The 72,089-nt window shown below is 36.5% G+C and overlaps 1 long non-coding RNA gene across 1 annotated transcript; it reads right to left on the reverse strand.

Annotated features, from left to right (window-relative positions):
• Positions 1–14,733: 14,733 nt before the first annotated feature.
• Positions 14,734–42,381, reverse strand: LOC136841800 (uncharacterized). The gene is made up of 4 exons (XR_010854089.1): positions 42,173–42,381; positions 30,836–30,947; positions 19,664–19,789; positions 14,734–15,950 (listed from the first exon to the last, which is right to left on the reverse strand). It is a non-coding gene; the product is annotated as an uncharacterized lncRNA (long non-coding RNA).
• Positions 42,382–72,089: the final 29,708 nt, after the last annotated feature.

Consider the following 72,089-nt stretch of genomic DNA (forward strand, 5'->3'; position numbering starts at 1 on the left):
ACTGCAGACTTATGTCAGAAAGAAATTCATGTCGTAATCTTGTGACATTGTTATGTATTCTGCCCTCAAACAAAGTTCTCTTCCAGGTGTAGCATGTAGACAAAATTGGAAAGATATAATAAAGGAGCTTGCCTCCCAAACCCCCCCACCAAAACGGGGCTGGCAGTGAGGACAAAATGGGTTGGTGAATGTCAGTGAGTCCAATCTTCTGCCCTGTTACCAGAGGCCATAATATGGAGCATGAAGGACCACAGAGTAACTCCTGTGACAGGTATGGAGTGCTGCTGTTGTTCCCTTAATGTCGATAAGTCATGTGGTATTTGGTACCTCTGAGTATTGAGTTACCAGGAGTGCCTTGTCACTGGAACAGCCTCAACTGGTGAATGTTATTCACACGTGTCTAGACCACTTTGATTACATTAATCTATGGACGATTGTAACTTGACATTGTGGTGTTGCTGAGAAACGTTTTACATATTAGTAGAGTGTATTTTATTTAGAAAAACTTTGACTCTTGTGGTTATTTAAAATGTTATAGAACCTGAGATTATCTTGAACCCTTTAAGGATTAGAAAGAAGTTCAGCATCTGAAATGTAACCTCAGTATGTCAGTTTACAGTTGTACTAAGCTGACTAATCATAAAGTTGCCCTGTAGAATTTTGGATTCTAGTGAACTAAACAGCTGGGATAAAGATTCTAGAAGCCTCTTTGTAAGTCAAAGATCTTTGGTTCTGTATTTTCATAATTCCAATGATGAACCTGTAAACAGATGTTGTAAAAGTGCCCCTAACTATTATTCTGACTTGCTGAAGATTATTATGAAGTACTGTTTATAAGGCCAAAATAGTATTTGGGTAATTATATTATAGAGCTGAAATGCTCTTTTGTATGAAATGTACTGTAGAAGCAGTTCAGCTTTTTTGTATACTAACTTCCAGAAAGAGGTGCTTAATCTAGATGCAAAGTCCAGTGTCTCTGAAAGTAGAACTTTTGAAAACCAAACCTTTGTTCATAGATCTTTCTGAGTGCTTTGAGAGTATAAATACTTTGCAAAGCTGAATATGTAGTCCTATAAAGATGCCTGATGCTCCAAAATATGAATGTATCTTAGATATGAACAGCCATTTCAAGTAAATATATACTTTATGACTGATTAGATTGATTATTAGAATGATTTTTCTTGTTTTTCATGCGGAAACATCTGTTTTGTAATTAATCCAGAAATGAAGTATTTCATGTATGCTTAATAAGTTGGTAGAATTTGAGAATACAGTATTGCTTACTGTGGGGTGTGGTAACTGGCTTGAAATATATTTTTTATCATTGCAACAGCAGAAAAATGTGAATTTGAATGTCATTAGCTCAAGGACACTTTTAGTTTATGGTTAAAACATGCCCCATGTACAATATGGGCATTAAAGCATTTTGAGTACAATCTTTATATTTAGGTTGCTGAAGATTCCTGAAATGTAGATTCGCACTGTTTTGTTAGCTAAGGTGCCTGTGTCACTTGTTTGGATGGAACTTTGCTGTATATTCCTGAAAGTAACATTCCAGATTTAAGCGTGACATAATGCAGAAAAGCCTAATTTGTTGTGTGGTCACGGTATAAAATTCTGCAAATTTTTATTATTAATTTACATGTTGCTGTGTAAGAGGGGTCTTTTCAAGTGGTCAGGTATCCTTTCTCACAAAATTTCATGCAGATATGAGTTGCTTTGGTCATCCAGGTGTTGTGGTCTCAGATTTTGGAGTTGAAAATTGTTTTTGTAACTGAACTTTTCATGTCTGTTTATATAGACTTTTCTGCATCATACCTTGGTATACTTAAAGGCATTTGTGGTCAGTTCAAATGAAGCACATCATGTATGTTATGGTGCTGTAATTTTATTTTTGTTTGTACTCTAGTTCTTGAGAGGAATGAGTGTCATATTGGCACATGCCCAACTTTTTGGGGAAGCTTTACAAAAGGATTTTGTACTGTGCATTCAAGTCCTGAAGAATGGTAGTACTTTTTTATGCTATGATTATAAACTGAACACCTAGTTCAAATAATTACCATAATAGCAGTCTCACTGTTACTTTCGGACATTTTATAATTGTGGCTTTTTATTTTTTAATTAATCTCCTTTGCTTAAGTAGACCATTAGCAGAATGACATGGGTATAATTACTGTACAGTACATACTGTAATAACTACATTATGTCTCTTGACAGTCAGACTTTTAATGTTATGAAGTAAATGCTCAGGGTACATTTTAGCTCTGATTAGATGGTTACAGATATCACTGTCATTATTAACATTTTCCATCAGATTTTCCCTTTATGAGGTTGAACAGGAAAATGATTTACTCTACTGAATTCCTATCTGGGTTAGGTCTTTACCTATGACCTGACTCCATAGCTTTTTGGGACTTCCTACAGTTATTAGTTTATATCCATATCTACTTGTATTATTTCTATGTCTGTCATAGAAATGACAGAATATACTGTATATTTTTTGGTCTTTCAAAACCTTTAGTACTTGTGTAAGATTTAAGTTTAATTTGTGAATTGCTGAAGTTTGCTTCATTTGATGATGGAAGTCGGTTCTGATTTGTTTGGATCTTCACTAAAGAACTAGTGAGTTCAGTATTAGTCACTGAATACTTTTGCAAGATAAAGAGATAAGAACTTTTTATCTTAATAACCATCAGATGCAGCCTCATTCCATTCGTATGCTAAGTGAATTGGTAACCCAAATCCCTAATACTCAGGGTTCACTGGAGTCAGAAGGAAGAAAAATGCAGTTATGTTTAACTCTGAAGCATAGACGCATCTCTTAAAAGACTGGGATTAAAAGAATCATTATTATCCTTATTAACATCTTATGCCAGATGATTTTCCCAGTCAGTGTTAAGATGTGGAAAATTTCTGCTCTACTGTCTGCTGTTTTGTGACTTTCTGTCAGAATTCTCACCTGGTCCATGCTCCATGATTTTCAAGATATTCCTGCTGGTTTCATCCAGATACCTGTGTTTTCTAGCACTTTAATATCTGCTCTCTTTTCTACTCATTACACACAGAAACCATCAAAGACTGTTCTCCAGCTGGGGAACACTGTGTCTGAGCATCTTCCTCACCATCTCAGTGTTTGAAGTGTTAAGTCTGTCCTGCCACTGGACGTCAGATTTCTCAGCATTTTCCTCACCATCTCAGTTTTTGAGATTTCAGGTTATTTTCCAGCCTCTGGGCACCACGTCTCTCAGTGTCTTCCTCACCATCTCTGTCTTTGAGGTTTCAGTCTGTTCTTCAACCTCAGGAAACCATGTCTCTTAGCAACTTTTGCACCATTTTTAGGTTTTGAGATCTCTGCCTATTCTCTAGCCTTTGGCACTATGTCTCTCAGCAACTTCTTCATTCTTTGACATTTCAGTCTATTCTCCAGCCTTTGGCAACATGTCTCTTAGCAACTTCCTCACTAGTGTCTCATTCTGCAACATTTCAATCCAGTCTCCAGCCTTTGGGGACCCTGTTCTCACATTCCCTGTCTTTCAGGTATTGGTCAGTAATCCAGCCAGTGAACACCACAAATCTCAGCAACTTCCTTGCTTTCTCAGTCTTTGAGATCTAATTTCTTTGTAATTGCCTATGCTTCTGTAGCCTTGAGTAAAAGAAGCTTCAAAGTGTATCTTAGATTTTTGCTGTATACTAATGGAAGATCTTTTCCATTATTTTAGCAGTCTGTTTCCACTTTATCCATAGTATTTGATGCCTTATTTCTGAATGGCAATTATTAGTACTGTACTTCACAGTGCAGTGTCACCAAAGTGACTGAAATGTTTTACCTCTTCCAAGGCCTGTTCTCCTGCAGCATGTGCCTTACTCCTTCCTGTCTTCCCTGATTGCTTTACTTATTTATTTCTGGCATGAAGAATCCCTTACTTGTATACTCTGTATTTTGCAGTCCAGAGCATCTCGTGCAACACTGTGTTTTACATTGAAGACATTGCATAAACTCATCCCTACACCTGTGCCTGGCCCCTTTCCCGATTATAATTTCTCCTTTGCTCCCTTTCAAGTTTCCAATGGCTTGGTTTTGCCTGCATTGATTTACAGTCCTTTATTTTCTATTCCACTCTTCCATCTCTGTAACAGTTGTACTGCAATTGTATAACCTACAACTTCTTCCTTTGATTTTGCTGATAACATCAGGTCATTAGCAAACTCTCGTTTTGCACTCCTTTGGGGATTATAGGTATCAGGGGGAGAATTCAGTTTGGAAAAGAAACAGTCACTCTGGTGGTGACGACCCTAAGAATGCTGCTACAGTTTTACCCTCATGGCAGTTTTGATTTTTCAAAATTAGTCATACTCTGTTGCATTTGTGGAGATATATTTAACAGTGGGTATGAATATTGAAACTCCTCACCAGTTCATTTATCTGTCAGCAGTGGAAGCATCAAAATATTCATGAAAGATATTTTTTTCCTTTCTGAAGTTAAGAGTGTTCTGAGTTTTCATTACCCTTAATTTATTTCTATATTTTGTCCCTAGCATAGTGGAAAGGATTCCAAATTATACTCATTGCTTTTGGTTGGTTTGTTCTTTGATTAATTTAGATTAAACTGGCTTTATGCCACCACAAGCCCCAGCCCAAAGGTACCCTGTAAGCATGGTTAAGCATTAAATGAGTAAGAGGCCTGTTGTAAACTTCTGGGCCCTGTGCAACCAACCAAGACAACTTGTTTTGATGGAATATTGTGGCTACAGTTACTGCATATGATCTGTAGCAGTAAAGTAATTGATTAATGTAATGAGTACTGTACTGTTTCAGATCAGGGCCTGTTGAGTCATGTTGGATATATTCTTTTTCCAAGAATTAGGTGTCACTTGGTCTCTAATTTTTTTTATTTTCTCTTTTTGCTGCAGATTTTCATTCCTTGAAGTTCATTTTAGGACCTTTTCAGTGCATTTTTGGTGTTGTAAGCTCTCTTTCTTCGTTGGGTCATCAGTTTTATGCCAGTTCATCTTGTAATTTCTACATGGATGTTAATCTTAATTTGGTATCCTAGAAAGCCCTCATATATTATATAACTGACTTTTCTTGAACAAACACTGTAGAAGATTCATGCACTTTTGGGATATACTACTGAATCTGTTATAACTTTATTTCCTTCCTGTCAGGAAATTTTGATGGGGCAGAATTCCTGAATCCATTCTGGATCCTTTTGGCCTCATGTTTAGAGATCGGTTACACTTCTTGTTTTGGTGTAAATGCTTGGAATGTTTCATTTAAGCATTGTTTTGACGCTTTAGTAGAAAATTTCCAATCTGGATTGTTTTTTTCCTGAATCTGAAGGGTTGTCTTTCCTTTATCAAAGAACACCAAGTTTTCTCAGAAGTAGGTGATTATGTTCTTAAAATCTTGATACTGTACACTTGCATTAAAAACCCATTGACGTGGATTATGGAAATCTGCATCGCATTCAACAGGCTTCAAAATCCACATTGAAGATACCAACTTAAGAGTAAACTGGTGTTATCGGTCCTTTGTACCATTTCTTGTTAATGTGGAACTTTGCTTTCCACTGTTTCCTGCATCAGCTTGCCTTATTTTAAGTGGTAGCATGCACTTATTATTCTCTTAACTTGACAAAGAACTTAATCCATAATGAGTGTTTTTCCCGTTTCTGGAAATCTCTCCTTTCACTGTTTCCAGTAATCGAGATTCATTAACTTGATTGATTTAAAATCTCTCTATCTGACTTCTGTCCAGCTTAGGCTTTCTGTATTCCCATGTAAGGTTATTGCTCTCTACCTTTCAGATCATATGTCATTCTTTAACACTTCTTATGCCACTCATTCCTTGTACTGGAGTGAAGAATGTTGAGCAGACGTTCACTGTTTTGATCAATTCGTTCTCTTCACTTCAGAAATATATAGAAAGCATCAGTGCCTTCTCCATAGTTTCCCACATCCTTTAATCTGGCTTGCAGGGTGATGGGATTCTGTTACACTTAACTTTTTTATTTTCCTGTTATTTTGTGCCTGCATTCCTAGCATAAAAATCATTGTTTTTAGTACTCTTTGGAAGGTTCAGTTAATGGACATGGTCTTATTTCTTACCATTGTTAAATGTTGTATATCTGATGTGTTCTTTTCCAGCAAGCACTTCCTTTGATGTTTATTCTTAATTGATAGTATGTACTGTATACAATTCTAATCTTTCATTAGTGCTATAGTATTTGGCCTGTGAGGTCTTTACAAACATTCCCACATTCTTCAGAAGTACCAAGGGCATGTGGATTTTTCATCAAGCTTTATTTAGGGAGCCATAGTTAACAACTCTTTATTGTTAAGTTGCAGTTTGTTGTGCTTTTGAGCACTGTTTGTTCCTAGTCAACGTAAAGGAAAGCTTTCACTACAAAGGTTCGATTTTATTTCATGTGGGCAGTACTAATGCTTCTTTACAGCATTCCTTTGAGTACCTGAAGCATTTATGTTAAATTTTTACTGCTCATTCTTACTTATTGCTTTCTCCTATTCTTAATATTAGTCTTATATTCAACTTTTCCTCTCACTGAAGAACAAATCCTATGGGTCTGACCTTCAAGAGTCTAGAAATTGGGCTCATGGATCTGGTTTTGCTACTTATAAATGTCGCAACTTCTGTCAGTTGTTCTTTAGATCACAGCAATGTTGTTAGCTCTCCTGGAATCTTGCATGTCTTTAATCATATTTGATGTAACAGGTTCCTCTTATTCTTGGTCCGTCTGTATATGAGAAAGTTGACCTTCATTTTGTACACTGAACTTGGCTTGTCAGTGATACTTTAACTTGTATACTGTAAAGTATTTAGTTTCTGGATGACCTTTTGACATAGTAATAGGTTTGTGGATGACCATTGGAATTTAATGTGGATGAATTATGGTATTTGATAATGTACCTGATTTATGGATGACTTTGTAAATGATACAAAATTTTTCATGGCTAAGGATGAACTGTAGGTTTTGATGTACTTGTTACATGCATGGTCATTGGTAATAGATGACTTGGCTTTAAGTGTTCTGTATGAATTCTGAATAATACTGGTTTGGATGATATAAGAGTATATTGGAATCTGGATTTTAGAATTTGGCATACTCATTGCTTGTTACTAATTCAGTTTTCATGAGACTATCTTTTGCATTGCATTGTTTTCTGAGCTTACTTTTTGGTTGCACTGGTTGGTGTTGATAGTGTTCTGATTGTAAGTCTGTTAAAGCTTGATGATAGCAAGAAAATTTAGGCTGGTCTCTCATGTCCATTGTTTTACTTATAGCATATAGTTCATACTTGTTAGAGGAACTGAGTTTATATGACATGGTTAGGCAAAGATTTGATTGGAATGTTAGTTTGATATAAAGTCTTGCTACAGGAATCAAGTCATTTTCAACTGACGTAACTGGGGTTTGTATGGACTTCATTGGAATTGTACTTTGCTTTAGGATTAAAGGATACTGTATCCTTTTTACTATTTGACAGAAAATGAACACTGAGAAAAGACAGCTGTTAGTACAAAGGCTATTAGCAATTTTTAGTTTTGTCTACAGAGTATGCAGGAAATAGCTGGACAGCTAATAGGTGGATGAAGATCAAGTCCATCGAAGGTCAAGTAGTTGTCCTCTAAGGGAATTGTCTTACTGCTGTTCTGTGGTATGGAAGGTATTCATTGTGTCAGTGATATATGTTTCAGAATCTTGCCCATGCTGACTATGCTAACTTATCGTTGTAGAGAAAGATGGCCCTATTTTAGCTGAGTTGGTGCTAGGGATGTCATTTGTTAGAAGTATGCGATATTGATGTCAGCCCCTTTTCCTTCCTCTCTTGCACATACATTACTGTACAAGAAGTGTCGAAGGCATGAAATTTCTTGTGCTGTGCTTCCACTTAGTTGTACTAGTTTTAAGGAAGTTTTCGTTAACTAGGTATAATAAATTGTGTTTGAAATGAGGATTTCTGTCTATGGTGGTTACTTAGGATATTAAGATAAATTAAAAATGTCAGAAAATTAATGGTTTTCTTATTAACATTTTATGCTGCACTTAAAAATGCAATTATATAGTTATATTTCAAGCCATTTATTCCCAAAGCCACATAAAGCTGTACTGTATTCCCCAAATCCTATTTCTTATTTACCATGCACTAGGGACTTCTTGTTCAGGGGTTAATTAAAAACAGGTTTCTGCCTGAAAAACACAGAAATTCATTCTTGATAATCAATCTGCTTTGTCATAAAGGCAAAGAAATATTTCCTTGGCAATGATACCCATATTCATGATATTTTTATATTTTGAACAATTTGGCATCTTTGTGGCAGAGAATATTTTGTTTTGAGTGTTTTTATTTGCAAGGCACAGGAAAAGATCTATGACAAATACTTTCTTTCAAAAGATTCTAACTCAGAATCACTAGAGTTTGAGTCAAGTTTATGCACTGCATTATTGGGTTAGGCTGCAGAGCAAAATTGCACTTCTTCTTCAATACGTCTTATATTAATGTTGCTTCTCATTTCTGTAGTATTATTACCCAGTACTGGTTCTATAAACAATGTTTAACTGATAATCTTACATTAGTCTTCATATTAATTGGGAGGTAGTTTTACCACTAAAATCTATGGGTTTTCGTCAGAATTATAAAACTGCTGTACTAAGATCATCTTTGATTATTTAACGAGGTTTTAAAAGCTTAATTCCAGTTGTGAAGTCACTAGGGGTCAAAATTCCATTGGGCTATTTTACATTAGTCGGCTTAGCAGAACTGTAAAACTTTGACTTAAAGTTACAAATTAGATCTAGAACTTGGTTTCATCATTTCCTTAGAAGTTCAAGGTTACCTTAGATTTTGTGACATTTTAAAACTTCTTTGAGTCAAAGGATGTCTCCATGAAATAATTTACAAGTTATGTAGAATTTTCAGCAACACCACAGTGTAAAGCCATAATCATCTCTAGGTTATGTTTTCAATCTGTCTTAGATGTACGTTTGAGTCAGATTCACAGACAACGTTGTCCAAGTGAGAAGTACCTCTGGCAACTCAGTACTCGAAGGTACCAGACACTGCTTGACTTGTCTACATTTGGAGAACAGCAGTATAACTCCACACTTATTACAGGTGTTGCTCTGGGGTTCTTCATGCCCATATTACTGGTTTCTGTAGCTGGACAGAAGGGAGGGCACACTGGCACCAACCAACTCAGTCCTCACTGCCAGCCCCGGTTTTTGGGGAGGGGCACGTGAAAATCTTTTGTAATTCTTTAAGAAATGTATGCTTTTAAAAAACTTTTGTTCTTTGGGAAAATAAAAGTATTGTTTTAATCACCTGAGTTTTTTTTATTCTCTTTGTCTACAGCAGTTTATAATGAAATTTTTCTTTGTCTACAGCAATTTATGAAATTTTTCTTTGTCTACAGCAATTTATGAAATTTTTCTTTTACAGCAATTTGAAATATTTTTCTTTGTTTACAGCAATTTATGAAAAAAATTTGCATCATTGTAGCTCGATACATCTGACGTGACAATTACATTTTCACAAAACATCTAAAATTCTGGTTATATTGACAGTTTCTCATACTTGTAGCAATTTATGAAATTTTTCTTTGTCTACAGCAATTTATGAAATTTTTCTTTGTCTACAGCAATTTGAAATATTTTTGTCTACAGCAATTTGAAATATTTTTGTCTACAGCAATTTGAAATATTTTTCTTTGTCTACAGCAATTTGAAATATTTTTCTTTGTCTACAGCAATTTACAATGAAAAAAATTTGCATCATTGTAGCTCGATACATCTGACGTAACAATTACAACATTTTCACAAAACATCTAAACATTACTGAAAAAAGTCTGGTTATATTGACAGTTTCTCATTTATACTTGTAGAGGTTGCCACAAATCCCATACATTATTTCTATGGATATTTTCAGCCACCTGGAACGGAGTTTAAGCAAATAATCTAGATTTGTGATTAACTCTTGCAATCAGTTACTATCACGTTGGGTACGTACTTACAGTAATGGTTTTAGTTGTCGCTTATGTTCGAGACCCGATAGTAAATGCTTTTGTATACTTGAAGCACGTGTACAGTGAAATGCACCGCAATGTCTCAGAACTCTTAACACCTTTTATTTCCCAATGATTTGAGACGCAGGTCAGAAAGCCATCCCAGACCAAGAACTACTTCGTTTTCTTTTGAGTTTTAAAGTCTACCGTCGAAAGTGTCCTAAGATTAGGAAATAAGGGTTGTTAAGAGATCAGAGGACAATGCAGTGTATATTACCATATTGATTATAAACTTGAAATCCAGCTTACTCCTAGTATAAGAGCAGCAGTCTCAAAAACTAAACATTTTTAGGTCTAATTGGTGGCATACTCAAAAGTGGTTTTCCACATCACCAATGCACAGGAGGTACAGTGTGCAAAATTAATGCTTTTGATAAACTGAAGTCCTGATAAATTGCTCCTGATAATTTAATTAAGGGTCCCTGTTTGAAAGCACTGTTTAAAGTGTCCCAAATCATTTAGATATGAGAAAGTTACTCAAAACTAGAAATGAAATGACATTCAAGGAATTCTAATAATTTCTTTGGTAACTGCCGAGTCTTGGTCAAAACTGAACGCTTGAAAAGATCATGTAATTTTTCATGTCGGTTTACAAAATAATTAAACTCTGGAAAAAAAAGTTCACTAATAACTTGACGTAAACTAAATCAAACATGAATATTCAAGAACTATCTCCACGGCTCGTACTAAAGTGAGCTCACAATATAGTAGTTAATGGCTCGGTAACTGGCTTTAACTGTAATTGGACAATATATTTCACGAGAATTGTGGACAAAAAATTTTATCATTCGCGGGAGCTGTAAAGAAACCATAACCTGTCAAGAAAGCACCGAACAATTGCATTGAACGGGAAAACTCAATTGTAGTTTGCGACTCAAATTTGCCATTCAAGAATAAAACGAAATTCACAAGGTCCAAGACATTCCCATGCAATGGTTTTCAAAATGGTTCAGGATAAGTAAAAGGAGGTATTAAGTAATAAAGAAAAGGGAGAAGCATTTTAAGAGATTCGAGCAACTGTAGTACTGACAAACAGATTACATAAAAACTACTTGCTGGTACGGGAAACAAGTTACGCATATTTTTTATACAGAAATTCGTTGACTAAAAAAATGCAATACAAATATTTCCGATGAAGTTAAGGGGAGTTGAGAAGTGTATTTATATAGGTAATCGAACATATGCTTGTGGAATGGAATACGTGATTTAGGCATAAAGCCAACCACTGAGATGCACACGGTTACTCCATATATGCTTGTGCAACGCATCTTTCTTAATGCGATGTCTTTCCATGGAAAAAGCTAGTTAAAGGAAACAAATGCACGCAAGTATACTAACAGCAAAATGTAGTAGATAATTTTAGAGAGTTTACTAGGAATTTCAAGTTTATGGAAGAACTAACGTAGTGACTGGATTACCACATTCCGCTACTACAGTAGACAAGTTTTCGGCTGAATTTGAGAGAGAGAGAGAGAGAGAGAGAGAGAGAGAGAGAGAGAGAGAGAGAGAGAGAGAGAGAGAGAGAGAGAGAGAGAGAGAGAGACCACTGCTTGAAGAACAAGACAGTTGGGTACTTTGGCGGGTTAACAGCTATATTACGTTGGAATTAAGGCAAAAATCTTTATTCGATTATCAGGAGCAATTTCAAAACTTTCAGTAGTAGGGTATTTTCGGTGTGTTTTTGGGATTCACAAATGGTGCAATATTCTTTGGTTATATATATGTCTTAAGGAATAAGCGGTCAGTATCAAACTTTGCAGTTATCAAAAAACGGCTTGAAAAAGTAAAAAAATTTCAACTGTAGTTAGAGACCGTGCAAATTTGGATACACGTAAAGTATTAGGCCACTCCTCCAACAAAAATCGGCAATCAAGCAGGTTATTCCTCCTGGTACATAGCTTTAACGAAGTTAAAATTTCAAAAATGACGTTCATGGATATGACTAGTTTACTCTAAATCAGTTTTAAAAAATTTAAGGTGGCAGTCCAAACTGTTAAAATTTCAAAAATGACGTTCATGGTATCCTCCTGACATAGTCACGAATAGTCAGAATTTACTCAAAAACAAAAAAAGTTTGATAAAAATCTAAAGAGAGGAAGGAGTCCAAAGAGAGAGAAAAAGAGCAGAAAAAGAGAGAAGACAGAGAGAGAGAAGAGCAGTTAAAATAAGCAGAGAGAGAGAGAGAGAGATCCTCCTGAGAGAGAGAGAGAGAGTCAGCAGAGAGAGAGAGAGAGATAGTCAGAGAGAGAGAAGAGAGGAGCAGAGAGAGAAAGAGAAGTTTGAGAGAGAGAAGAGAGAAGAGAGAGAGAGAGAGAGAGAGAGAGAGAGAGAGAGAGAGAGAGAGAGAGAGAGAGAGAGAGAGAGAGAGAGAGAGAGAGAGAGAGAGAGAGAGAAGCGAGAGAGAGAGAGAGAGAGAGAGAGAGAGAGAGAGAAGCGAGCAGAGAGAGAGAGAGAGAGAGAGAGAGAGAGAGAGAGAGAGAGAAGCGAGCAGAGAGAGAGAGAGAGAGAGAGAGAGAGAGAGAGAGAGAGAGAGAGAGAGAGAGAGAGAGAGAGAGAGAGAGAGAGAAGCGAGAGAGAGAGAGAAGAGAGAGAGAGAGAGAAGGAGAGAGAGAGAGGAGAGAGAGAGAGAAGAGAGAGAGAGAGAAGAGCAGAGAGAGAGAGAGAGAGAGAGAGAAGAGAGAGAGAGAGAGAGAGAGAGAGAGAGAGAGAGAGAGAGAGAGAGAGAGAAGGAGCAGAGAGAGAAGAGGAGCAGAGAGAGAGAGAGAGAGAGAGAGAGAGAGAGAGAGCAGAGAGAGAGAGAGCAGAGAGAGAGAGAGAGCAGAGAGAGAGAGAGAGAAAGAGCAGAGAGAGAGAGAGGGGAGAGAGAGAGAGGAGAGAGAAGCGAGCAGAGAGAGAGAGAGAGAAGCGAGCAGAGAGAGAGAGAGAGAAGCGAGCAGAGAGAGAGAGGAGAGAGAGAGAGAGAGAGAGAGAGAGAGAGAGCGACAGAGAGAGAGAGAGAGAAGGAGCAGAGAGAGAAGAGCAGAGAGAGAGAGGAGAGAGAGAAGAGAGAGAGAGAGAGAGAGAGAGAGAGAGAGAGAGAGAGAGAGAGAGAGAGAGAGAGAGAGAGAGAGAGAGAGAAAGCCGTGCTATGGATTTGAAGCGTGTCAAGAAGAAAGAAATCAAGATTTAAATAATTAGGTTTATTGAAGCAGAGAAAAGGTAGAGCAGAGATTTTTTATCGCGATTACCAAATTTGTCCATTTCCGCGTGACGCCACTGATTGGCACTTTCCATAAAGTGTGATCAAGACTCACTTTCTACTCAATTTCAAGAGTTTTATTGAAGTTGCAAAAGCGACCATATCAAGCAAAAATAAAAAATGTCAAGTACTTTAATAATTTCTCTTAAACAATACCCTTAAAAAAAAAAAAGTGTCGAATTCACCTTTGGAACATCCAAAAACACACCATCCCCTTTTGCCAGCAATGTGAGGGTGGAAAACCACAATGGTATTTTATTGCATAGTAACATTATTATATTTAGTAACATTATATATTTACAATGCCAACATTTTAACATTATATATGGTTTTACAATGCCATTTAAATTTTCTTACAACTGAAAAAGTATTTTCAAAACTGTCAAAATACAGTATAATGCCATGTAAACGTTGAAGTGACTGGTGTCTCAAGTGTTAGAATACTGTGTTAATGACAGTTGTGCTTGTGTCTGTGTTGCCTGTGACGTTAATGACTTGTGAATGTGTAGCCTGTATTGTTAATGGCAGTTTGACTGTGCTGTCTGCGAGGTTAATGGGTTGTGCTTGTTTTGGCTATGACGGTAATGACAGTTTTGGTAGTTATGGTCGTGTTACCTGCGAGGTTACTGTCAGTGGTAGTAGTTATGCTTGCAGTTGATGTGTTGTTAGTGACGCTGGTGGCCTTTTTTCCAGGGTAGTTAGAATAGAAATCAGTTGGTGATTGAGAAGCAAAGATATGAAATTATTCCTCTCTTTGGCACACACACACAAGACATTCTCATCAGACACTAAATACTTAGCCTTATGGGCCATACCGTCTATATTAGCAATTCTTATTTCCTACTCCTATACATGTAACAGAACAGAATATAGGATTTAGTGCAAAGGACAAGCGCTGGTGCCTTTGAGGTCATTCAGCACTAAATCGTAAATTGACAGTAAAAAGGTATTAAAGGTTTAACAGGAGGAAAACCTCGCAGTCACACTATGAATCAAGTGTTAGGAGAGGTGGAAAGCTTGAAGAATACGAAAGGAGGTACAGCAAAAGAATGAAAGGTTGCAAGTAGGGCCGAAGAGACACTGCAGAGAACCATAAGTAATGCCTACAGTGCACCGCATGAGGCGCACTGATGGCGCTACCCCCTAACGGGGCATAATCAAGTAACTGCCCTTCCTAACATTTTCACATTTCAGGATTCCTTTATCAAAGTTGTCTCAAATATTCAACATCCCCCCTAAACACTTCTCCTTGGTGCAACAGAATAAAGATCCGTCAACACACTTGCTTCAGCCATGCAATAATAAACTCAGTTCATTTTTTCTTACCATAATTATGAACCTAACAGCTACTTGCAATTTGTACTAAACTGGCATCTATCTGTATGGGGATTATTTGTTATATGTACTGTGTGTGTGTGTGTGTGTGTGTGTGTGTGTGTGTGTGTGTGTGTGTGTGTGTGTGTGTGTGTGTGTTTTCCTAACTCAAACTCTACAATTTTTGCAGTCATGAACAAAGTACACAGTTAATGTGACAAAGTACAGAGTTATATTTTCAATATGCTCTCAGACATTCGCAGCACCTTACTACAAAAGGTTCATATATAGTTACTATACTCCATGTTGTCCGAAAAAAAGACATTTTTAACTTAGTGGACAAAATCATAGTAATAACCACAACCACCAGCAATGTAATACTAAATACCATTTCTGAATGTTTTCGAATCGATTCACACCGTCAGGTGCAAAACGTCAAACAAGAACATTTTTTTCAAGAGTTATTCTTTAACTTTTTCAGATATAAAACTGACAAGAAAGGTACGTTGTTGAAATTTCCAGAGTTTGCTTTCGTCTTTTTATCATTTATCGAAATTAAATTCTGAACTAAAATCCCGAACAAATAATACATGAAGAAAGTAAATTTACAAAATTTTAGCAAAGGAAAAAATTCCCAGGCTCACTTAAGACTGAATGACTTATCGATTGACTAAATGTCGGAGAATTTCTACGACTTTGTCAAAAGTAGTGAACAAATATTGTTAAATCTCTAAATTTCATTTACACACCGAACTATCTAAGTGACAATTAAAATTACAGTGTTGAACTAACTGCTCACTCACAAAAATTTCTTTAAATAATCTCCAGACGCTGCGGCACAAAATTAATGAGTAAAAAATAGTGAGAAATTTTCAAAACCAGATTTTGATAATTTGAATGACGTTATTTATCGCGTGATTGCCTCAGGAAGCCTTAACCATCAATAATAGTCCTTGCATTTCGTAGTTACAGCGACCAGTATAAACTTCCAAGCTTCAAAATTTAATTTTATATTTAAACATTGTAATAGCTATACTCAGAAATCTATCCTATGTCTACGGTGGATATGCAACTGGTTAAACTTCTAATATTCGGCCCAAGTTGTTGTGACAACGTATCTTTATACATCTACCCAACAAGAAAATATCAGTCTTGAATCATATGGTAGTCACCGCAAATATACACTATTTTCAGTGGTCACAAAATCAACGCAGTCCTCCTATCTTGTTGATCGTAGCTTTCAATAGATTTCAAGAGATGTGAATTGAGTCGTCTTCCTGACCCTGTACTGCAGATGGCCGGTCACCCGCGAAGAATCTGTCAACAAGGAAAACGAACAATTGTTAGAGCCTTGGTCTCACTCATTCGTACTTTTAACTGCAGAAAATTGTTACTTTTGAAAGGTCTGCCCTCCCATAACTAAAGACAGATTTAGGTTATTCTTCAAAAAGAGTAAAAACTACAACGTGGAATTTGAATAAGTTAATTGCCGGGCAAAAATTAGGTGCAGTACTTTTTTTCAACTGCAAATTAAAATTTAACAGCCCACAGCTGAAGACAAGCTTAACACAAGTGTAATTGAGTGTTTCCTGGTGGCATAACCTTATAGTTAAACAAGAGAAGGGAGCTGTAATATTTCTCTTTTAAGGATGGAAATTAATAATTAGGAAAAACAGGACAAGAAAACTCCAATGCGTGTAGTATGTTATAAAATTACGGTTAATGACTCCAGCACAACGCATGAGCATTTCTTGTATATAAAGATGGAACTAAGTGCTTTCATCAGGAGACATAGTAAGGGGATAGTTAAACCCTTTAAAACATTTTTACGAGGGACAATTTCTTGAATGCAGAAAAAATCTACAAGTATTTTCGAAGGAAGGGTTAAAGCTCAAAATTTTTATTTTGCCTTTTCTTTATTTCTTACATATTTCTTTATTTGCTTCTGTATTTCGTCCCTCTTAGGTGGCAGGTTGAGTAATGATTATAATGGTAGTCAATAGTAAGTCAGTGAAAATGAAGTGACAGTGAAGTATTATTCTACTTTTAAAACTTCAGCAGTTACCATAGCAATAAGATAACTATTTCAACATTAATCAAGTTTGTATCGAAAATATGCCTTATATTATTTGGCCTTCGCTTCCTTAAGTATTATCGGTATGCTTTATGGATATATTAAAATCTACATCCCTAATAATGAATAAACCACACTTCACCCTGATCAAACCCTATGAATATACTGCCATCTCTTCTGATTTTACCTTTTTTCCCTTTGGTTTGCTTACACAATTTGCTTCAGTGCAATGCATGGAACAAGCACTTACTAACAAGACATCGTCAACTGAACAAGCACTTACAAGCAAGACATCGTCAACTGAACAAGCACTTACAAGTAAGACATCGTCAACTGAACAAGCACTTACAAGTAAGACATCGTCAACTGAACAAGCACTTACAAGTAAGACATCGTCAACTGAACAAGCACTTACAAGCAAGACATCGTCAACTGAACAAGCACTTACAAGTAAGATATCGTCAGTTGAACAAGCACTTACAAGTAAGATATCGTCAGTTGAACAAGCACAAGTAAGACATTGTCAGTTGAACAAGCACTTACAAGTAAGACATTGTCAGTTGAACAAGCACCTACAAGACTGTCAGTTGAACAAGCACTTTCAAGTAAGACATTGTCAGCAGTTAAGCCGTGAAATACAAATCTGCTATAAGGCGTTACATAAATGCATCAGCATGATCGACCAGAGCAATGACAGGAATATGCAAAGCACCCTTCACAGGCCTTTAAATAATGACCTATTTTAACACCTTACTGAAAAAGTTAATACGTCACCAAGCCTTTCCAATTTTTCATTTTCTTAGGAGGATAAATAAGAGGCATACCCTGACAAATAAGGTGACTGAGGCATGGTTACCAGGAGATTCAGAAGATGGACCCTATTCACACGGAAGTAAGCTTCCAAGAGTTCATTGGACGGCGGGGCATTTGGGAGTCTTTCAAATGATTCCGCATATCGTACGTGAACTCTCTAGTATAAAGTACATACGGCATTCAACGTCATTAAAAAACATGCTTAGAGAGGATTACACAGAAAAAATCGATAGTTACTAAAGTACATAAAAACTATCGGAGAGTACCTAATTCTCACCTGCAATACATCTGCCGTCCTTGGTGAAACTTAGTACACGTCTCTTTCGTGCAAATATGCTTAATTCAATTCTCGTAGAAACTAAGTTGCGATATCATAAAAAAAGAGAAATTAAAAGAGAGAGAGAGAGAGAGAGAGAGAGAGAGAGAGAGAGTGTGTTCCAGCCTGCAGTAACAAAAAGCTTTATACGAAGTCTTAAAATACGCCAGTGCCAAATTTCGACATTTACAGTTACCCTAACTTTGGTTATCTGCACTTTGATTTTAGCGTCTAAGAATACGCCAATTATCTCTTAAGCCTGATTTTGATGTTCACGATTTTGGTTTAAGGGCCCCATTGCAATTAAGTACTTTATTTACCTTCACTTCAAGTACGCTTCCAGAGCCTTAGTATTAAGGTTAGTCATTTCTAGGGGACATTGATTATTCTGACTCAATAGAATTGATCTTCCTTGGCTAACCAAAAATTATTAAAAAAAGATAAATCCAAGCAACGCATTCTAAAAAGTCAAGAGTACCATTTTTGTTCGCTCCACTTAACAGAGCAATAGTTTAATTCGTCGAAGCTGGAGATACTACGCAACTCTCTATCCTTAAAAATTCTCTTTAGATAAAAAGTTAAGGGGAGAGTTAAAAAGTTAAGGGGAGAGAGTTAAAAAGTTAAGGGGAGAGAGTTAAAAAGTTAAGGGGAGAGAGTTAAAAAGTTAAGGGGAGAGTTAAAAAGTTAAGGGGGGAGAGTTAAAAAGTTAAGGGGAGTTAAAAAATTAATGGGAGAGAGTAAAAATTAAGGGAGAGTTAAAAATTAACTTCTAATTTTAGGGGGAGAGTTAAAATTAAAAGTGTTTTAACTCCCCACCTAATTTTAACTCTTCCCCCTAATTTTAACTCCCCCTAATTTTAACCCTAATTTTATAACAGGAGTTAATTTCCTAGTCTTTCTACATATTGATGTCCCTATAGTTTAGTAAATCATCCAGTATCTGAAATGAAACCGAAGTTTACGCCACCGTTGTAGCGGTCAGTGTGACTAAATTCTTGCCTTCAAGCTCATACGCCCTAAACTTGTAAACTGGCCCCCGTAGGAGATTAGGGCACCCCTTGAGGTGCACTGTAGGCATTACTTAAGGTTTTTTTGCATCGCCCCTTCGGCCCCTAGCTGCAACCCCTTTCATTCTTGCTATCCACCCTCTCCTAACGATTACTTCACAGTGCAACTGCGAGGTTACCCTTCTGTTACATCTTTCAAACCTCTTACTGTCAACTTCCTTTCCAGCGCTGAATGATCTCATAGGTCTCAGTGCTTGGCCTTTGGCCTAAACTCCATATTCCATTGTAAACTGACTCCACTTTCAATTGCACAAAGTTAACAAATGCCCCCTAATTAGGTACTAGGAATTTAAAATCTCTACCAACATGAAAAGACATCACGAGATACCCATCACTTTTTATCAGACAAGATACCCATCACTTTTTATCAGAATGTCCCCTACCCCTGATAATTACCAAGCTTTCAAAAACCACTGATAGGACAAGGTTCTTTCCGAAACAATGTAACCGCTGCACCGTTTACCTTTGTCATTTTTCATATGCTTCATTATTTCATTTAACTGACTGTCTAATTTCACAAATTGGATGAACTTCGAAACTTAATTTAACTTTACAGTGGGAAATAAAATAATGGTTTTACTACCGTACCATATGAAGGTTACCGTTAAATTCTAGAAAAGCTGAATTACTAAATTTTAGAAAGTATTAGCTTCAAACCAAGTGGAATCATGTTCTAAAGCGACCCAACACCACAGAAGAGGTTAGGGAAACTAACTTAATACATTAATATACTATTAGTATTTAAAACTGTTTACAAAACTTACTTTTTTTATCCATCAGTTACATCTGCAGTCTTTGAAAACCAATGGAACCGTCTAAGGTGTTGCTAGAACAACTTGAAGATGAATTTTTTGAAGGGCATGGCCTCTGGACACAAGCAGCAAACCTGAAAAGGTCATATTTTGAAAAGTTAATTCTTGATTGGCATTACGAACCAACAAGCAGCAAACCTGAAAAGGATATATTTTGAAAAATTAATTCTTGATTGGCATTAAGAACCAACAAGCAGCAAACCTGAAAAGGCCATATTTTGAAAAAATTAATTCTTGATTGGCATTAAGAACCAACAAGCAGCAAACCTGAAAAGGCCATATTTTGAAAAATTAATTCTTGATTGGCATTAAGAACCAACAAGCAGCAAACCTGAAAAGGATATATTTTGAAAAATTAATTCTTGATTGGCATTAAGAACCAACAAGCAGCAAACCTGAAAAGGCCATATTTTGAAAAATTAATTCTTGATTGGCATTAAGAACCAACAAGCAGCAAACCTGAAAAGGCCATATTTTGAAAAATTAATTCTTGATTGGCATTAAGAACCAACAATTGGCATTAAGAACAACAAGCAAACCTGAAAAGGCCATATTTTGAAAAATTAATTCTTGATTGGCAAATTAAGAACCAACAAAGCAGCAAACCTGAAAAGGCCATATTTTGAAAAATTAATTCTTGATTGGCATTAAGAACCAACAAAGCAGCAAACCTGCAAAGGCCATATTTTGAAAAATTAATTCTTGATTGGCATTAAGAACCAACAAGCAGCAAAACCTGAAAAGGCCATGATTCTTTGGCAAATGAAAAGGCCATATTTTGAAAAATTAATTCTTGATTGGCATTAAGAACCAACAAGCAGCAAACCTGAAAAGGCCATATTTTGAAAAATTAATTGATTGATTGGCATAAATTAAGAAAAATTAATTCTTGACCAACAAGCAGCAAACCTGAAAAGGCCATATTTGAAAAATTAATTCTTGATTGGCATTAAGAACCAACAAGCAGCAAACCTGAAAAGGCCATATTTTGAAAAATTAATTCTTGATTGAAAAAAATTAATTTGATTTAAGAACCAACAAGCAGCAAACCTGCAAAGGCCATATTTTGAAAAATTAATTCTTGATTGGCATTAAGAACCAACAAGCAGCAAACCTGAAAAGGCATATTTTTGAAAAAACCTAAGAACCAACAAGCAGCAAACCTGAAAAGGCCATATTTTGAAAAATTAATTCTTGATTGGCATTAAGAACTAACAAGCAGCAAACCTGCAAATGCCATATTTTGAAAAATTAATTCTTGATTGGCATTAAGAACCAACAAGCAGCAAACCTGCAAATTGGCATTAAGTCATATTTTGAAAAATTAATTCTTGATTGGCATTAAGAACCAACAAGCAGCAAACCTGCAAAGGCCATATGATTTTGAAAACAAAAAAAAATTGGCATTAAGAACCAACAAGCAAACCTGCAAAGGCAAACCTAAGCCATATTTTGAAAAATTAATTCTTGATTGGCATTAAGAACCAACAAGCAGCAAACCTGCAAAGGCCATATTTTGAAAAATTAATTCTTGATTGGCATTAAGAACCAAAAGGCCAAGCAGCAGCAAAACCTGAGGCCATATTTTTGAAAAAATTAATTCTTGATTGGCATTAGAACTAACAAGCAGCAAACCTTGATATTTTGAAAAATTAATTCTTGATTGGCATTAAGAACCAACAAGCAGCAAACCTGCAAAGGCCATATTTTGAAAAAATTAATTCTTGATTGGCATTAAAACCAACAAGCAGCAAACCTGAAAAGGCCATATTTTGAAAAATTAATTCTTGATTTTGCAAAAAAGGCCATATTTTGAAAAATTAATTCTTGATTGGCATTAAGAACCAACAAAGCAGCAAACCTGAACCCAAAGGCCATATTTTGAAAAATTAATTCTTGATTGGCATTAAGAACCAACAAACAGCAAACCTGAAAAGGCCATATTTTGAAAAATTAATTCTTGATTGGCATTAAGAACCAAACAAAGCAGCAAACCTGCAAAAGGCCATATTTTGAAAAATTAATTCTTGATTGGCATTAAGAACCAACAAGCAGCAAACCTGCAAAGGCCATATTTTGAAAAATTAATTCTTGATTGGCATTAAGAACCAACAAGCAGCAAATGAACTATGCAAACTCAGGCTATATTTTGAAAATTCTTGATTGGCAAACCAACAAGCAGCAAACCTTTTGAAAAATTAATTCTTGATTTGGCATTAATTTTGAACATTAACAAGCAGCAAACCTGCAAAGGCCATATTTTGAAAAATTAATTCTTGATTGGCATTAAGAACAGCAACAAAGGCCATATTTTTATATTTTGAAAAATTAATTCTTGATTGGCATTAAGAACCAACAAGCAGCAAACCTGCAAAGGCCATATTTTGAAAAATTAATTCTTGATTGGCATTAAGAACCAACTATATTTTGAAAAATCAAAGCAAGCAGCAAACCTGGCCATATTTTTGAAAAATTAATTCTTGATTGGCATTAAGAACCAACAAGCAGCAAGCAGCAAACCTGCAAAGGCCATATTTTGAAAAATTAATTCTTGATTGGCATTAAGAACCAACAAGCAGCAAACCTGAAAAGGCCATATTTTGAAAAAATTAATTCTTGATTGGCATTAAGAACCCACAAACAAACCTGAACCTGCAAGCAGCAAACCTGCAAAGGCCATATTTTGAAAAATTAATTCTTGATTGGCATTAAGAACTAACAAGCAACAAACCTGCAAATGCCATATTTTGAAAAATTAACCATTGCAAACCTGCAAAAGGCCATATTTTGAAAAATTAATTCTTGATTGGCATTAAGAACCAACAAGCAGCAAACCTGAAAGGCCATATTTTGAAAAATTAATTCTTGATTGGCATTAAGAACCAACAAGCAGCAAACCTGAAAAGGCCATATTTTGAAAAATTAATTCTTGATTGGCATTAAGAACCAACAAGCAGCAAACCTGAAAAGGCCATATTTTGAAAAATTAATTCTTGATTGGCATTAAGAACCAACAAGCAGCAAACCTGAAAAGGCATATATTTTTGAAAAATTAATTCTTGATTGGCATTAGAACCAACAAGCAGCAAACCTGCAAAGGCCATATTTTGAAAAATTAATTCTTGATTGGCATTAAGAACCAACAAGCAGCAAACCTGCAAAGCCCATATTTTGAAAAATTAATTCTTGATTGGCATTAAGAACCAAACAAGCATTTTGCAAACCTGAACCAACAAAATGCCTGAAAAGGCCATATTTTGAAAAATTAATTCTTGATTGGCATTAAGAACCAACAAGCAGCAAACCTGAAAAGGCCATATTTTGAAAAATTAATTCTTGATTGGCATTAAGAACCAACAAGAAACATAGAAAAAAACCATTGCAACAAGCAGCAAACCTGCAAAGGCCATATTTTGAAAAATTAATTCTTGATTGGCATTAAGAACCAACAAGCAACAAACCTGCAAAACCATATTTTGAAAAATTAATTCTTGATTGGCATTAAGAACCAACAAGCAGCAAACCTGAGAAGGCCATATTTTGAAAAAATTAATTCTTGATTGGCATTAAGAACTGCAGCAAAGGCCATATTTTGAAAAAATTAATTCATATTTTGAAAATTAATTCTTGATTGGCATTAAGAACCCAACAAGCAGCCATATTTTGAAAAATTAATTCTTGATTGGCATTGAACCAAAGGCAGCAAACCTGCAAAGGCCATATTTTGAAAAATTAATTCTTGATTGGCATTAAGAACCAACAAGCAGCAAACCTGCAAAGGCCATATTTTGAAAAATTAATTCTTGATTGGCATTAGAACAAACAAGCAACAAACCTGCAAAGGCCATATTTTGAAAAATTAATTCTTGATTGGCATTAAGAACCACAAGCAGCAACAAACAGCAACCTGCAAAGGCCATATTTTGAAAAATTAATTCTTGATTGGCATTAAGAACCACAAGCAACAAACCTGCAAAGGCCATATTTTGAAAAATTAATTCTTGATTGGCATTAGAACCAACAAGCAACAAACCTGCAAAGGCCATATTTTGAAAATTAATTCTTGATTGGCATTGGAACCAACAAGCAGCAAACCTGCAAAGGCCATATTTTGAAAAATTAATTCTTGATTGGCATTAAGAACCAACAAGCAGCAAACCTGCAAAGGCCATATATTTTGAAAAATTAATTCTTGATTGGCATTAAGAACCCAAACAAAGCAGCAAACCTGCAAAGGCCATATTTTGAAAAATTAATTCTTGATTGGCATTAAGAACCCACAAGCAGCAAACCTGCAAAGGCCATATTTTGAAAAATTAATTCTTGATTGGCATTAAGAACAAACAAAGCAGCAAACCTGCAAAGGCCATATTTTGAAAAATTAATTTTGAAATTCTGATTGGCATTAGGAACCAACAAGCAGCAAACCTGCAAAGGCCATATTTTGAAAAATTAATTCTTGATTGGCATTAAGAACCAACAAGCAGCAAACCTGCAAAGGCCATATTTTGAAAAATTAATTCTTGATTGGCATTAAGAACCCACAAGCAGCAAACCTGCAAAGGCCATATTTTGAAAAATTAATTCTTGATTGGCATTAAGAACCAACAAGCAGCAAACCTGCAAAGGCCATATTTTGAAAAATTAATTCTTGATTGGCATTAAGAACCCACAAACAGCAAACCTGCAAAGGCCATATTTTGAAAAATTAATTCTTGATTGGCATTAAGAACCAACAAGCAGCAAACCTGCAAAGGCCATATTTTGAAAAAATTAATTCTTGATTGGCATTAAGAACCCATAAGCAGCAAACCTGCAAAGGCAATATTTTGAAAAATTAATTCTTGATTGGCATTAAGAACCAACGAGCAGCAAACCTGCAAAGGCCATATTTTTGAAAAATTAATTCTTGATTGGCATTAAGAACCAACATTAAGCAAACCTGCAAAGGCCATATTTTGAAAAATTAATTCTTGATTGGCATTAAGAACCAACAAACCAGCAAACATATTTTGAAAAGGTCATATTTTGAAAAATTAATTCTTGAATTCATTAAGAACCATAAAGACAGCAAACCTGAAAAAATTGAAAAAAAATTCTTGACAAGCAGCGATATATATTTTGAAAATTAATTTGATTGGCAAACCTGCAAAGGCCATATTTTGAAAAAATTAATTCTTGATTGGCATTAAGAACCAACAACAGCAAACCTGCAAAGGCCATATTTTGAAAAATTAATTCTTGATTGGCATTAAGAACCTTGATTGGCATTAAGAACCAACAAGCAGCAAACCTGCAAAGGCCATATTTTGAAAAATTAATTCTTATTGAACCAACAAGCAGCAAATTATATTTTGAAAAATTAATTCTTGATTGGCATTAAGAACCAACAAGCAGCAAACCTGAGAAGGCCATATTTTGCCATATTTTGAAAAATTAATTCTTGATTGGCATTAAGAACCAACAAGCAGCAAACCTGCAAAGGCCATATTTTGAAAAATTAATTCTTGATTGGCATTAAGAACCAACAAGCAGCAAACCTGCAAAGGCCATATTTTGAAAAATTAATTCTTGATTGGCATTGAAAGGAACCAACAAGCAGCAAACCTGCAAAGGCCATATTTGAAAAATTAATGATTTTTGAAAAATTTTAATTGATTGGCATTAAGAAACAACAAGCAACAAACCAACATATTTTGAAAAATTAATTCTTGATTGGCATTAAGAAAACAAGCAGCAAACCTGAGAAGGCCATATTTTGAAATTAATTATTGGCATTAAGAACTAACAAGCAGCAAACCTGAAAAGGCCATATTTTGAAAATTAATTGATCATTAAGAACCAACAAGCAGCAAACCTTGGCGAAAAAATTAATTTTGATTTTTCACAAGCAGCAAATTAATTAATTTGATTGGCATTAAGCAGCAAACCTGAAAAGGCCATATTTTGAAAAATTAATTCTTGATTGGCATTAGCAGAACCCAGCAAACCTGGAAAAGGCCAATTTTGAAAAAGCAAACCTGCAAAAGGCCATATTTTGAAAAATTAATTCTTGATTGGCATTAAGAACCAACAAGCAAGCAAACCTGCAAAGGCCATATTTTGAAAAATTAATTCTTGATTGGCATTAAGAACCAACAAGCAGCAAAAAAGGCCATATTTGAAAAATTAATTCTTGATTGGCATTAACAAGCAAAGGCCATATTTTGAAAAAAATTAACAAACCTGCAAACCTGCAAAGCAAAGGTCATATTTTGCCATATTTGAAAAATTAATTCTTGATTGGCATTAAGAACCAACAAGGCCATATTTTGAAAAATTAAATTGGCATTAAGCAAAAGCCAAACCTGAAAAGGCCATATTTTGAAAAATTAATTCTTGATTGGCATTAAGAACCAACAAGCAGCAAACCTTTTGAAAAATTAATTCTTGATTGGCATTAAGAACCAACAAGCAGCAAACCCTGCAAAAAAGGCCATATTTTGAAAATTAATTCTTGATTGGCATTAAGAACAAACACAAACCTGAAAAGGCCATATTTTTGAAAAATTAATTCTTGATTTGGCATTAAGAGAACCAACAAGCAGCAAACCTGCAAAGGATATATTTTGAAAAATTAATTCTTGATTGGCATTAAGAACCAACAAACCAAACCTGCAAAGGCCATATTTTGAAAAATTAATTCTTGATTGGCATTAAGAACCCTGCAAAAAGGCCATATTTTGAAAAATTAATTCTTGATTGGCATTAAGAACCAACAAGCAGCAAACCTGCAAAGGCCATATTTTGCCATAAAAAATTAATTCTTGATTGGCATTAAGAACCAACAAGCAGCAAACCTGCAAAGGCCATATTTTGAAAAATTAATTCTTGATTGGCATTTGCCATATTTTGAAAAATTAATTCTTGATTGAAAAAATTATTAGAACCAAACAAAGGTCATATTTTGCAACAAGCAGCAAACCTGCAAAGGCCATATTTTGAAAAATTAATTCTTGATTGAACCCAAGCAACAAACCTGCAAAGGCCATATTTTGCCTGAAAAATTATATTTTGAACCAACAAGCAGCAAACCTGCAAAGACCATATTTTGAAAAATTAATTCTGATTGGCATTAAGAACCAACAAGCAGCAAACCTGCAAAGGCCATATTTTGAAAAAATTAATTCTTGATTGGCATTAAGAACCAACAAGCAGCAAACCTGCAAAGGTCATATTTTGAAAATTTTAATTCTTGATTGGCATTAAGAACCAACAAGCAGCAAACCTGCAAACCATATTTTGAAAAATTAATTCTTGATTGGCATTAAGAACCCACAAGCAGCAAACCTGCAAAGGCCATATTTTGAAAAATTAATTCTTGAATTAATTCTTGATTGGCATTAGAACCAACAAGCAGCAAACCTGCAAAGGCCACAAGCAGCAAACCTGCAAAGGCCATATTTTGAAAAATTAATTCTTGACTTGATTAAGAACCAACAAGCAGCCATATTTTGAAAAACCTGCAAAGGCCATATTTTGAAAAATTAATTCTTGATTGGCATTAAGAACCAACAAGCAGCAAACCTGCAAAATATTTGAAAAATTAATTCTTGATTGCATTAAGAACCAACAAAGGCAGCAAACCAGCAAAAAGGCCATATTTTGAAAAATTAATTCTTGATTAAGAACCAACAAGCAGCAAACCTGCAAAGGCCATATTTTGAAAAATTAATTCTTGATTGGCATTAAGAACCAACAAGCAGCAAACCTGCAAAGGCCATATTTTGAAAAATTAATTCTTGATTGGCATTAAGAACCAACAAGCAGCAAACCTGCAAAGGCCATATTTTGAAAAATTAACCATTAACAAGCAGCAAACCTGCAAAGGTCATATTTTGAAAAATTAATTCTTGATTGGCATTAAGAACCAACAAGCAGCAAACCTGCAAAAGGCCATATTTTGAAAAATTAATTCTTGATTGGCATTAAGAACCAACAAGCAGCAACCAAACCTTGATTGCAAAGGCAAACCTGCAAAGGCCATATTTTGAAAAATTAATTCTTGATTGGCATTAAGAACCAACAAGCAGCAAACCTGAAAAGGCCATATTTTGAAAAATTAATTCTTGATTGGCATTAAGAACCAACAAGCAGCAAACCTGCAAAGGCCATATTTTGAAAAATTAATTCTTGATTGGCATTAAGAACCAACAGCAAAGCAGCAAACCTGAACCAAAAGCAAACCTGCAAAGGCCATATTTTGAAAAATTAATTCTTGATTGGCATTAAGAACCAACAAGCAGCATATTTTGAAAAATTAATTCTTGATTGGCATTAAGAACCAACAAGCAGCAAACCTGCAAAGGCATATTTTGAAAAATTAATTCTTGATTGGCATTTTGCCATATTTTGAAAATTAATTTTGATTGGCATTAGAACCAAACAAGCAGCAAACCTGCAAAGGCCATATTTTGAAAAATTAATTCTTGATTGGCATTAAGAAATTCATATTTTGAAAAATTAATTGGCATTGGCATTAAGAACCAATTGTTAAGCAGCAAACCTGCATATTTTGAAAAATTAATTCTTGATTGGCATTAAGAACCAACAAGCAGCAAACCTGCAAAGGCCATATTTTGAAAAATTAATTCTTGATTGGCATTAAGAACCAACAAGCAGCAAACCTGCAAAGGCCATATTTTGAAAAATTAATTCTTGATTGGCATTAAGAACCAACAAGCAGCAAACCTGAAAAGGCCATATTTTGAAAAATTAATTCTTGATTGGCATTAAGAACCAACCTGCAAAGCATATTTTGAAAATTAATTCTTGAAACCTGAAAAGGCCATAAAAGGCTTGATTGGCATATTTTGAAAAATTAATTCTTGATTGGCATTAAGAACCAACAAGCAGCAAACTGAAAAGGTCATATTTTGAAAAATTAATTCTTGATTGGCATTAAGAACCAACAGCAGCAAACCAAACCTGAAAAATTAATTCTTGATTGGCATTAAGAACCAACAAGCAGCAACCTCATATTTTGAAAAAATTAATTTCTTGAAAAATTGGCATTAAGAACCAACAAGCAGCAAACCAAAAGCAGCAAAAAAGGCCATATTTTGAAAAATTAATTCTTGATTGGCATTAAGAACCAACAAGCAGCAAAGCAAACTGAAAAGGTCATATTTTGAAAAATTAATTCTTGATTGGCAAAGGCAGCAAACCTGAAAAGGCCATAATTTGAAAAATTAATTCTTGATTGGCATTAAGAACCAACAAGCAGCAAACCTGAAAAGGTCATATTTTGAAAAATTAATTCTTGATTGGCATTAAGAACCAACAAGCAGCAAACCTGAAAAGGCCATAATTTGAAAAATTAATTCTTGATTGGCATTAAGAACCAACAAGCAGCAAACCTGAAAAGGTCATATTTTGAAAAATTAATTCTTGATTGGCATTGAGAACCAATGTTAAAAAAAACCATTCGCTTAACAAGTTTTACCGTTTTACATAATTTAATCAGGGAATATACCCCATTACTCAACATTAATTTTTGTAAATCCGAGAAACAGATTTATCAAGCTTCCCCTTGCTAATTTTTTTTTTTTATTTCTTGGTACACTACAGACATTTATAAAGTTTTAATATGCCTTTTACATGGAATTTTTTTAGCTAATGCATTATAGTTATACATAAGGTTTCTGTAAACTAGTTCCCTTTATTTCACACTATCTCGTCCCCATCCTGAATTTCCCAGCTTGGGTTGAACCGAATTGAATATAGAATTTTGGCCAAAACCCAAGCACTGGGACCTATGAGGTCATTCAGCACTGAAACGGAAATTGACAGTAAAAGGTTTGAAAGGTGTAACAGGAGAAAAACCTCGCAGTTGCGCTATGAATCAATTGTTAGGAGAGGGTGGAAAGCAAGAGGTGCACTAAAAGGAATGAAAAGGGTTGCAGCTAGGGGCCGAAGGCACGGTGCAAAAACTTAAGTAATGCCTACAGTGCAACGCATGAGGTGCACTGACGGTACTACCCTCCTACGGGGTTCCCAGCTTGGAAAGCTTCTGACAGTCATGAAATTACACACGTTTAAATCCGTTTGTAAGCACAATACTGTACTCGGCATTCTATTCCTATTATCCTAAAATATGCAACCTTTGAAGAGACCGTAATAAATATTGCTATCGACAAAACACCAATATGGTTGAAAAGGGCTTCGGAATGATTCATTCATAAACTTCCCGTTAGAAAAGTCAGTACCTTAAAGTTAAGTCATCAAAAAGTCAGCCTTTTAAATTTTAAAAGACTGTCAGTTACGTTGCAGCACTTAACCTTTAGCTCAGCTTAACTAGATAAAATTTCAACATTACCTTACCATGTCACCATCTTGTAAGATTCCTATATATAAAAGATTCCTACATAAAAAGGGATTAAGCGTACCATCTAAAATACTACGATTTACGAGCCTGTATCAAATAATGGAACTAAGTACATTGCTTTATGAATATGTATTACCCCAAAAGGTAGTTATGAGAAGTTTGTAGAAACTAAATTTGTCAGCTTGGATCCTTATGAAAACTAGTGATGATTTCTGAGGGAATTTATTAACACCTGCATTTAGGCTTTAAGCTTTAACTGTTTTAAGTTGGAGCCATTCAGCACAAAAACTTTTTTACAACTATATAAAGAACATTCTAGGTAAGTTAAATATAGCAACTATGAAAACCACTGAGGTTTCTTAACTATATTTTTTTGTACTTTAAGCGTCCTTAGAAGGGTTTCCTTAAAACATTTCAGGAAAAGTGATTTCGTGAAAATGGAAAACTACAGCAGAATACTGGTTAAAAGAACACTCACAATCTTGCAGTAAAATCTCTCCTACCTTATGAAAACCATTGCCGAAATGCAAACTAGTGAATTCAATTATTGAACAAATTTGGTACTTGACAAAGGGTCACCCGAACTACCATTTTTTTGGGGGGAGGGGGGTTAATCACTGAAGCCAAAATATATTGCCTAAATTACCTCAAATTGTAACAAACTATTTTAAATATGTTGGAAAAAACGGATTCTTCCATCAAGATCATAGCCTTAATTGAATATTACCAGCATCATCCGATTACGTATCCTTACCTCACAGCATTTCAAGTAACTGGTATCCAAAACTTCATGTCAGCCCATGCTATTTCCACCATAACCCGTGGTTCATGTCAGCCGTTATCAATTCTCATGAAGACTGATCCACCTGCACATGAGAAATTTCATAATTAGAGTTAAGGGAAGTATATCACAATTTGGTGAAGTTGTAATAAAAAACCATTAAATTTTAGGGTATGCATTTCCTACAGACTAACGAAACTTTACTAGGAAATGTCTGAAATTAAGTTGTTCCAAGGTGCTAAAATGCCTTCACGTTTTTTTAAGTTTTACCAAAATATTTAACCCTGGTAAAGACTTGATTTTTTATGTTATTGAAATTTTGTTTACAGATTACAGTCCCTTTATGCTATCCAAGTTGCGTTATCAACGTTTCGTATAACTTCAATGTGAGAAAATTAAGTTTTAGTAATCTTTTATGCAATAGATTATAAATTACAAGTCTCTAATTCTAAAAGCAGTAATCTTTGGACAAAACTTTTCACATTCTACCATAGGTCCAAGTAAGACCATGTAGCTAACTCTGATTTCCAGGGGTCTTCGAGTTCTAGTGTTCAGCCTTAAAAACTACACCTTGGAAATTAGAAAGTTCTCGTGTTCAGCCTTAAAAAGTACACCCTGGCAATTGGGAAGAGTTCTGGTGTTCAGCCCTAAAAACTACACCCTGGCAATTAGGAAGTTCCGGAGTCTTTCAAGTTAATCAAATCCACTTTGTGTTGATCGGATTCCTAATCAATCCTGATCAATGATAAAACAGTAAAGTTTTTTAATGGATGACAACCTAAAACTTACCTGCAGCTTTAAAATTTTTTCAATGTAAACATTTCAGTGAGCATAAATGCTACTGCTTTTGCATATCCATTGAGGTTACACACACAGCAAGCTATGAAAGCTCAGAACAGAAGTAGTGACTTAGCAAGAAATTTAGTACATGTTAATTAGCTTTTTTCTAAAGGAAGTACTACCTTACGTCCTACAACTAAAGATAATACGTTATAAGTCATAAGTCTCAGACCAAACTACACAGCCTACCACAGATACAATACTATGGTCTACAAAAACTGTCTCAAAATTACAATGTAGATCATATCCCCCCCAACACTAATCAAGGCAGACCACAAAGCTACATTCGAAGCATAAACAGTAACAGCCAAAATTTTAAATTGAAAATTACAGCAATATGCCAATATACTTAGCAAACCTAATAAATTACTATATACAATCTAGGCATTCCATCAATCAGATCACCAGTATTACAGTATGTGGAGATATCTGATAGGAAAATATCAGGAAACTGACCAAGCTTAACAACAAACCACTAGCAAGCTATAGAAAACTTTTCTCCAAAAACACTGTATCCTATTATGAATAGGGCTTTCATTACCTGGAGAAAAATAAATTCCTATAACCTTCAGACACATTGAAATAGCACAGAAGGCTGGAAATCTGGTCTTTTACACTCAAGGGAAACAATTCCGGGAAAAAATAACGGGAAAAAATCCAGGAAAAAAATACAGGAAAAATTCCTGAATAAAATAGGACAAAAATTCCGGAAAAAACGGAAAAAATCAGAAATAAAAAATTCAGAAAATTCCGGGAAAAATTTTCGGAAAAAATGAAAAAAAATCCGGAAAAGTAAAACTTTTTACAAATGAAAACCAAAGAATATAGCCTTTAACATAATAGGAAACTGGATTCCAAACGAGTATGAAACAAGACAAACACACAACAGCCAGATAACGACATTCAAGTTTGTCATTTTTTGAATGTAAAATCTGAAAAAATCCTTGTGTAAAGGGTCTGAATTTGTATTGCAAGTGGGGCAGCTTTTTAGGTTAAGGTTTTCACAACTACTTCTATGTCATGAAGCCATACACTTAAATACTTGCTTACAAACTACAGTATTTTAAAGCGATGACGGTATGGTTCCATCTTAAAACATGCCCAATGATAAATTTGTTTCCTTTACCTATAAAATAATGTAACTTCAAAAACCACTGGGTACACATTTCTCATAGAAGGACTTACATAAAGGTACAAAGACAACACTGCTGTTTAATGTTCATAAACCACTGCAGTTCAGACTAAAACCAGCCCACCTAGAGCTCTGGAATCAAAGTTTTGGCAATTATTCACTGCCTCTAGGCTTCATAGCTATGAAATATTCCATAAAATGGAAAACTGCAGCATCTACAAAATTTAAGAAACTGAAATATGCCACCTATTGGGCTCGTGAAACAAAATACACAGTTACTGCAGTTTCAGAATGATTCTTCAATGCTTTTCACGAGTATTTAGAGGGGGTCCCATTTGCAGTATCTGCAAAATCAGTAGTTAGACAAGGGAAAACTGCACTATCTACCATTTTTCTCATTTTGTATTTTTGCAGATACTGCAGTCTCCCATTTTAGGGCAGTATTACTTAAGGCTGCTAAGATATGTAACCTTAGAAATATTCTAAAAGCCAGCAATTACAGGTCCAACATCTAGAACAAATGTCCAATTCACTTTTGATTAACCCCATCCTGATCTGATCAGGGAACTCATTCTATAAGCTATTACAAAACAGGTGGCTTAGTGAAGCATTACTGAAATGTCAAAACTCTTGGCGATTGTTGGGGGTTACACTGAATCAAAAGTATCAAGATAATGCTATATAAAATCCTGTCCATAGTTCCTTTTGTTTCAGATATCCACTGCTTAGTGATTGCCTATGGTTAATGTTCCCCATATGAGCCATATCCATGTTTTAGTCCCATGAATATACAGCACAAATAAAACAATGGATCAAATGTAGTAACTTACAGTACACACTAGGCACACATCTGAGTACTTATAATTTTAAAAAACACCAATAATAATTACAGACAACTCAAATACTATAATAAAACAATATATTTAGCAAACAATGCCATGAAACCTATGGCAAACAACCTAATCTCATTAGCACTGGTTACGTCCTATCAGGAAAAAAGGCTACAGCTCTAAAAACCGGAACTTTCACAATCACCTAGTTCAATCTTGGTTATATACCCTTCAATTATGTCTAGAACTCCCTTATTGACATGCCACCCTAAAAAGTGGGGCTCAGTAAACCATTATAAAAAAAAATTATATATTTTTCATTATATCCCCGATTCACTGTATCAATTCATGTTCCAAGAACGTTCCTTCTAGAATAAGGTTTACTATAAAGGCACGATACTTACACTTAAAAAATTAGGAGCTGCAGAGTACACCATGAAATAGTAAATAATTAGAGAGAACCTAACTGCATCACATGACCTATACTTAAATGGTTTATCAAAACCAAAACTCGCTTTTGTTCCAGCCTTACTTCACTGTCTCAAATGGCTGTAACAGTCAAGACTAGGTTTATATATCCTATTACTTATGACTGTCCCAAGAAGATTAGCTAGAAAGGTTGCTCCGTTAGCATCAACAGATTTCATAATTCTATTAGAATTTTTCAGGTGACCACATCACTGAATGTCAGCAAATAAAGGTTCAAAGTTGAGCTCAGTTCTTGTATAAGCTTATTGCTTACATGAGTCAAAGCATTTTACATTAATGTGTCCTCATTAATACAAAGGTCATCTATCAGTTATGTTTTAAAAACCACTACACTAACCTTCAGAGCTACTAAACTTGATAAAATTTCAACATGAGCTAATATAGCATCAAAGAACATTGCAGATTATTGCAAAACTATAAAGTCAACTCTGGGTAATCCAAAGAACTTTATCCCCTATCACGAACTTTGAACATCACTTCTAGGAGACCCAATGCTTATTAAGCCTAAGGTTTTAATCAGCAGGAGGATTACTCTAGAGAAGCCTGAGGTTACAAAGGTTGAAAATGTTTATGCAAGTTAATGTTCACTAAAAATTTAACAAGCTTTATTAAGTTAATTTTCAGCTCTAAAGGAGGCACCTTTTCAAGTTTACTCTTAAGAAATAAAAAGTCAATAAGGTAACCTGATTTAAAAGTACGTAAAACATTACATATGGAGGTCAATTCGTTAATTTCACCTGCAGTGTTCTAGGTAAGTTACAAGAGCCAAGCTTAATCAGTTCCACATCACACTGTCGTCTCTTGGAAGCCTTAGCAATCTTCACTTGGTAAATCAAAACACCCGTTCTTATTTTTAGAGAAAACTTCTTGAATAGATTAGACTCGCAACAGATTTAACTTTATATCTTAAGAATCTGATACCTTACTAAAAAGTCAGGTACCCTGTGCTCAAACAGTGATCCTCCCTTTGCTGTCTTCATGCCATTGATATTCCTCAATCTTATGTATAATTTAACTGATAAGTGGCATATGGCTGAAGATACTTTAAATCCACTGATTTACTTTGTAGAGTCTGTTACAGCCTGTTTGATCTAGTGATCAGATACTCGTGCACAAGCATTACTAAGAATAAGTTTTAATATTTTTCTTTTGTCTATTTTAGAGTGCCTCATCAATATATAAGCTTTCAATCTACATTACCGCCTGTTTTTATGGTTTAGAAAATGTTTTAAAATTCTGTTTATATGCATACTCTGTGGTTCTCCTCTAAATCCAACTCTGCCCTGTCGACAGTAACTAGGTTAAACTGCACTTAAATAGTTAATCAGAAGTTTTACAGGTTAAGAGAACTTTCTACAATCCATGGTAGATTGAGTAACAATATAAATTATTTTCCAGAGCCTTTACAGTACTCAGAACAGGCGATGTATTACTTCTCAATCCCATAATCGCCCCTTTTACACTTTTTTTAGTGTTCCAAGTGTCATAACAGGAAATACAACAATTTCTTCGTTTTAACACAACCCAACAGTGCCTTCTTTGAAGGACTTTGATTTGGCAGTGGGGTAGGTACCGAAACCTTTTCCCAAGTTATTTACCCCACCAAAAAACCCAAATTCCCAACAGGTCTCCCTTACTGTTAGCTATTCTCGAAAGGGTTTTATCACACCAGTTCTAAGATAATTTACAGCTTAATTACAGCCAAGCAACAAAATATTACTTTAAATTCTTGTTCAGCAGGTAAAGTTCTATAGAAAAATGTCAACTGCCATAGCCTAGCTCACCGCAGACAGCCGGCTTAGATCTACCGGACAGCTTAGTGTGATTTTGACAAATGTAACCAACTCCCACAGTAAATGCTTCATTACTCTGACATTTTAGGCAAGATGTGCACCCTAGGATTGGTTAAATGCAGCTCTGTAAATAAAATTAGCACTTTTGGCCAAAATTACTGGGTTCAGGACTCAACTACAGGTTAAGTCAGGTTAGAAAATGTTGGGCAAGAACTTTTTCTAAAACAAGTTTCACTCTTCCCAAAACAAAGGCCCAGTGTTACCACTCCGTTATTATAAGGAAGGTTGGAATGGGTTAACCAAGCATTTGGAAGAATTATTAAAATTAGTCAATCACAAACCAACAATTTTAACAAGTTAGAAAGCAAAACTGAAGTTTTTTCCCTTTGCACAGAACTTCTATAACTACAAAAATGCCTCAAAAAGCACAGCACACACACGTTTCTATGTGTGTGTGTGTCACCTACAAACAACTATTTACTATCCAAGTTTGACAACTTCATGAACCACTACAGTAAATGCTGCACTCCAGTGTGCAGTATTAGGATCCAGTTACCAATATTTTTAAAGTTACTGCCACTGCATAGCTGTTTGGGGTTTCAGAGAGTTGTCTGAAGGTTGAGGGCTTTCCTGGTCAATTATTTCATAATTAAGCATTTTTTACCAAGCTGTTTCAGTAACACTATAAACAGGACTAGGGAGTATAGGCCTACACAATCCTAGAGTACTCCATGTTCACCTTTAGGAAACTTTAGCTGTCAGCATTTAGGGGTATATACCCAAAACTATGCAGACAAATAGCCTGTGCGACTTATGTCTGACTTCCACCTCCAGTTGTAACCTTTACGTGTAACACACAAGGTACATGACAAACGTGAATTGATAACTAAGCCAGCTGTCTGCGGTGAGCTAGCCTATGGCAATTGACGTTTTCCTATGTTATTGACCTGCTGAACAAGAATTTAAAAACATTTTGGCGGTCGGCTGTAACTAAAATATAATTGACCTTGAAAACTGCACGTCTGTACGTGTGGGTCGCATACAGCTCAAGGCTAAATTACAGCTTAGCAGCAGCTTACTGGCAAAATGTTACCCTAAACTCATGTAAACCAAGCAAAACACAGAAAAATGTCAATTGCTTTAGTCTAGCTCAACTGGACACTATTCGTTGCTTGCAACTGGGGCGAAGAAACTTAACAGGTAAACAAAGCCGCCATCTTGGGTCACATAACCACCAGGGAGCCATATGTTCAGCAGGGGAAAGATGGGGTTCCAGTACTGCAAAGTATGAGCTGGTAAAGTGATGTAGGACTTACGTAGAGACGTGGCAGTAAATGACAGCTAGCCAAAAAAAATACCAATTCCATATGAAAAGCACTATAAGTCAGTAACACCAAAACACAGTTGACCTAACTAATAATAAAGGATAGTTGAGGAACCTTACCTTAAAGGGATGGAGGGTAAAACTCAGCCGCTGCCTTTACGAACGCGTGCAACCTCGTCTTCGGGTCTTCAAAATTAATTTTCAAGTAAGCTACGGCCAAGTACCCGACGAAGTTGTACCTCCTACGGCCGTACCTAGGTGTCGTCTCAAGAAGTTCCCTCCACCTCCTCTCAATAATGTTTGTATGGGCACCGGTTACTGGGTTCACAAAGTTCATGGAGTGGTTGACGGTTAAGTGAACGTAGCCTTCGTCCTTCAAGCAATCATAAGCTTTCCAGCAATCAGAAACAACAGTGGTCCCCAGTACAATGTAACCCTTAATGACGGCAAGCAAAGTTGCGCTGCTCCTGTTGTCAACAGGCACCACGAAAAACTCCCTGGTCTGCCTGCAAACACTGCCAAAAACAAACAGTTGAGTAAACGGAATACACATAACTGAGTGCATGTATCCCCCAAATTCTCCACCCTGGTGGAACGTAATGTTGGGATATATTACGTGATTGGTTTAGTACACCCACCCCCCCAAGAACCCCACCAACTACTCTCTGTTAGGGGCATTGGGTGAACCGGAAGCTCCCCTGTAAATCGAAGCATACATGAAAAGTGCCTTTGGAATGGCTCCATCTGTCCATTTATCCGCCCTTTTTTTATGCTTGTTTTTGGTGTTCCAAATGGCATATGTAACAGGAAACACAACAGTAACAGTAAGGTGCCCAAACCTTTTCCCAAGTCATCTACCCCACCCCAAACCCCGGATTCCCAACGGGTCTCCCTTACCATTAGAGGTAATTCTAAGCCGGCTGTCCACGGTGAGCTAGCCTATGGCAATTGATGTTTTCCTATGTTATTTGACGTGCTGAACAAGAATTTAAAATAACATTTTGGCGGTCGGCTGTAACTAAAATGTAATTGACCCTTGAAAACTGCACATCTGTAGTGTGGGTCACATACAGCTCAAGGGTAAATTACAGCTTAGCAGCAGCCTACCGGCAAAATGTTACCCTAAATTCATGTAAAGCAAGCAAAACACAGAAAAACGTCAATTGCCATAGTCTAGCTCAATTGGACACTATTCGTTGCTTGCGACCGGGGTGAAGAAACTTAACAGGCAAACAATGCTGCCATCTTGGGTTACGTAACCACTAGGGAGCCATATGTTCAGCTGGGGGGAGATGGGGTTACAGTACTACACAAAGTACAAGTTGGTAAAGTGACGTAGGACTTACGTAGAGACGTGGCGGTAAATAACAGTTACCCAAAAAAATAACACTTCCATATAAAAAAACACTGGTAAATCTATATATTAGCTCCGCGCCTGTTTTTACCTTTTCAACTAGTTTTTTCTACACTTTTAGGGGTTCTGATACTGGCGGTGCATCAGTCTGTTGTCGGCCAAATGGAATGTCCCTTCACCGTGTTTAGTACTGGTCAGGGGGGTGTTGGGTACCCATACGTTAACAAGTTATTGCACTTGCTGGACGGGATATGAACCGTTCGAAACAGACGTACCCGTGCTCCGTCTTGTGAAGATCGTGTATGGAAACCCCTTGTTGGGTGGACTTCACAGGTTAATTACACTTGAGTGCCAAAAATTAAAGGTAAATTCATAATTAGCAACCAAAAACTGTAGAAAAAGTTAAGTAAGAAGGCACTTGCAACCACGGAGCTACCGCATAGTTCGACTACACAGGTTAATTACACTTGAGCGCCAAAAATTACAGGTAAATTCATAATTAGCAACCAAGAACTGTAGAAAAAGTTAAGTTAGAAGGCAGTTGCAACCGCGGAGCTACCACATAGTTCTACCGCTCTGTCAGGGGCATTGGGTGAACCGAAAGCTCCCCTGTAAATTGACGCATGCGTGAAAAGTGTCTTTGGAACGGCTCCCACTGTCCATTTATTCGGCCTTTTTTTTTACGCTTGTTTTTTGTGTTCCAAATGGCATATGTAACAGGAAACACAACAGTAAGGTGCCCAAACCTTTTCCCAAGTTATTTACCCCACCCAGAACCCCGGATTCCCAACGGGTCCCCCTTACCGTTAGCTATTCTCGAAAGTGTTTTCACCCACCCAAAACCCAGATTCCCAACAGGTCCCCCTTACCGTCGGCTACATTTCTAAGGTAAATTACAGCTCAGATTACTTTTGGCCGCCAAAATATTACCTTGAATTCTTGTTCAGCAGGTAAAGTTCTATAGAAAAATGTCAACTGCCATAGGCTAGCTCACTGCAGACAGCCAGCTTAGATCTACCCATGAATTCTTCAAGTCTTGTGATTAAACTTTATAACTGAATTTTGACATATTAATCACTAAAGTAAAAAACTGTAGACCTAAGCGGCTGTCCCGGTGAGCTAGGGTATGGCAGTTGACGTTTTCTATAAAACTTTACCTGCTGAACAAGAAATTGTAATCAAGCTGTAAATTATCTCAGAATATTGTCGCTCAACTGTAATCAAGCTGTAAATAACTTGGGAAAATTATCTCAGAATATATGGTTTGGTAAAAAAAGCTTGCGAGAATAGAAAACTCAGCCAACGGAAGGTTCCAGTTAGGATTTTGCATGAAAAACCGTTTTGCATTCAAAAATTTTTGGTGGGGTAAATAACAGGGTGAAAAGTGTTTTGGAGGGTGGGGGCCAGTACTGTGTTACCTTATTTCTTTACTGATTGTATTTCTCTGTTGTTATATCATGTATTAAGTTTTCGTTTTGAACAAAAATAAAATGGGGAGGTGGCTGGAGTCTTCGAAAAATAACAGAAGGGCAAATAAATGGATAATGGGAGCCGTTCCAAAGGCACTTTTCACTCATTACTAGTACTACTGCTTCTCAGCCTTAACACGCATGCGCTAGCTTTTGGTTCAACAATCACCATTCACCAGCTGCCGGTTTTCTGCGCTTTGTGAGAACTGCGAGAGACTGGCAATTGACGTTTTCCTATGTTATTTTACTTGCTGAACAAGAATTTAAAGTAATTAGCTCTTGCCAGAACATACAAGCTTGCAGTAATCTTTAAAAATCCAGATACGGCGCGCAGCACCGTCCTGCTACAGCGACCTACAGAGGCCACCCAAGTTGAAAGCAGAAATGGTAATGTTTTGTTTCCCGTTTACAATAGCTTTGAATAGTGTGCAGTGGAGCTAGACTATGGTAATTGACGTTTTTCTATGTTATTTTACTTGCTTTACATGATTTTAAGGTAATATTTTGCCGGTCGGCTGCTGCTAAACTGTAATTTACCCTTGAGCTGTGTGCGACCCACTGGCGGTTCTTTCTGCCCACTGGTACAGACGTGCAGTTTTCAAGGGTCAATTACATTTTAGTTACAGCCGATCAACAAAACGTCTTAAATTCTTGTTCAGCAGGTAAAATAACACAGGAAAACGTCAATTCCCATATGCTAGCTCACCGCGGACAGCCGGCTTAAAATTAGCTAAAAAAAAACATACGGTAAAATTGCAGTAAAAGGCAACACAGCCAAATGGCAAGCAAATACACTTTTCTGGGTCATTTTGATGCGTTTCGCACAAATTTCACATTAAAATACGTCGGAAATTAATAGTTTCTTAGAGATACCTGGATTATTTTCTCCCATTTAACGCTTTTAGTGGTTCTGATACTGGCGGTGCATGCGTTTGTCGTTGGCCAAATGGAATGTTCCTTCGCTGTGTTTAGTACTGGCCTGGGGGGGGTGGGGGCGGCTGGGTACCCATACGTTAACAAGTTATTGCACTTGCTGGACGGGATATGAACTATTTTTTCATCCTTTGGTCATGCATAAGTTAGGGGCTGTGACTTGGGTACTTCTGTGAGAGGTTAGGTTAGGTTAGGTTGTGTGGGTTTCACTTATAAGGAAATATGTTATTTGATTGATTTTGATGTGTTAAGCACGAATTTCACCTTGAATTTCGTAGGAAATTGATGGTTTTTGGTCCATTTATGAACATGGAGTTAGGTCCAAAACTGTCAATTTCCGACGAAATTGAAGGTGAAATTCGTACTAAAAACATCAAAATCAGTCTGAAAAACATATTTCTTTGTCATTATGGCGTGTTGCCTCTTACTGCAATAATACCACTACATATGCTACACGTTTTGTTTCAGTTTTCTCGCTATGCATGAGTATTTTACAGTCTATAACAAAGTGGACCTAAACTAAGCCTACACTCGCAAAACTAAACCTAGGAGCGAGCACCTTCAACTCCGATCTTGATTCTGCAAATGTGAACTTAATGCAGCTTAGGTGGTGTAGGCCTATGATCAAATAACCACTATAAAAATGCTCCAAAGACCGTTTTAAACTTTAGGCTAATTTTGTCAAAACTGAAAACACATGAATACCACGAGAACACGGCATTCCTCAACATTCTCATATTTTGACTCCAGTATCATTTATTAAGTTTAAAAACGTTACGCAGTTTGGGAGAAAAATCACGAGGCAAACTTCAATGAATTCACTCCCTTACCTTCAAGACAAAATGAATAGCAAACGCTGTTTACATGGGCTAACCTTCACTATTATGAAATAAGGGCTATTACACCCCAAAATATCGTTAATATCTTTTATGTCCTACTCAAATCTGCTACATGAAATACCTTTACCTTTACGTTCCGGAAAATATCCTGCACAAAGCTATTTTCATAACCCTCCTCGGGATTAGCTTTCCATCAACACTGCCACTTTTTATTTAAGAATTTCACTTATTCCCAATATTTATCACTTTCTCAAAAGATGGACAAGTTCACCGTAAAGTTAACTAAAAAAAAAAAAATTGCACGTACCTTTTTACAAGAAAAAGCACTAACGAAAGCACAGCCTGCTATTGCTTTCCCGGTAAACTACAGTACTTCCATTAAGAAAACGGTTTTCAGCCAATCACGGACGACCATGCAATTCCTTTAAAAAGAAGGAGAAAAGGCGATTTCTGACTGGCTGACGAACAAACAAGGATTCTTTGCATACCATGACACTTCCAGCCAAGGAAAAACCTTGCTTCCAGCAGTCGAAGCCAACAACGCCATCTGTTGGTGGCGAGGGAGTAATGAAAACTTAATCGAAATATCGATGAAATTATGTAAAAGCAGTATCGTAAAAAGTGTTGGTAGCATTTTATGAGTACTGTACTTGATATTTCCAGCTCTGTTCCATATCTCAATCATTTTTAGATTGAATACTGCTTATTGGCACCGCATGACAAAACTTAAGGAAAGTCTAGAATAGATACTACCATCTGCCGCGATAAAACACAGATCATTTAACCACACACGAACAACACATTTATAGTAAAAGCATCATACACCAGCTGGTGTGGAAAATATGACTGTTTGATGGTTTACATTAAAAAATATACTGGTAAATCTTCACGATTTCCTTAGGAGAACTGAATTCCAAAGTCGAAATTTATAGGAAAATACACATTCAAACCGGAAGTTAAAAAGTGTTTTTTTTTATTTCAAATTTGTGCAAGTTATCCCTGTTTCAAGATCGAATAATGTTAGGATTTAGGATAAAAGGATAGAAGGTAAAAAAAAGATGAAAAAAAGGCTAGAAAGCAGTAAACTGGAGTACCAGATATATATATATATATATATATATATATATATATATATATATATATATATATATATATATATATATATATATATATATACACACCAATGTCTTGGTCATTTTGAAATCACACTTTGGCGATGGAGTCTTGATGTGAAAGTAATGTTGCGCATTCATTAGAGCAATTATAGCCGAGAGCCTGTCCGTGTGGGTTCGATATACATTAAGTGTGATTAATATCAAAGCTAGGTCCTGCCAAAGGAAACTGAAAATAAGTAAAGAGCGAACGTTCTGTAAGGCACGTGGCGGCTAAGTTGTAAATGCTAGATACAGTGGTTCTCAACCTGGGGGGCACGCCTCCCTAGGGGGGCGTCTGCAATTTCCAAAGGGGGCCTAGTCCTAGGGAAAAATTAAAAATTCTCTAATTATATTCGTGATTCTCTTAACAAGGGTCGCTAAGAAGAATTGTCAAGTATCTCACTAATTCATTCCCAAAAGAATAAAAATACCCTTTTTTTTTTTTTTTTAAAATCTGGAAGGGAATTTTACTCATAGATGCAAGGGGGAGGGGGGCGTGGAGGGAAGGACCAACTCTCAGAGGGGGCGTGGTAATAAAAAGGTTAAGAACCACTGTGCTAGAACATACTGTAATCTGATTTCATCATCTTGTTCTTCAAATAGCAAAGCCTTTGCGGCAGCAAGTAACTTCATTTTCTGGTCTTCTTTATTTTTATGACTTGAATAAGAAAGGGGGATTTTGGTGAAGCGTTGTTTTTAATATAGAGACAGTAAGTAGTGCATTACCGTATAATTCAAAATATGTCTTGGCGTGTACTCGTCATTCGACTACAGTTTTCGACAACACGATTCACTCATGGATCCTTCGAAAAATGGTCGACTTACTTCGTCTCCTCTACCGTAGGACCGTACTGCCGTCAATGCACCTCATGCGGTGCACTGCAGGCGTTACTTGAGGTTTTTCGCAGCGTCCCTTCAGCCCCTTGCTGCAACCACTTTCATTCCTTTTACTGTATCTCCGTTCATATTCTTCCATATAACTTTCCATCCTGTCCTAGAAATTGTTTCGTAGTGTAACTGCAAGGTATTCCTCCTGTTACACCTTGCAAACCTTTTTACTCTCAGTTTTCCTTTGTTTTTCCTTCCACTTTGACTTTCACATTTTTCTTTGAGCTAATACAAGGAAGCATAAAGTTGCCAGCACCGTCGGCGTACAAATTAAAAAGAAAAATATCAGAGGCCATAAGGGAATACTTCAGTAAACAGTGGCCGTCCTCATCTCGTCATAGACTTCTATGTACACACACACACACACACACACACACACACACATATATATATATATATATATATATATATATATATATATATATATATATATATATATTATATATATATATATATATATATATATATATATATATATATATATATATATATATATATATATATATATATATATATATATATATATATATATATATTCGACTAATCAGGCCAGGTGGCCATTTCAGTTACTTGGATAGCAAACGTGTGGGAGATGGCCTGGTGTGGACCTTATGGTTCTATACAGCCACCAGAGGCTAACCTGTGACGGCAGACTACAAAGAGGAGGACAGCAGGCAAAACAAAAGAGGAAACGGGAGCCTTGCAACAAAGTTGGGGGAGGCAAAAGCTGGAATGTACCAAGAACTGTCGTGCCAGTGTTATTATTAATAATAATAATAATAATAATAATAATAATAATAATATAATAATAATAATAATAATAATAATAATAATAATCATAATGATATTGATAATTGCTTAATGGAAGCGAAATAGGTAATGAATCATGAACTAGATGGTGGCAACTGTTAAGGTGGTTGTTCAGCCAAGCGTATATCTAGAGTAAAGATTGGCTGAGATGTGTTCTGAGAACGGGGTTACAACATCGATCCCGTAGTGGGGTAGAACCGTCAGTGCACCTCACGGGTGCACTGTAGGCATCACTAAAGGTTCTTTGCAGCGTCCCTTCGGCCCCTAGCTGCAACCCCTTTTCATTCCTTTTACTGTACCTCCATTATCTTTCTTCCATCTTGCTATCCACCCTCTCATAACAATTATTTCATAGTGCAACTGCGAGGTTTTCTTCCTGTTAAACCTTTCAAACCTACCTACTCTCATTTTCCTTTCCAGCGCTGAATGACCTCATAGGTCCCAGTGCTTGGCCTTTGTCCCAAACTCTATATTCCACTCCATTCCTATACAACATCGGTGCTTATTGATGCCCTCTGAATAAGGAGAAAAAGGGGTGAGAAATGTGAATTACGACGAAGGCGTATCAATACGAGACAAAAATAAAGATGAAAGCACTCAGAGTTATTTGACCTTGCCCTGTGACACGGGAATGATTAGCCAATGCAATGAAAGGTAATTCAACAAGTCCTGGGAGGAAGAGGCAGCACGACGTGCAAATGCTGGGGTTGAAGAAGTGTTGATGAGACTCTTAGCGTATGTATTTAAATGAGAGTTTTCAAGGGGAGATGGGTTATGAAAGCAATAAGCTAATGAAGAATTAAGAAAGCGATTATACCTCAAATTAAATTTCTGTCCTCAGGTGATGTTGACAGAGCAAGATGAGACAAAATGGCCACAGACACTTATGCCAAAATTCATGAGACTAATTTTCCGTCATATGCCAATCTTTTCAAATGACATCCCACCGATGACAGCATTTTTTCTTTCTGCTGCTGTCAATGAAGAAAGAAGCCTTATGCCAGCGCGAACTCTTGCTCCTCGAGCAGCAGGTGAGGTTTTATCTTTCTGACAAGAAAACTGTTGTGCCTGCTTTGTCTGTCTGTCCGCACTTTTTTCTGTCCGCACTTTTTCTATCCGCCCTCAGATCTTAAAAACTACTGAGGCTAGGGGGCTGCAAATTGGTCTGTTGATCATCCACCCTCCAGTCATTAAACATACCAAATTGCAGCCCTCTAGCCTCATTAGTTTTTATTTTATTTAAGGCAACGATATAGGCCAGGCCACCACCTGACCGTGGTTAAAGTTTCATGGGGCGCGGCTCATACAGCATTTTACCGAGACCACCGAAAGACAGGTCTGTTTTCGGTGGCCTTAATGATACGCTGTAGCGGCTGTACAGGAAACTCGATTTCTTCGGCGCATTTTTACTTATTTACCCGAAGCTCGGATTATGACGTAACAATTTCACGAATGATAAAATAGTCGTGTTTATTCAGTTCGGTCCCTCACAGATGAGTGCTCAAGGGTGGGGGCAGGTGCTCTTTTTCGACAACGCTATAATACTTTATCAATCATGACGCATTGAGGGTATGGTGCGATGATTCCAAAAATCATGAAATATTGAGAATATGATGTGATGATTCCGAAAATCATGAAATATTGAGAATATGATGTGATGATTCCAAAAATCGTAAAATGCTGAGAATATGATGTGATGGTTCAAAAAACATGACACGTTGAGAATATGATGTGATGATTCCAAACATCATGAAGTATTGAGAATATGATGTGATGATTCCAAAAATCGTGAAATACTGAGAATATGATGTGATGATTCCATAATTCATGGAATATTGGGAATATGATGTGATGATTCCAAAATCATGAAATACTGAAAATATGATGAGATGATTCCAAAACTGTACTAAATTTGTTAATATTCTTTAACTCATCCGAACGCGCTGAAAAACTATACATTTACTTTTGTCTATATGCACGCATTGTAAATTAATAGAGAAACATCACGAATGATGATGATAAGAATCACAGTAACTGACAATTATAAAAACGAAAATTATTAGAAGTAAAGCAATGCAAAAATGTGATTTCACTGGAGCGGCAAAAGAAATTTACCGTTGTAAATGTTGACATAAAAACATCTGTAAAACTAATTTTGTAGAAACTATTAAAGTTACTGCAAAAGTACTCCTTGTTGAGTAAAATAAAGTTAAATAAGCAGAAATTATTCAGAATAAAATAGAATAGGTAAAAGTGACTGATGCATGTCACTGTATATTTATATATATATGATAGGAGATGCTGTTTATCTATATGGTATTTGTATGTTTGTGTAACTTTTTGATAAATTCTTGTGCTAACATACGTGCATCAGATATTCATCTTTGTACTGTATTTATATATATATATATATATATATATATATATATATATATATATATATATATATATATATATATATATATATATATATATATATATACAGTATATACAGTATATATGTGTGCGTGTGCGCGGGCGTGTGTTTTCATCTATACGTATAGACGCAGGCTAGTAGAAAATATTGTGACAAATACGAAAATACCAAGCAACCCCCGAAAAAAATACAAAAAACAACTTATTAATTGGATCAATGGAGGCTATAAAGGCAAAACAAATCACACCAAAAACAGACAAGAGTCCCAGAGACAGAAAGACAGAAATGCTGCGTAGAAGACCACCCTGGAATAAAGAGAGAGAGAGAGAGAGAGAGAGAGAGAGAGAGAGAGAGAGAGAAAGTGCCAACCAAATCCAGAACAATAACGATAATAATCGGCAGCATTTGTTGACGATGATCGCCACCAGGAGACCGGTGTCAGCCACAATGTTATGGGGTGAAAATGCAGAGGTTTCAATGATTGCTGCGTTTGGGGACTCTTTGCCCGCCATTGACCGTGTCGCCGCTGAATATTACAGCGCCCACCGTCCCTTGCCTGATGTACTCCTTAGCAATTGCTGCCTGCAAAGGTATATATATCCGGCTAGCTAGGTAGATAGCTGGCTAGCTAGCTAGCTAGCTAGCTGCCTGGCTGGATGATGATTGCCTTGAAGAGAGAGAGAGAGAGAGAGAGTCTAGAAGAGACAGACAGGGGTTAAACGGTTTTAGGGAATCTGGATGATTTCTCTGACAAGAGAGAGAGAGAGAGAGAGAGAGAGAGAGAGAGAGAGAGAGAGAGAGAGAGAGAGAGAGAGCCCTTATAAAGATGAACTTGAAAAATTACCACAGTCCTAAGTATTAGATATTTTATGCATAATATGATTTTATGTGCATACTGTGCATATGAAAGCACACTGTGCATACGCCTTTATGACTGCCTGTAAAAAAACACACACACACACATGCCAAAATACAGTACCTACAAATATAAACACATTACGCCCACACAGACTGTGCGCATGCGCGCTTTTCAAACAGCAGCCTGCCTGTGACCCCCAGCCATGGGACGCTCCAACATTTACGCCTTATTTTTGGCCTGACACCGAATTCCCTGATACTTTCGAATAAACAGCGCGGAGGAATTTCCCTGATAATTGGATTCACTCCGCGCCAGCTGAACTCAAATGTCGGAGAGAACAGCGGCAATGATTTAAACGCAGGCGTCATCAGGAGCGGCTAAAAGGTCTTATTTGATTTAAATCTTGCATTTACTTTCGTCTGTTTTCCGCAGGATGAGTTGGGATGCGACGCGTTGGTGGGACTAAGCAATATGGCGGCGACTGGGGGAGAGGGCTGTCCATTTCCACCTTCTCTGACGTCGGTTGGTCTGACATTATTTTTATTTGGATATTGTTAGGGCTTGTGTGTGTCTCTCCGTCAAATAATAATAATAATACTATTACTAATAAAGTTTGTGTGTATCTCTGTCAAATAATAATAATAATAATAATAATAATAATAATAATAATAATAATAATAATAATAATAATAATAATAATAATGAGGAAAATATACAGTGTATTTGTTCTATAACTCTTAAAAAAATGATTAACTTATCAAATTTTTCATTGAATAAAGTTCATAAACGTTTGTAACGATATAAATAAAAAAAATACGTAGGTAAAGGACTTTTTCTTTAATATATCCCGGAACAACAATGATGAAAAATGCATTTTCGGTAGACAGAGGAATTACTTTAATGTATGCAGAAGGTAAAACTTAGCAGCCATCAAGGAAATCTAGATTCATTTCAGGTCAGAGGAAAGGTGAATCCGTTCAGTCTTATTTGGGTTTAGCCACTAGATAACATTTCTTTCAATATGCCTCCCCCTTTCCCCTTCCCCTCACCCCTGTCCCTGCCCTTTCCTTCTTCCCTCCCCTACTCTTTTTCCCTTCCCTTCCCTTCCCCCCCCCTCCCTTCCCCTTTCCTTCTTCCCCTCCCCTTCCTCTTCCCCTTCACCTTCCCTCTCCCTACTCTTTTCCCCCTTCCCTTCCCTTCCCCTCCCCAACTCTTTCCCCTTCCCCTCATCTACCCTTTCCCTCATCTTTTCTCCCCTTCCCTTCCATCCTCTTCCACTTTTTCTCCCCTCCTCTCCCCTCCCCTCCCTATTTCCTTCCCTTCCCATCCCTTATACTCATCTCCCCCCTCCCCTTCCATTTGTAGTGGCCTCCCCTTACCGTTCTGTTGCCTCCCCTCCCCTCACCTCCCCTTCCCCTTTCCCTCACTTCCCCTTCCCTTCTGCTCCCCTCTCCTTCTCCTTCTGCTGCTTTCTCCCCCTCCCCTTCCCTCCCTCCCCCACCCGTTCTCTTTTTCGTTCTGGTCCTAATCAAGTTTATCATTCACATACAAGGCATTCATTTTCAAGGTTTACATTTGAAGCCGAGCGCATTTTCTGGTTTAATCCCTGATGAACGAAGAGCGCTTTATTGCAGGTTTATACAAAATCCCTGTCTTGTAAAACGCTACGCGTTAATGAAGCTTGTAAAGAATAGATTACAGGGAAAAACATGACCCTGTCAGGTGCAAGCGGCAATGGGAGCCATTGAGGCCCAAATGGCACCAAAATCAGCGTGTAACGGTAGCTGATTCATCCGATAGAGTAACCAATTGCAACAATTTTCAGTAATGAGATAAATAATGGTGTTTATATACGTGCTGGTGCAAGCGTCCGTATGTATGGCTGAGAAATCCGAGGTTTGAAAACCTATGTCCAAACCCCACCCCCCCCAAAAAAAACCTAATCTAGCAAAGTTCTTCAATTCATCTGAAAAAAATATATATATTTGGACTTCAAGTGTTCGGAAGAGAAGAGGTCATGGTTGCAAGGTAAAAAAAAAAAAAAAAGGAAATTGGAAGGTCGACAGAAATCAGAGCTGATTTAGACATGACGCAAATTCGAGAGAGAGAGAGAGAGAGAGAGAGAGAGAGAGAGAGAGAGAGAGAGAGAGAGAGAGAGAGCATATTGTAGAACACAGTGAAGAGTGGGAATGACGCTCCGAAACTGGATATGGATTTCTTCAATATATATATTTTTTTATCCGGTTTGCAGTTTTTTTCAAGCTCCAAAGTCTGACACTGACCTGTTATCAAAATGACATAAATATGATTTTATCCTTTTTTTTTTAATTAAGCGAACTTCAGTTTGTAATAATATGTAATTTTTGTGCTTCCTTGGTTAGTATTACGCTGATTTACTCTGATATGAGATTATAGAGAAATTATAGTTTTTCTGTAATCCCAAAGCAGGTAAAAACAAGTACAAAATGTGCCGAAATTTCTTCGGAGCAATCGAGTTTTCTGTACAGCCGCTACAGTGTATAGTCAAGGCCACCGAAAATAGATCTATCTTTCGGTGGTCTCGGTATAACTATAATGCTGTATGAGCCGCAGCCCAGGAACTTTAACCACAGCCCGGTGCTGGCCTATCCTATATCGTTACCAGAAGCACGATTATGGCTAAATTTAACCTTGAATAAAATAAAAACTACTGAGGCTAGAGGGCTGCAATTTAGTATGTTTGATGATCAACATATTAATTTGCAGCCCTCTAGCCTCAGTAGTTCTTAAGATCTGAGGGCGGACAGAAAAAAAGTGAGGACAGAATAAAGTGCGAGCGGACAGTCAAATCCGGCACAATAGTTTTCTTTTGAGAAAACTGAAAATCAGAAGCACGGACAGTCAAATCCGGCACAATAGTTTTCTTTTGAGAAAACTGAAAATCAGAATAAATTAATTGTTATTATTATTGGAAGTAGTGGTAGCAGCAGAATAAAAATGGGTAGTGCTGTCATTATTATCATTATATTTATAGCACATACAAATCATAAGTTAATTTTATGCGCTAAACATTCATACTGACATACAAAATTAGTAAAACAAAAAGTAAGACATTAGATATCCATAAGAACAATGAAAAGCGTGAATGTTAACAGGAGGTGGATTGTAAGAGGGGAATTATGAAATATACAGGAAACTTATGAAATGAAAGAGATGTAAAAAAATATACATATATGAGTTTAATAAAGAATCTCTGTATAAGAGAATTAGAAATTGGTAAAATCCTTAAAATAGCCTAGAACCATAAAACCTCTGTAATTTAGAGATCAAGGCTCTACAAATATGGAGAGGCAACAGAACCAATATTTATTTTTATAAATATTCTCATCACTTACTACGATTCCTCTGGTATCCTAGAAACATTAGCTAGAAATAAATTGTTTAAGTAGTTTTGGAGCGTAAATCAATACTAATTTGATATCTATAAAAAATAGTTAATTTATTTGAATAGAGATAAAATATACATAAAATCTAAGTCTAAAAAATTATTGTTTTTGAGCTGTAATAACAAAAAAAGGTATATTTATAAAAGCTGATAAATCCATATTAATGAACCTAAAGCAAAAAACCCGTAGAGGGTTAGTGCCATCAATGCACCTCGTGCGGGCACTGTAGGCATTACTTAAGGTTCTTTGCAGAGTGCCTTCGGCCCTTAGCTGCAGCCACTTTCGTTTCTTTTACTGTACCTCCTTGCATATTCTTTCTTCCCTCTTACTTTCCAACCTCTCCTAGCAACGGATTCATACTGCAACTGCGAGGTTTTCCTCCTGTTACGCCTTTCAAAGTTTTACTGTCAATTTCTGTTTCAGAACTGAATGACCTCATTGGTTGCGGTGCTTGGCCTTTGGCACAAATTCTATATTCAGTCCAATACAATTCAATTTAATCCTAAAGCCAAAAAAAAAAAAGGCTACGTCAGGTCAAGAAATCTTTTAATGAATTCAGCATTCATATGTTGCCTACGGTCTCAGAGGTTTAGAAATTTTGTTGCGATACGTGACAACAATTGAAAATGAAAATGGATATTAATAAGTTGGTGTCTTAACGATCAGAAAAAAATATCATGTGGAGAAGGTGATTTTTCTCTGGTTCTTCTGAGATCCTGTTGATTCGATACAAACAGAAGCTAATACACACGGAAAATACATCCAACCTGACAACGATCCACATAATGGATATATATATATAATATATATATATATATATATATATATATATATATATATATATATATATATATATATATATATATATATATATATATATATATATATATATATATATATATATATATATATATATATATATATATATATATATATATATATATGTTACCTGGGTGTATTAGCCTCTGTCTGTATCCAATCAACAGGATGTGTGTAGAACCACTGAACTGTAAGCAATCAAATTTGGGAAAAATTACCTTCCCTAGATAATAAATTTTTCTTTATGTTAAGACTGATAAATTTCTTAATATCTCTTTTTCTTTTCAGCTGTTGTCACGCATCAGAACAAAATTCCCAATACTCCGATGCTTTAAGCAACATATGAAATGATCGTTTCATTAAATGATTTACTGACCTGAACTAGCCTTTTTTGTCGTCGCTTTAGGTTCAATTATGTGGATTTATCATTTTTCGTAAATATTAAAATTTTGTTGAATTACTTCTCCAAAACAAATATTTTTTTTTAACCGAGATTTTACATATATTCTATCTATATTCAAATTAATGAACTATATTTTTTACAGATATCATATTAGTATTGATTTGCGCTCCAAAGCTATTTATGCAATTTATTTTCTGCTAGTGTTTCTAGGATAAAAGAGGAATCGTAGTATGTAATGCGAATATTTATAAAAAATAAGTACTGGTTCTGTTGACTCTCCATATTTATAGAGCCTTGATCTCTAAATTACAGAGGTTTTGCAGTTCTAGGCTATTTTAATGACTACCAGTGTCGGATTCTCTTATACAGAGATTCTTTATAAATTCATATTTTAAATATATATATATATATATATATATATATATATATATATATATAAATGTATATATAATATATATATATATATATATATATATATATATATATATGTATGTATATATATACCTGTATATAGATATATATATATATATATATATATATATATATATATATATATATATATATATATATATATATATATATATATATACATACATATATATATATATATATATATATATATATACACACACTCTGTACATAATATATGAATATAGTTCATGAAATTATGATATAATAACCAGACGAATGCGAGGCAGTATATGAATCCTCGCCCACCATCGCCTAATTAATGGTGGCCCGCCGAATATTTCCATTTACTCTTTGCGTTTCCTCATCATCGTCATATTTTCTCGCGTACTTCCCAATTTCACGTAAGTCAGCAATGCACAAACTGAGCTTGCAAATCTTCTGGACAAACACACGTGTAAACGAACAAGTCTAGTTTGCTTTGCAAACATGTACCGCTGATGGATTAAGATAAACAGAATTTATTATTTCTTAGGTGGAAAAATAAATCCCCCCTCTCTCTCCATCTCTCCCCTCCCCCACCCGTCTCTCTCTCTCTCTCTTTCTCTCTCTCTACTTTTAGCCTTCTTCCCTGCCTCAGTTTCTGTCTCTCTCTCTCTCTCTACTTTTATCCTTCTTCCCTCTTTCAGTTTCTCTGTCTTTGTCTGTCTGTCTGTCTCTCTCTCCATCCTTTTTTCCTTCTTCTTTCTCTCCCACTCTGTCTGTCTCTCCTTTTTTTCTTTTCCTTCTCTCTCTCTCTCTCTCTCTCTCTCTCTCTCTCCTTTATTCCTTCTCTCTCTCTCTCTCTCTTCCAGGGTTCTTTCTCTCCTTATTTATCATTCTGTCTATATGTCTATGTTGGTTTCAATTTATCCTTCCCTATATATTTCTCCGCTTTTTTTCTCTCCCTATCAACATATATAGACATCAGGCTCTTTTTCTCTTCTCTATCTCTCTCCCTTTTCCTTAGTCGGTTTCTTTTCATTCCGACAGTTTATTATCGCCTCTTCCATCTCCTTCTTCCCCTCCACTTCCTTACCCCAGACCCCATCTCCTAGGGTCACTTAAACTCTCCCCCTTCCCCTGTCCCACCCCACCCCACCCCACCTTTCACATGTCGGGCCTCGTGTTGGGATCGATGTTGCTTTTCTATTGCATACACATTCTCTCTCTCTCTCTCTCTCTCTTTCTTGCACACACCTATCTTTCTCTCAATCACAGTATATATAGAGTATGTATGTATATATATATATATATATATATATATATATATATATATATATATATATGTATCATTATATATAAATATATATGTATATTATATATACATATATGCATATATATATAATATAAATATATATATATATATATATATATATATATATATATATATATATATATATATATATATATATATATATATATATATATATATATATATATATATATATATATATATATATACTATATATATGTATATATATATATATATATATATATATATATATATATATATATATATATATATATATATATATATATATATATATATATATATATATATATATTCTCTTCCTGTTTTGTCACTATTCTATTTTCTTTCTAATTCCACTCGTGCATTATTGTGTAAGTTCTTTTAATTTTCCTTTACTTAATGGCTTTCACCTTCTCTGTCTCTGTGGATTTATAATATTTTTCCCGTGCGATAAAATCTTAATCTATCTTAATTCTCATCTCAATTTCTTTTAATTCTTTTATTCGAGTTGATTAAGTTTGTTTTTCGTTTTTTATCACATAATTATTATCATAATCCTGTAGTCTTATGCATTCAAGTCGCAATCATTCGTCGGGACACAACGATGTTAATTCTGATGAAAGAATCACCTCTGGACACCTAAGGAGTTAATCATGTACTTAGCAGTTAATCGCATGCAGCGGATTATAGCTAGAGAGGAAAAAGTCAAGGCGATTTGTTGCTTATTCCTTATGCTTTTAGGAGCCACCCTCCCAAAAGGTATATATATATATTATATATATATATATATATATATATGTTTACACACACACACACATATATATATATATATATATATATAAATGGATGTATGTGATGTGTGTGTGTGTGTATGTTCCAGCAAAAGTCTGAAACGCATTGAGCAATTTCAATCAAACTTGGTATGCGTATGACGTACTATCTGGAAAAGAATACTGTGGGGTAAGACATCACTAGCACCAAAGGGCACCAGAGGGGGTTTGGGTGGGAAGGGCTTCTCTAAACGGGGTTTATCATATCTCATTTTGGTATACATAAGACTTACTATCTGGAAAAGAATACTATGGGGGTAAGACATTACTGGCACAAAAAGGGTGGGGGAAGGAAAGTGTTGGCATTTAAAAATAGCCGTAAACGACAGATATCAGTGTCTAATCCATAGTTTTTGAGGTCTCTGAGAACATTGACACTCCTGATCCCCTTTAGGTTCAAGTTCAGTCCCAATAGGAAAGGGGTGTGTGAGAAGCGGTGAAAAATACGTAAAAAATGACAGATATTAGTGTCTAATCCGTAGTTTTCGAGGTGGCTGAGATGAATAGTGACACTCCGATGCCCTTTAAGTCCAAGTTCAGCCCTGATGGGAAAGGTGGGGTGGGGCGGGTGAGAAGGGGTGAAATATAAAATGTCAAAAATGTTGGGAAATGTAACTGAAGCAATTATCTTAACAGGAGAGAGAGAGAGAGAGAGAGAGAGAGAGAGAGAGAGTAGTAGAGGGGGTGTTAGAGAGAGAGAGAGAGAGAGAGAGAGAGAGAGAGAGAGAGAGAGAGAGAGAGTTTATCAGTTGTCATTCAGAGTTTTCCCGGTCAGTGCCAGGTTGGTCAGCTAGTATATATGTACATACGAGTATACAATATATATGTGTGTGTGTGTGGGTATGGGTGGGTGGGTGGGGTGTGTGTGTATATATATACATACATATATATATATATATATATATATATATATATATATATATATATATATATATATATATATATACTATATTGACCAACCCAGCGCTGCCTGGGAAAACTCTGAATGACAACCGATAAACTCTCTATCTCTCTCTCTCTCTCTCCCTCTTTCTCCTCCCTAACACCTCCTCTACTCTCTCACTTCCTCTCCTCTCTCTCTCTCTCTCTCTCTCTCTCTCTCTCCTCCCTAACACCCCATCTACTCTCTCTTACTTCCTCTCCCTCTCCTCTCCTCTCTCTCTCCCTTTCCCGTTAAGATAGTTGCTACAATTACATTGCCAGCATTTTTGACAATTTATATTCATCCCTTCTCACCTCGCTAATTCCTATCGGGGCTGAACTTGGACTTAAGGGACATCAGGAGTGTGACTATTCATCTCAGCGACCTTGAAGATTATGGATTAGACACTAATATCTGTCGTTTTCGGTTATTTTTACGTGTCACCCCCTTGCCATCCCCTTTGGTGCCAGTGATGTCTTACCCCCCACAGTATTCTTTACCAGATAGTAGGTCATATGTATACCAAGTTTGGTTGAAATTGCTCATTGCCTTTCAGAGTTATGCTGGAACATAACACGCACACATACATACATATATAAATCCATTTATATATATATATATATAAAATTATATATATGGAAGAAACCACGACATCATGCAGCCAGTGTCCTCTAGTAAGAAGCCAAATGCGACTTGTACGTAATTCCTTTACCCACGATAGACGCATTTCCTCCCTTCACCTTGACGCAATCAGGAAGGTGGCCCCCCTGAAAACAAGTCAATATCCTACGTATCCTGCATCCTTTTTCCCTAGCCCTGAGGGATTTTTTTTATTCTTTGTACCTAGGAAATCCTAGTTACGAAGGAGTTACTGGCATTGAATGTTTTTTCTTGTTTCCTTATTGCGTCGAGGTTTGACGGCAATTGCAGATATTCCGCGCATTACCATTTGGCAATATGTGTCGGATTTTGTGTGTCCTCTGCCTGTGTGTTTGTGTGTGTGACCATGTCTCTAAAACTCGAATTTGTCTGGTGATTATACATTTGGATCTTGAAAAATATATTTTGGAAGCAAATGATTATAGGCGGCAGGATTGCAGGGATGATGATGATAATAATGATATAAATTATGATGATGATGATGACGGCGATTATGATGACAATGATGACGATGATTTAATCCTAACTATGAATTATTGAAATGAAAAATAATGAAAGTATGAAGAGTAATATTGCAGATATTATTATTATTATTATTATTATTATTATTATTATTATTATTATTATTTTTATTTTACACAAATAACGAAATAAAGGAAAGGAGTTTAATGAGAATAATTATACTAATAATCTTAAGTCTATTAATAATTTTGAAATGAAAAAAAGGACTGGCGCTTTCTTGTTGCGAAAGTTATATAAAAGCGACAGAGGGAAGGTTGAAGAACAACACTGGGAAGAGCTGAATGCCATATGGTAAACAGCAATACAGACGAAAGAATGAGAGAGAGAGAGAGAGAGAGAGAGAGAGAGAGAGAGAGAGAGAGAGAGAGAGAGAGAGAGAGAGAGTTGTAAAACCGACAAAAAAGCAAAAACGGAGGTATGAGAGAGAGAGAGAGAGAGAGAGAGAGAGAGAGAGAGAGAGAGAGAGAGAGAGTTGGAAAACAGACAAAAAAAAAGGAAAAACGGAGGTATGAGGGTGAGAGAGAGAAAGCGGTAAAATCCAGATGGAAGACAGGCAGCTAAATCAACCGAAGAGAGAGAGAGAGAGAGAGAGAGAGAGAGAGAAAGGAAGGAAGGAAGGAATGGTTAAGGGCGTAAAAAGGAAGAAGGTGAAAAGAAAATAGAAATTAAAACGCGGCAAGAAGGGGGGGAGGAGGAAATGGGCGGCGAGGATTGGCCGGAGAGGCAAATAGCGAAGCATGAGAAAAGAGAGAGAGAGAGAGAGAGAGAGAGAGAGAGAGAGAATGAAAAGGTTAAGAAAAAGGGGCATGGGAGTAATGCGAACGAACATAAGGACAAAAGCGAAGAAGAGGACAATGAAAGGAGGAAAAAAGGGAGAGCGAAAGAGAGAAAAGAGAGGAAAGGGAGAGAAAAGGTGTTTGTGTGAGAAGGTTGAGAGAGAGAGAGAGAGAGAGAGAGAGAGAGAGAGAGAAGAGTTCGTTGCAATATATTTTAGTGAAAGAAAGAAAGACGCAAGCAGACAAAGAGAAGGAGTAAAAGCAAGGGGAATGAGATTCAAACGAACGAGACGAGAGAGAGAGAGAAAGAGAAGCTGATAAAGAGAGGGAGAGAGAGAGAAAGAGAGAGACAGAGAATTAGGGGAGATGGAGGTTTTCGTACATTCTTTATTGGTGGTGACCATATCAGCTTTGAAGCTATGCTGACGTTCTTGCTATACTGCTGAGTTTATCAACTTATTATTATTATTATTATTATTATTATTATTATTATTATTATTATTAAGACTGAAAACAATGATCATTTTTGCAAGATTCAAAGTAATAATTATGAAAATGTAACTGACAAATGTGAAAGCAAAGATAACGACTGCTAAAGCTTATCCACATCTAGTTTGGCTAAGCTATAGGTTTCAAAGCCTTTCAAAGCTGTTCCGACTGAATAAGACTATTCAGACAGTTAAAGATTTGTTATAATTATGCTCTAGACTTCAAAATCTGTCAGAACTGTTAAAATGCAACAGCAATTTTCAAAACTTTTTAGAGCCATTTTAATCAAACTTCAGTTCTGAAAGCCTTTCAATGCTATTATTATTATTATTATTATTATTATTATTATTATTATTATTATTATTATTATTATTATTATTATTATTATTATTATTATTATTATTATTATTATTCATAAAAATCTCATAATGGCATGAGTCACTGAAATGGTGGAGAAATCCAGTGGTGTAAATGTAAATATATATTAGAAATATACATTCAAACAGTGGATTTCTTCACCATTATTTTTATTATTATTATTATTATTATTATTATTATTATTATTATTATTATTATTATTATTATTATTATTAAGAGTTCAAAGCTAATGTTCTTCAAAACCTATGAATATCACTCTTTAGGTATAAAGGCATTGCAAAGTTCCTACGATTAAACTGCAACAATTTTAAAGCATTTCAGAGCTGACTGCGATTGAAATTCGATTTCCAAAGCCTTTCAAATGCATTTTAGCAACAGCTGAATATAATGAAATCCGCTCAAACTGAGACGTGCAAACCAACAGAAACTATTTCTTAAAAAAACTGGTCGGTCATTGGGTGGCAAAGTTGGACTGCTGAAAAAACTATTGAGTTACACTTCAGTCCCCAATCAGATGGAAAACCAACCTCTCGTGTACCTTTCCTATTTCCATAGAGAGAGAGAGAGAGAGAGAGAGAGAGAGAGAGAGAGAGTGGGGAAAGGAAGTATATCAAGATCTGAAGGGAATTTTTGGTGATGCGAAACCAGATGAAATAACAGCGAATAAAATGCAAATAAGATAAATAAAGTGAATAGAAAGGGTGATGAGGAGGGGAAGAAGGGAAAGTAAAAGAAGGTTTTAATGTTTAAGCTGTCACGAGAGAGAGAGAGAGAGAGAGAGAGAGAGAGAGAGAGAGAGAGAGAGAGAGAGAGAGAGAGTCGGAGGATAGAATTCTTTTGAGCGTGAAGGCTTTCCAAATTTTCTTAGAATTTTTCTTTATACGTAAAACTAAATGAACAAGAGAAAGGATAAATAAACAAATAATATAATAGTCAAAATAATTTGCAAGTGTGAAAGCAGATTACCTGTTGTTTTCTCAGTTACGTTTCATTCAGTAGTTATGCTACTAAGTATGCAAGGCAATGGAAGAAGAACACTCTTTCTCTCTCTCTCTCTCTCTCTCTCTCTCTCTCTCTCTCTCTCTCTATATATATATATATATATATATATATATATATATATATATTTATATTTATATTTATATTTATATTTATATTTATATGTATATATATACATAGGTAAATAAATATATATATATATATATATATATATATATATATATATATATATATATATATATATATATGTTTTATATATACACAGGTAACATAAATATATATATATATATATATATATATATATATGTATACAAAATTTGTATGTTATGACGTATGGAGATACAATGACAGTAACAAAAAGATAGACTGTACGTGACCGAAAAATAGAGAGTAGAGAGAGAGAGAGAGAGAGAGAGAGAGAGAGAGAGAGAGAGAGAACGCTGGCAGTTTTCACTCAAGTTAGATATAAAAGAAACCTAGCCCTTGTAACTGCAATAAATTATTTCCACGCTGATGCATCACCTTATATTGATGGGATATGCAAAACAACCGACAAAAAAAAATAATAATAATAATAACAGACGAGATAAACTACTGTCTTATTCGGTCTTTTTTATTTCTTATAACCTGCAAAGGCCAACGAATGTTCCAAGTATGGAAACAGACGGAAAGGCTGACAAGTAGAGTCGCCATCTCTCTTTTTTTTTTTTTGTGTCGTGTCTAAAATGTTCAGGAATGGGTCCTCTACAGAATCTGGGTCGCAAGAGTGAATTTGTGCTCTTAAATGAACATATTTCTTTTTGAATTGTTCTTATTTTTTCCTGGAATACTAATTTTCAGGAATGTCTGTTCATCTTTTTTATTTTTCTGCACGAAGAGGCGTCACTAATGGTGTATAAAAACTGGACAACCTTTGCTTTTCGAATTTATTGTAATTAATCTCTCTCTCTCTCTCTCTCTCTCTCTCTCTCTCTCTTCCTGCTCGACTACTGGGTATTTTGAGAAAAAGGGATTTGTTCCAATTATATTTCATTGAGAAACTGACCTCAGGTCATCTGAAGTTAGAATTTTCCTCCTGTACATGTCATGATTGTGTCGACGATACGTTGTATCATCACCATTATTATTATTGTAATAAAAAAGAGAACAATAAACAGATAACAAATAAAGACATAAATTAACACCCACATTGCAAAATGTTCCTACGGTTATTGACCAACGAGAGATAAGAGTAACTTGTAAGGCGCATGCGCACACGATACAACGCGGGCAAACTTTCTCGGCGTTCTGGGAAAGCATAATGGACACACAAATCAAAACAAAAGGACGCATCAGCTGGCTTTAAAACTCTCGCAGGACAACAAAGGATTCGATTATCGGAAAACAGTGCTTTGCAGCTTCAAAACGTAAATTTATTTTTTCCTTTCAGCCAAGATTCTGCCATTCGTCTCATAGCGGTCTTGATGTTGGCAACTACTGTATATTGTCTGCGTTACCCTCATCATGCGGACATAGTATTCTTCTGGAGCAGTGGTTATCAAATTTTTTGGCATCGTTACCCCACGCCCCCTGCCCCCGCCAGTGGTGGGATAGGTCACCATTACCCCTACTCCATTTCTCTTCAGTTATGTGAATTTATAATATCAAGGGAAGAAAAATATTTGAAAGCTTAATTTCTAATGCGTTTTATATGTGAGAAATTAATTTTACTTTTACTCAAGTCTTAAGAAATAGAGAATTTAGATTCTAGACATTATTCCTTTGACAAAAAAATTAGAATTAAAGCAATGCTCCTTTTATTACAAATTGGAATTAAGGCATTATTTCTTTGGTAATTAATAGAAAATAAAAGTTAGAAAGTGCCTCGTTAGCCCCCAAAAACGGCTTCATTACCCCCACGGGGTTAATAACCACTAGTTTGAGAACCACTGCTCTAGAGGAAAAAGAAGGGAAATTAAGTTATTGAGTCCAAATTCACGATGTTATGTGGAACCACAGAAGGACATCTGTCTCATCAAAACATTACCAAACATTACCAGCAGCTAAATAGTGGATTAAAAAAAATCACACGCATTTTGAATTCTGCTTTCGGAGATTTTCCTCATCCTTTTTTCAAAACTATTGCGGAGACATGATTAAATTTCTTTACGCTTACCAACATCCACTTTCACCTTTCTCTTACAAATACCTTAAAAGTTTTTTCATTGTTTCCTCATTCTTACATCACTTTATATATATATAAAATATACTATATATATATATATATATATATATATATATATATATATATATATATATATATATATATATATATATATATATATATATATATATACATATATACATACACACACACAAGCAGCTATTTTCTCTTAATTGCTATGTGTCTGGAAAAGTTAGCTTCATATCGGGATGAGGCTCTTAGCATCAAGCACTTTCAAACCCAGTTGCGTCCCCTACAGTTTTCTAACAACCAAGTGCAAAATTCACTTCTTCGATCAACAGTGACCCGACGGGTTCTTATAATCTTTCCTACCTGGTATACCATTCAAAGAGTTACGGAGCTTCATAAATTTCTCATCTTGTGTTCCTGTGACTTATTAAATAAAATTTTTTCTTTAATGTAGGAAATTAACATTAAATCAACACGAAATAGGAATGTTGACCTTTTTAATCATTTACACGACGGTTTTGTTATCAACAATTTTAACAAGCGCTTAACAATTTAACGTTAACAAGAAAATTCGCTTTGAAAGATGCATATTGAACTCCTTCATGAAACATCAACACAGCGAGATGGTACATAAAGCAGTAATCAGTGACAGGAGAAATAAAAAAGGCACTTTATTCTTTTCAAGGAAGCGTTTGTGGTTTCACTTGACCTAACAGCCATAGAATAACCTTTCCTGCCTCTGCCTCTTCACAAATGGGTGTTACTATAGTTTGATTGGTGATAAAGGATATCTAACCATTATAAATGTTGGAAAACAGTAAATACAGACAAAAGGTTAAAGGGATAGAGATTCACCTAATTATGGCGCAATAATCATAAAAATAAGTTTTTTATGCAATGCTCTCCCAAACACAGGGGTGTTGGGAATGGCTAGTGCGCCTTTTTCCATCTGTTAAATACATTATGTTTTATTATCTTTGGTTTAAATTGGATTTTTTTTTGGAAGATGGTACAGTTTTCATTAGTTCAAGAATTTGCAGACTCAGAAGTTTGAAATGGAATGTATCTTATTAATAAGAGCGAAGGCCAATAACCTTTTTCTTGCTCCGGCACGACAAAAAGAAAAAGAAATAATAAATAAATAAAAACAAGTGAAAACTGCGCCGAAGTTTCTTCGGCGAAATCGAGTTTTCTGTACAGCGCATAATCAAGGTCACCGAAAATAGATCTATCTTTTGGTGGTCTCGGTATAATGCTGTATGAGCCGCGGCCCATGAAACTTTAACCACGGCCCGGTGGTGGCCTGTCCTATATAGTTGCCAGAAGCAGGATTATAGCTGAGTTTAACCTTAAATAAAATAAAAACTACTGGGGCTAGAGGGCTGCAATTTGGTATGTTTGAAGATTGGAGGGTGGATAATCAACATAGCAATTGGCAGCCCTGTAGCCTCAGTAGTTTTTAAGATCTGAGGGCAGACAGCAAAAATGCTGACAGAAAAAGTGCGGACAGAATAAAGTGCGGACGGACAGACAAAGCCGGCACAGTAGTTTTCTTTTACAAAAAACTAAAAATCAAATCAAATTATAAAGAAGTAAAAAGGGTACAGATTATACACCTGCCTCTTAAAGGAAAATAGGCTGAAAAGGTAAAAAACTAAAAAATAGACAAAATAAAAAAATCATAACTTTCGATTAATTTCTAATCCTTCACTTTAGACAATTTTCAGTTTTAATATTTTTTAGATTATGCCAACACGAACACCTTCCTAAAGGTAGGCAGTAAGTTGTGAAAGGCCTGACGTGGACCTCTGGACTTAGCTCTATCAACATTCAGAGATAACTAGAAAATTATTTTCGGAGTGATCACATGGTTGTGTAATTTCCAAATGAATGACTATCATCCATCTGGCGTTGCAGAGGGTAATGGCATAAGGCTAAAATAAAAGACAAATGAAGCAGCCACTGCTTATGAAATCTCTTTTTTAGTTTTCTGTAAAGGAAAACTATTGTGGCAGCTTTGTCTGTACGTCCGCACTTTTTCTATCCGCTCAGATCTTAAAAACTACTAAGGCTAGAGGGCTGCAAATTGGTATGCTGATCATCTACCCTCCAATCACCAAACACAACAAATTGCAGCCCTCTAGCCTCAGTAGTTTTTATTTTATTTAAGGTTAAAGTTAGCCATAATCGTGCTTCTGGCAACGAATATAGGATAGGCCACCACTGAGCCGTGGTTAAAGTTTTATGGGCCGCGGCTCATACAGCATTATACCGAGACCACCGAAAGATAGATCTATTTTCGGTGGCCTTGATTATACATTGTAGCGGCTGTACGGATTACTCGATTGGGCCGAAGAAACTTCGGCGTATTTTTTACTTTTATTTTATTTTTTTTTTTTGAGTAAATGAGCTTGTCAAGTGAGTTTTTTCAAGTTTTGCAAACCTTTCAAAAAACGTGCAGCTGTTTTCATATTTATTATTATGTTGTTTCTCCCTAATTGTCCACAACATTTTGCAATACAATTTTGTTTGTGGATGAGGATTGGGATGGTATGAAATGTAACTGCTTTGATGGGATATGATTCTTAAAAGGAATTTGATCTAACGCGAAAAAGAAAAAGACTTCAGCTAAGATGACGTAGGATCAGAACGCTCTCTCTCACTTACTCTCTTTCTCTTCATGTCTCTCCCTCACTTTCCCTCTCTCTCCCCCTTCAGCAATGTCAAGAAGCTCCGGAGAGCATTCGAACCCAAACTCCTAAGCTTTCGGTAGCATTCGGAGCTAAACTTTAAAGACATACAGTTCCCAGTTACGTATCATCCCAGGGTAGTGATATGCAGAGAGCTACAAAGTGCATCAGTGGAGGAGAACTTTCGTAATGGATTGGAAGTTGGGGGGAATCTGAATGCATTTCGTTGTCATGAAATGGAACAGGCACTTCTGTTAACTTGAGCGACCGTTTATGGAGGCGTAGCATCGCTGTATGCAACTGTAGGTAACTGTGATATCGTCAGTTGTGCAACTGTTGAAGACTTAGGTACTGGCATTGCAGACTAACTAGTATTTTTATGATGTACGTTCAGATTCCATAAATGAAACTTGCCGACTCTCTGGACTATATAAAGACCGGTAGCTGTCGAGGCTACTGTATCTGATTGTCCTCTATGTTTTATTAGATAAATGATGACCATGTAAGACATACTGATGTGAAGAAATAATATGGACGACCCCCTCCCCCCACACCCCCTAATCACCCACACACGCACGCGGGTGGACGACGCGATATTTCCACTCTCAGAAACCCGTCATCATGATCCGAAATAGCCGATAAATCCCAAACCGGCCACCTTTAAGAGAAAATAAACAAAGTCGACGCGAACTGCGACTACTTAAATTCCGCAGCTTCTTCTTCTGCCTCTTCTTCTTCTCCTTTTTTTCTTCTTCTCCTTCTGCTTCTTCGTCTTCTCCCTCTGCTTCTTCTTCTTCTTCCATTTTTTTTCGTCTTTGACTTGGGGGAGCTGACATTGCTCGGAGAGAGTCTTCTGAAAAGTCAATATAGAACTTGGAAGAGGCGCTCTTTGATCCGTCGTGATGAGGCCGACCTCTGGGCCTGCCCCTGCGACGATGGAGGTCCAATTCATGACGACATGAATTTGGCAAGGGGGTGGGGTATGGGAATTTTGGAGGACAGGAAGGGAAGGAGGAGGACGAAGAGGAGGGGGGAGGAGGAAGGGGGAGGTTGGATTTGGAAGGGATAGGACGAAGAGGATAGGGATAAGAGACCTTGGATAAGAAGCGTTTGTTGGAAATGAAAGCTGTAAAGTTTGTGAGGTCCCTCCATATAACACGACAAAGACGCAGCTGGCCATGAAGGGAGAGAGAGAGAGAGAGAGAGAGAGAGAGAGAGAGAGAGAGAGAGAGAGAGAGAGAGAGAGAGAGGTTGTTTTTTGCCTTCGAAATCGAAGAAAGTTCATAAAATAGCCCAGGGCGAGAATCCGTTATTATTACAGCGTCTCAGATCTGGAAAAAGAGGTGAATGTAGAGATCTGGAAAGGAGGGAGAAAGAGTGTTAGGGAAAGCGAAATTTTAGGGGACAAGACTGAAGGCGTGTACTTACTCTCCCCACACGTGTATGCTACAAACACACACACATGTATATATACAGTACATACATACATATATATATATATATATATATATATATATTTATATATATATATATATATATATATATATATATATATATATATATATATATATATATATATATATTATATATCATTGACTCTTCGTCGATATATTACATAATGTTTCGAAACTTCACTAGCTTTACCGGTGATAATTTTTCAAAGCAAATGTCACTATTATTTAATTTTAAAATGACGAGATTTTATAAAATCTGTGCTACAGAAAAAATAATTTTTTTCTTCTGTATCCATCAATAACTATCTGAGCAGTATGTCATCTCAATGCTTAGAGCTCCCAGGACAAATGGTTGAATAAGACATTTCATCTGAGCGAGACCCAGGGTCCACGCCAGACATCTTATTCTCTTTAAAACTTTACCACACTTGCGGGTCGCTTTCGAGCAAGGGCCCGTGCTGTTTTGATCCTCATACCGCTGGACTGTGGAACATACTCCCTGGGGATGTCTTGCAATTGGAACTTCAAAAGTTCAAGCGATGCTTGTACTGGTCTTCTTGCAATTATTTCCAGTGTCGTTCACAAATCCACAGATCAGATGCTGATCATGAAGCTTATCAGGTTAGCTTTGACTTTTACGCTGCCTTTGACAGTGTTAATTTGTTCGTATTGCCATTGATTTTCAACCAATGGAATGTAAAGGGTAGTATGTTAGTAAAGTGACTGAAAGACTATAATCTCTGGTGTTCCTCAGGGTAGTGCTCGTGGTCCTTAGCAATATGGTGTCCTACCTCGAAAATAATATTGCTGCTTATACAGATGGTACTATTTTCTTTGCAGTGATCCCATCTCCCTTTCCACTCTAGCTGGGAGACACTCCAGCCAACTAAGTATCAGGTACATAATTTACTACCTAGGTTAACAGAGACCCTTGGGATTTAACGGATGGAGAAAAAACCGTTCCTCCTCGTCCGTGTATCGAACCGAAATAGAGGAACATACAAGTCTAAAGTACGAGCGTTACATGTTTCAGAAAATTACAGCATTCTAAATATAAATAATTTTATGACGGGATCTGGCGTATTCTTGTATTTCATACACTTCAGCTGCATTCTAGGAGCAGAGGGGCACATATGATAATTGTATATAGTACTAGAGCAGGTGTGAGACGAGGCGCATTTCATTGCCCATATCCTTTCCAACTGGGCGAAGGCTGTTGAGGTTACTTACGTTGATTTATTTACTTTCATTTTAGTTTTCTGTAAAAGAAAACCATTGTGACGGTTTTGTCTGTCCGTCCGCACTTTTCTGTCCGCCCTCAGTTCTGAAAAACTACTGAGGCTAAAGGGCTGTAAATTGGTATATTGACCATCCACCCTCCAGTCATCAAACATACCAAATTGCAGCCCTCTAGCCTCAGTAGTTTTTATTTTATTAAAGGTTAAAGTTGACCATAATCATACTTCCGGCACCGCTTTAGGTACCAACAACGCAGGAAACCACCAGACCCTGGCTGAATTTCATGGGCAGCGGCTAAGAGTTTCATGGACCGCGGCTAAGAGTTTCATGGGCCGCGGATAAGAGTTTCATGGGCCGTAGCTGAAGGTTTCATACAGCATTATACACTGTACAGAAAACTCGATTGCGCCGAAGAGTTGGCAAAGGGAAGATTAATGATGGTCACACCACAATCGTGGCAACTGACTGTGAAACCCTGAGAGCAATCCTTCCCTTGGACTTCGATGCCGATCCTAGGCGACCAATTGCTTTGTAGTCATCACGGATATTTTTTTTTTTTCTGTAGTCTCTCTCTCTCGCTCTCTCTCTCCTGAGTGGGCTGAATCAACTTTTTAACTCAATTTCGCGACGGAGAGAACGGCGAACAAAGTGATCCTTGTTCGCGGGGACCATTTGCATTGTTTGCCAATACTGAACATCAAAGGTGACTCTTCAGTTCGTTACCTCTCCTCCTGCGACAGCGTCCCCCGAGCGACGACGCGAAAAGTGAAAAGGATGTAGCGACAGAAGCTCTCTCTCCCCCTCTCTCTCTCTCTCTCTCTCTCTCTCTCTCTCCGCGCTCCGCTCGTTGCATTCATCAACTGCTGGGACGCCCATTTTGAAGATGGGCGACGCTTGCCGAGTTGATGATGATGATGATGATGCCGGTGTTACCGCTGGTAATAGTTGCTCCAGTTGGCTCCTGACGTCACGTTTGCTAGCTTCTGAAGTTCTCGAGGAATGCCAACAGCACCTGAGGCTACTACTGCTGGTTGCTAGCTTCTAAAGCCACCGTTGACTTTTAACTAGTTGTTAGCCCCTATAGCCTCCTCTGACCAGCAGGAACACCAGGTGCTACTAGCCGTTGCCTACTGTTAGTTGCTGGCTTCTAGAGTCACTGTTGGACAACAGAAGCGTCCGTTGGTACCAGCCATCACCTTCTGCTATTCAACTATTTGCTCACTTCTAATGTAGCTGCTGGTGAGGACTTTAGAAGTCAGCAAATAGTTGAATCCAGAAGGTGGTGGCTGACTTTAAAAGTCCTCACCCAGCAGCGATATTAACTGATGCGAGTAGGTATTAACTTCTACTAGCTCAAGGCTCCAGAAAGTTACAATAGTACAACAGCAAAAGAAGCATCTTTCGCCATTAGCTAAATCCGACTGCTGGCACTGAAAGTTACTGCTGAACAAAATGAACATCTTAAGCTACCGTTGTTAACTGCTTTTGGTTTTGGAGATAGCCGCATAGGTGGTGTTAAACTAATCTATCTATCTATTTCAAACTATATATGCAAAGGAATCTAAATATATCTGATTGATTCCACGTCCGTACGAGCAGTTATTTCCTCTGTAAAGTAAATAAATAAATAAATATTTATTTAGCTACGGAGAACAACGAAAGTTCCATTTAACCACTGCCGAGGAAGATACACATTTAGAACGACCGTTAACGAAAAAATGTAGATTTATTTGAATACAAATACACACAAAAAGAAACTACAGGAATTTTTTTTTGTACGAACACAGAGATAAAAAGTGAATTCAGATTTATTTAACTACGAGCACTTGAAATATACTGCATATTTATTTGACTATGAACACAGGCGGGAAAGGGTAGATATGAATTGATATTTTGACAAAGAACGCTTCTAAGGAATAGATATAGATATATTTACTTTGAACGAATAACGGTAAATTATTTGACTAAGACAATAATAAAGAAATATGAGATTATTTGATTGCTGCAACAATTTATTTGACTGAAAGCTCAGTAAAGTACAAACGGGTACATCTCGCTGAAAGCGCATTACAGTAATTATGGATTAACTGTACTGGAAATAAGCTTAATGTAATACAGATTTATTTGACTATTAATTCATACAATGAAAGACTCTATTATTTGATTGAAGGCGCATCAAAGTAAGTACACATTAATTTGTCTGCTGGAAAGCGTAATGAAATAAGAATTTGTTTGCCTGAGAACATTCTTCTGTAATAATAAAATCCAAGTGGCTATCGTTTGTCCTCCCCCGGGTGACAGTAGGGGAAATGTGACAAGGCACCCTCACCCTGCAAACCGGTTTGTCCGTCCCGGGGGGGGGTAGGTAGGGGAACAGGAGGGTGGGGGACCATTCACTCTTCTGCAAACCTGTTTGTTCGCCCCGGGTGGAAGCAGGGTAGGTAGGGGGAACGGGAGGGTAGGGGAGACATCCACCCTCCTCTTGCAAACTTGTTTATCCGCCCTGGGTGGAGGCGGGGTAGGTAGGGGAACAGGAGGGTAGGAGAGACATCTACCCTCCTCCTGCAAACCTGTTTGTCCACCCCGGGATGGGGGCAGGGTAGGTAGAGGAATGGGAGGGTAGGGGAGACATCCACCCTCCCCCTGTAAAACTGTTTGTCCACCCTGGTTGGGGGCAGGGTAGGTAGAGGGTAGGGGAGACAGTAAATAAGAGCGAATTCATTTGTCCATGGATAATATAAAACCTTAGATTTCCTAACACACGGCTACCTTAAAAAGGTAAGTCTAATCTCCTTTAATTTAGTAATTATGTAAGGGATTTTTGGTGAATTCTCTATTCTATTTTTCTCGATCCCTTTTGAATTTCGAAAAAAAAAATATGAAAAAGAATTCCCCATCGTCTGCACTAAACATTCCACCGGGTTTCCACAGAATGTGAAAATATCGTTAGATAACTGTTTACAATTACTTTATCATCCCTGGAGCTGAATTACAGTAGGGGGGTAGTGCCGTCAGTGCACCTCACGCGGTGCACTGTAGGCATTACTTAAGGTTCTTTGCAGCGTCCCTTCGGCCCCTAGCTGCAACCCCTTTCATTCCTTTTGCCGCACCTCCATTCACATTCTCTTTCTTTCATCGTGCTATCCACTCTCCCTTGACAACTGTTACATAGTGCAACTGCGAGGTTTTCCCCCTGTTACGCACTTCAAACCTTCTTACTCTCAATTTCCCTTTCAGCGCTGAATGACCTCATAGGTCCCAGCGTCTGGCCTTTGGCCTAAATTCTATATTCCACTCCATTCCATTCCTGGAGTTGAATGACAATTAAAAGGTCGAGAGTAATGTAGTTAAGAAGACTTTATAGTCCTGTCAACAGTGCGCCGTGGAAGCCAGACTGTAGGCGCTGCCCTTGACAATGGACAGCCCTGAATGATAATAACAGTGGGGTCTGTTACGATCTCGTTTGGCTAGACAGAGTCCAGAGGTCCACGCCAGGCCTGTTATTCCTTTCAACGCCTTACCAAACTAACGGGGCCGCTGTTAGGCAACGGCCCTGTGCTAGCATAAAGCCACATTGATTTAAACCAACCAACCAATCAGGGGGTCCGTCTTATTACAATGAAGGTTGGTTTGGGGCTTCCTTCTACCTCCCGCGACCATATAATGAAATCCACGAAGATTTTTGAAGACCCATTTTTTCTTTTTCTTTCTTTTTTTTTCTAAATCAATTCGAACGCAGACATTAATTTATTGATATTTTTAATTATTTAGTTATGAAATTTATTAATTTATATTTTCTCTTTTCTAATAAGTGATCTCTTCTTTCTGTATTTCCCATTAACCTTCTGTTAATTCTTTCTAATGAACTCCATATTCTTTGGAAGCTTGAATTTCAAGTCAGTGGCCATTTGGTGGGGTTGTTCCATATGAATAGGGTTCATCTTCTCAATAATAATAATAATAATAATAATAATAATAATAATAATAATAATAATAATAATAAATAATCAAAAGGTATTCAGATTTTTGAAGATAGCGAACAGACGCTCGAAAAATCCTAAGCTACAAAGCGGGGCTGAAACAGACTGATGCTGGCGTCACGGACCTACTATAGTCTGCTCCGCGTGATTTCTTACAAGGGAGGTGGAATTTTTCATGGAGGCGCCAGTGACGACGGTTCACTTCCTGGTATCAAAGATTCATGTAGAGGAGGGGCGTTTGAGCAACAACAATGGCTGTGGTAGTACTAGGGGTGGTGGTAGTAGTGCTAGCCGGTGATTGTTCGTGTTAGTCCTACACGAGAATAGTAGCAGTATTCTATAGTAGTATAGTAAAAGTAGTAATAGTAGTGTTAGTGGATATTTGGGTGTGAAAGCACTATTCATTAATCGTAAAAGTATTATTTTTTTTTGGGGGGGGGTCGTAGCAGTCTGTATTTCAGTCAGTATAACTTTTCAGGTAAACGTCAATTCTATTTTTCCTTCAGATACGTACTAGTAATAACAGTACCAATATTGTGTCCGTGTGTGTGTGTGTGTGTGTGTGTGTGTGTGTGTGTGTGTGTGTGTGTGTGTGTGTGTGTTGTGTGGTTATGGATAAGAGAATGTAATTTTGCA

The sequence above is a fragment of the Macrobrachium rosenbergii genome, chromosome 9 (assembly GCF_040412425.1).
Source record: "Macrobrachium rosenbergii isolate ZJJX-2024 chromosome 9, ASM4041242v1, whole genome shotgun sequence".
Lineage (NCBI taxonomy): Eukaryota > Metazoa > Arthropoda > Malacostraca > Decapoda > Palaemonidae > Macrobrachium > Macrobrachium rosenbergii.